This window comes from Mya arenaria, chromosome 5, assembly GCF_026914265.1.
Source record: "Mya arenaria isolate MELC-2E11 chromosome 5, ASM2691426v1".
Taxonomy (NCBI): Eukaryota; Metazoa; Mollusca; class Bivalvia; order Myida; family Myidae; genus Mya; species Mya arenaria.
This window is the reverse complement of record NC_069126.1, coordinates 38,074,284-38,146,372: the sequence shown is the minus strand read 5'-3', so window position 1 is coordinate 38,146,372 and position 72,089 is coordinate 38,074,284. Positions and strand designations below refer to the sequence as shown.

Here is a 72,089-nt window from a genome sequence, read left to right as displayed (position 1 = left end):
TTGTAGGTCATGTTTCAAGAAGGAAATCCCAGTATTTTTTTTTTAATTTTCAGAAAAGAGAAATTTTTGGAGGAGGTGTTGTACCAGTATCATTTTAAACATAAATAAACAGTATGTAAGAGTTAACATATTATATTTAATGATCAATTGTCGTTTTAAACAGTCGCTAGACAGGTCAAATAAAATAAACATGTTTTAAGATATAGTTTAGAGAGAAATATATAAAAAAACATCAGCGAATTTATGGGGTGGGCGAATAATTGGTACAGTAGGGTGCTTATTTCAGCGAAATTATAGGGGTACTTTGCATGTAAGAATATTCGGAATCCCTAGCTATTTTTAAAAACAAATTACACAGTTTTTGTAGGAAGAGCCAATCTGTCTGATTGTAAAGTTTTATCGTAATAGCTATCTTGTGTCAAAAGAAACATAGGAAAAACCTCCATTTCCGTCCGAAAAGGGGTCGCTAACCAGTATGTGTCATGGATTATGGCATTCTCTGATCGTGATTCAATGAATACATCTGAAGTCCAAGAGCGAAACATGTATTACTTTCTATATCTCTAAAAGAAGTTTACATAAATCAAGCCTCATAATGATGGCATCTTGACCAAAAGTTTTCTTTTTAATTTAAGAGTGTCATTGTTTCTGTGTTACGGTAGTTACATATGTGAATCTTAACCAAGAATGTCTTAGCCAATGACTTTAATTGAGATAATCTACCAAGTGATTTTTGGGGGGTCTAAGTCTTTGGTATTTAAGCCAGTTGACAAGTTTGGTTTTTTAAATTATGACCTGGGGGATTGAGTATGATTGGTCCTGCGAACTGTTTGGTATCTTTAGGAGAGCATGAATATGAAATACATTTGTTCTTTTATATTAAGGTTAAAACAGTTTATTGTATAGAACCAGGCATCCTAGGCGTTTTATATTTTACATGAACACTTGTTAATTTTCACCAGGTTATTCAAACATCCTTCTTTTGTCATGGAGATATGAAACTTCTGCATATCTTGGGACATAGAGCCGATAATCAAGAAACCGCGTGTTCTGTCCTTTCGTTTTGCCAATTACACAATGTATATGTTCATGCACTACACATGCCATGTAATATGTAAAAATATACCCAGAAAACCATTACTTATGCAGAATTCAACTATAATTATTTTATATTTATTTATTACTATATGAAGAATATTACCACTACAACATTCATCGCAAACGTTCAAATGATTTGTTTACAAAAGACGATGAAGATAGCACCATAACGTATAAAAAGAACTGAAATTATTATATTTTAAATCAATTCAGGATTACCATTATTTATGACCTATCCATGTATCCTTCAATTATCAATTTAGTTTAACTATCAAAAATATCTAAGTCCAGTGCTTTTTAGTTCATTTTTCTGTCGAATCTAAACAGCGAGGCTCCAATCCTACAAACACTTGTATTGTTGCTTCTGGGCTTCCCTGAAAATCAAATGATATTTATAAATTATGTTTCATTTTTGTTATAAATCATAATCCTGTAAAAGACATTTAAAAATCAAAATATTTATATGCAACGTGTTTCATTAACAATGGCCGGCATACTAAAAGATGGTTGTTAAAACAGGACTGGGTAAAGGTTTGTCTTGAAACCTGGTTAAGCCTGATTCAAATGTCCGCTTCAACCCAATTAATATTACTAAACTATTTTTTGTCAAAATAAACGGTCAGCATTTGACACAGGATTGTAAAATGGTTCAAACCAGCGAAATAAGTCAAGATTTTTTATGGTTCACATTTAAGAATGAACTTGCTCAAAATATAGTTTTTTTTTCTATTTTACTTAGCAATACTAAAACTGTTTCTTTTTCTTCGTTATGGTGATCATTTCGTCACTTATATGCATATAAATATTAATTGACATAGCATACTTTATTAATATCATATTTTCAAAAGTGAAAGGTTCCCATCTCAAATTGCGGTGTTCATCTGTTCATACTTTAATTGTCAATTCATCATACAATACACATGAACCTACACTTTTCTAAAACTATATTATGTTTTAAATCAAGCATCGACTCATCTAAGCATTATCATTGAAAGTCAACGCTCTAAACGGATTCCATAGCAACAGTTCAACTTAAATGTTCAAAACGTTTGAGTGATAATGTGGCATGCAATTATTTAATTCTTTCATCTTATATAGTTAACTGTAGCTAAACTTACATTCATAGAAATAAAACAGGTATTGAATGAAAAATCTTAACGTTTTAGGCAAAAGTTTGTCCATATCATAGCGTATTGCACATTATTTTGTTTACTGCAAACATGGCTTTTTCAGATAAAGCAATCAAACATATATGTAATGTTTAGATGACATGAAGAAAAGAATGGGCGGAGTAAGCGTAGCGATCGGGCCTTTCTTAATTGTAAACAAATTATTTGACGCAGTAAGTGTGTATGGGATGAATGTCATGAATAGGCGGACCTTTAAACACTCGCGAATTATTATGCTTAGTATTTAATGATTGCCTATAAGCAATTTAATAAGCTGAGTATGTAGTTTGTAATGCAATTATCAATAATAACGAGTATCTTTATCAAACCCTAAACCGTACCGGAAGGTGCAATAAAAGGCGCGCGCCTCTTTGCGCCTAACTCTCCTCCATCTTGCCCAAACTGCCTTGGAGGGGGCGGTATCACACCTGAAATATAACAAAGTCCCGCTGGATCATATCATCTTTGTAACAAAGTTCTCTTTCATTTAAGCCCGTTGAGTTCAGTATCCTTCACATTTGTATTGAGATAGTGCTATGATAAACATTGGTAACTTGTTTTAAAATGGACCACAACTCGATTCGTGAACCAACTGCTTTTCAAATGGCATGTTTACACATTAACCAAACACTAGCTCACCGAGTGAAATTGTTTCGAACACTTGGGTCTGCTCTGTACGTACTTTAATTTAATTAATATAACTAACTTTTGTTTTGTGGAAATTTATTGACATAGAATTTGCATATGGGTCTAGTCCTCAGATAGTCAAGATACAAGCATGTTTTAGAAAAAAAATGCAATCATACTCATTTTTTCACATAACAAATATCAGTACCTATAGTCTTTGTTATAAAATATATGTTTTGTTTTTTTATCAAACATATATATATATATAATGCTGAGAGAAATCGTTCGAAACAGATTACATGGAAATATGTCTTCAGTCATAAATTTGAACATATGTTCAAAACGTGTGAATGATAATTACTTCATGGAATGTAGCATGGCGTAATTTTCTCGTCCAAACAGGTATTTCGCTTAATGCAAATATAGCTTTTTAAAGACAAAATACAGTTATTGATGAAATAAAGAGAATCTGTGTCAAAACCTGACCGTACCGGAACGTGCAATAAAAGGCGTGCGTCTGACTGCTGCTAGATCGCCTGGAAGTTGTCCAAAAGGCCTCGGAGGGATGGGTACAACACCTGGAATATAACAGGGCTTTGCTGAATCATTTCATGTTCGTTAACATTCTCTTGCAAGAATCTTCACACAAAGGTTCTCTTACATTTAATCCAGGTCAATACATTTGTATGCAGGTAATGTTATTCATATAAATTGGTGTTCCGTTTTACCAATTGTCCTAAAATAATTTAATTCATGTACAATATGCATTTCAACCAAATACCAAGCACACTATTCTCAAATTCTCTGTTTACTCATTTACCCAAGACGATGTGCTCCATTAGCAAACAACCCATCCAGTGTCCCACCCAGCGCAAAAAGCACAGAACGTATCTACCCTTGTCCATAACGTTATAAACACACCCACTGGGAATAAGCCTTTGATCTTTTCTCAATTTTAATAATATTAATAATGTGCTGAACAAATTCCAAGATAATATTAAGCAGATTTATATATACAATATGTTGATTATTTCATACAGACATTAAATCATATTAAGGTTGGAAAAGTCGTAAGTCCAAATCATATGTTTCTTTTCTTTCAATAATATCAGCCAAATTGCTGACTGATATTTCATCTAGCAAATCAATCAATTTCTGCAATAGTTCCGAGGATGTAAACTAATTTAAAAGCATGTCATTTTTTTCTCTCATTTTACGAATCAAACTATAATGACCGGTGTTGGCAAAATCAATATGAAATATTTCCTTGCATTGTCATCTTATTTTTTTTTAAATGTTTATTATGGACAGTTTGTTTTACATACAAAATAAGATGTTCGATACGAGGTGCCTTGAATTAGTAATGGTATTAAAAGAGTAACATATATTTTAATGCACATATCTGATGGCATACGAAATTATCTTCGATACCACCTAGTTCTTTGTTCACCTAGTTTACTTATCGAATTTGCCACACATGTAATATATGAGACAGATTCGGCAGTATTTATCACAACATGTTAACACAAGTTCATAGTATATTCAAAGTATCTCTTTATGTAGAAGCAGGTATCTGTCACAAAAACAATGTGCAAATTGAAAACAATTTATGTAAAAATGTATTTTTCACAGCTACCTGTATTCCTTACATTATATGGCCCCTGATTTGTCCAAAATAAAGGACAGTATTTGGGTTAAAGGGACTGCTTTGCTACTCGGCAATGCGAAGTTAGCTTCCTTCTGATCTTTCGTACGTCAGTTATTTCGATCGTATATTCGAATGAACTATTGAAACTCACTATAAGTGTTGGGTCTTCATTTTCGATTTAATTTCAGGTAATTCGCTATCATTTCTGAGTAACATATGGATATGTTTTAGGGTCGAAAAGGATCCCTCGTATCTTAAAACACCTGATTAGATTCCTTCCTGGGGTATCCGAATGTTCCAGGATATATTGATCCGACCTGAAAAAAGGTCTATCATTCGAGCTCTGCAACATTTGATGGCCCATAAGGAAAGAATAGGACTGGTAAAGATGACAGTAGGGTCTTTTTTCAATAATGCTGTTAGTATAATAGGAAACGTTGTTATTAGCCCAGTACATTTCACTTCTTTATTATGGCTATTTGTTTGCATTTAAGCACAGAACAGAATTTATCTTCCAAGTTCTCTAATCTCTAATCAAAATCGGATTAGGAAAAGCCTGCAATATGCAATCAATGTAATGAAGTTATATATTATGTCATAACTTATTATGACACAACAATTCCTTTACACCTTAACTGTTTTAGAGTAAGAACTATTTATTTCTTTTAACTTCGTCTTCCTGTATATTGCCCTTTGTGATGGCCTAGGCACCATATCCCTGGAGCTATTGGACTACCTTAATCATAATTGACCCCTCTCTGAAGTGAGAGACATTACACTTAAGTTTAAACATAACTTAAGAAATTCATCATGATGTCACTATTAGCAAAATAAGATAATAATCCAAGGATAGTATGGCCATATAATTTAAATTTGTCAACCCTTGTGCAATTCTTACACCTGCGAGGCAACGGTCTAGGTCTTAAAGGGCAGCAATTTTATATTTGATTCGCTATAAATGTTTGAAAATGGTGCCCGCTGGAAAGTTCGAAGTTACGCGAACCCGTATGCTCGCTAGTCTGCATATCTCACATGGGTATAGGTACGGTAAGAGTCAAAGTACAATATAATCCTCACCCTAAACCTTGTACTCACAGGCTTCGGACCTGCCGGACTTTGGACTAGTGTGCTATATATTAAAATTCAAAGACGTGTCATTTATGACCACACGAGCAAATGCAATTTATGTCAGATAATAATGCAAATCAATTTGAAACCGCTATATCTTATGGTTACGCGAGTAGCCTCTGTAGTAAAATTGTTAATAGTTTCTGAATACAAATCACCAACTCTTCAATTGATTAAAAGTGATTGGTTGTCATCCCAATACTTTGTTTTTCTTTGAGAAAAGATTAGCAAAAGAACAGTTTTCCCCAGGGACGATGGTAAGTCGAACTGCCGCCTCTACGTGACTGGGTTAAGGGGGGAGGAAATAGTTTTTAAGATTTCGGAAACAATAAATCGGGAGTCTTTTCATCAAAAAATGCTTTCTTATGCTTAAGGTTAGAAAATCATTATCGAGAAACCCTTTATAATTCAGGGCCATCCTCGATGCAAAAGTGGCCAAACCTAAACTGTTCGAGCAAATTTACGAAATGAAAACAGAAAAGTCTGTCGACAATATTATAATATTATTTTATATTTGTCAAAATGCTTCTGACCACCCAATGAACAATGTCTTATAGGTGATATCTTTTAAAATAAGACAAATTTTCAAGAAAATGATGAAAAAAAAAATGATTAAATTTATTTCTTGGTTAAAAAATGCATATACCTTATTTATAAAAAACCCTGCAATCACGAAAACGCCGCAATATATTGTCGATCGGGTAGCTGTCGATAGCTGATTGCAGCCACTATTAATATCGCCGACTGTTACAACCCCCCAAAACTCAGTAACAAACACACATGAAGTCTACACGACAAACTGTTACCGTTTTTAATGAAACGCCATTACAGGCTCTATCTGAGGAGACTTCATACAGGAGCGAGTGTTGGTAATAAAGATAGAATTTGTTTGGACCATTTAAGAGATTCACTGGGATGTGTAAATAAATAATTGTATTTTAAAATGATTCAGTGTTGTGATGTACTGGCATATATGTTCTTTGTATAGTGATCAATTATGTGTAAATAAAAAATGTATTTTTCAACTGATTCTTTGGTTTGATGTTGTGTTGTGATATACTGGTATATGTGTTTTTTTATGGTTATCATTTATGTTTTATGCAATAATTTTACCATCCTGTAGATAATCATTAAATATCAGATTATATTTGTATTCTTTGTAATAAAGAATGTCAACAAATGATGTGGCATAGTCGTGTCATATTACAAACCCATAAAATGACAAAACAAATAGGTCTCTTTTCAAAGTGCGACAAAACGTGCGAAGAATTTGCACGTGAAAAATAGTGTAAACGTAGATTTTCAGTTTTTACATAAAGGAAACGTTTAGGTGTTTTAAACATTAAATAATATTTCTTCTATAAGGTAAATAATAACTCATGTATTTCAGAAATTACCAAGTTTTTTTTATATCATTTGCCTCATTTGAAAGTTACTTAAATTCGAGAGTAATTGAAGGCTTTATGAATGTTGGCCCTCTTGTTTTCATTGTTTTATTGTAAATTGTACTAACCACGTGCTAGCGGTCTTAACCCCGGAAGGTTTGGTGGCGGCAAAGTGTGCTGGAGGCCTGAAATACATGAACAATGATTATGTAAAAAACATTAGTGTTGTACTCATAATACTTATATTATTTCAAACAATCACCACGGGTGTCAACATATCACATGACACAAATGACTGTGGAATCACTAGACTGTTCGTTACATTTTCAACTCAGAAAAAATGGTTTACGGATATAGTTGTTTTGAATCATGTAGTCATTAACGCAAACTTAAGTTTATACCCCCAGTTCAGATATAGATTATTACTTTGTGCCAATGATAAATCCATTTTGAAATTGCTGCAGGTATACATCTTAAGAAAAAAAGAGTATCTATCGTTTGTTTATTTGTGTGTTTTTAAATGAAAAAGTATTGATATAAGACAAACAGTCAAATTGTCCTGCAGTACTCACCATTTAGCCTCCGGATGACGAGATGTTGCAGCAGCCGCGGGAACAACACACCTGGAAGGAAATTGTATGGCTTAATTTTGAATTAAATATTTGCTTTTTATTGATTTAACCATGTTCATTTGGTACATATCTGACAAAAAGGGAACACTTGAAGTAACTTTTCAATCAATTGCTGGTTCATCTGGAACGCAAAATATTCAAGACTACGACCAATATGATTAAAAAGGTCAAGTATTTATAGAAACAATGAACCATCGACGACGACAACTATTTACCCCTGACGCAATACTTTGAAAACATTTGATTTATGGCCTCTTTTCAATGTTCCATATAGAACTATAGACCACATAGAAGCGTAGCGTGTGCGTCAAACATAAATCATAGACCCATGACCTTGATGCTCCATTTATTCTTACAATATGCAATGTCTCAAATCTTTGAGCATATGGTTTGGTCCAACTGTCGATGAAATAAACTTAAAATGCAAGTGATGGGGGTAATTGAGATATAAGTTCAAAAAGATTGGCCCTGATTTGAATATTAATTGTGCAACACTCCAAATAAACAAGTCGAATGAATAAAGGTAAACGAACTATTTCAACTTTAGACTTTGAATCAGTTAGCAATTACAACGTATAAGCATTAAAAATGTATCGCTTCTTTACCATGCAGTTTACCAATTTGTTGTGTAGGATCAAAAATGGGTTCACCATGTGATTACATATCGGTACCCATAGCTTCGATATTTGTTTACATAAGAGTTATTTGCTATTTGTCATCAGGTAGAGGTCCTCTTTCAAAATTGATTAAAGCATGTCCCAGGAGTTCCATATTAACTTATATGCAATAACTTTTAACAAGAACTTTGTCAGAACGCAGATGAGAGAGATTAATTGTTTCTTTAATGACATTTATAGGACAAATGTACAACATTCTTAATTCTTGATCAGATATATGTCATGAACCAGGTTAGTTTGGAAACAATGTTTCTTTTAGTTGTAAAAAAAACAGAATGTAACAAACTGAGATAGTTGGCATTATCATTAACTGGAGATACTCTTAAAATCTCAAATGTATGTCTATCAGGCCACAAGAAGTCTGTTCATAATTGCAAATATAACTTAATAAGCAAATTATATCGGCTAAAATTATATAATACAATCAATAAGAAGACAAACAATTTTCAATAAATATAGCACGCGATGATTCGCGATACGAATATATCCGAATATGTTGCTTTCATTGAAAAATATTCGCTATTGCAAAAAGGCCGTTCGTTTTGAAAATGGAAGTTTACGTGTATTCATTTTCTTGTACTTTTTGATCCCATGTGAAAATAATTGTTGATTATCAGATGTACATTAAAAAAACTTCAAAAATTTATTTGTGTACCATTTTTCAGCGTAAGAGATGGTAAACAGTGCGATCAATACGCGCTTTTATGAATGACTCTGGAATGCGTAGTCAATTCCTACGCTACTACCAGGAAAGAAAAAGAAGCGCGTTATCAAATCAATAGTAAAATCTAATGTATGCATGTGTCGGTGGTAAAATGGAATGCTCGTTACCGACATCTCCATGAGCCACTGGGTCAGAATTTTCTATCCGTACCGCAACCATATGAACTGTACCTATATTCTTTCAGTATAAGATCGTTATAAATTTATCCAAGCGAGCAACAAAAGTTTTTTAGTGGCGTAGCAAGGAATTACACATTTACTTTTGGTGTGCACAAGTTAACATATGATTCAATCTAACTCAGAAACAAACACTTTTGTTTTCAGTATATACCTTAGAGGGATAAAAATGGCAGTTAATTGTGAATATTTAGCAAAACTCGCCAAATTGTAGGCGACCCTAACATCAATTTGGAAGACATCTGATGTTTGTTTTGGAAGTGAGGGCGGGCTCAATTCTCAAAACAGTGAAACTTACCAAAAATGTCTGTAACAGGGAAATATTATTTTTATTTCTCTGATCTCTTTCAATCAACGAAAAGCATATTATAAATTATTTTTTGCTATCGAAAAGAGGCCATCATTCGTGCATGAAGCAATTGAACACAACTGATACATTCTGAGTAATTACTCAAGTTCATTTTCTTTTTAAAAGGACATTCTTTAAACATCGACTTATTACATGGAAGAATGTGCTTTCAATAATAGAGTCAAAAAATTATGATTGTGAACACTTCCAGGTTGTTAAGGGATATAATTTAGATTGAATGTAAATTATTCAATGATTTCGAGAAACTGGGACCTGCTTTGAATATAAATTGTGCCACAGTCTAAAGATTATAGGAGTCTTATTTATGCAATGTCTAAGCAATAGAAGATGTGACGCTTTCTATCAACATACCTAAGTAAAAGTGTACAGGTGCTAATTGTTGTTAAAATGTTTCACTACACAAAGTATTTTTCTCTTGGTTTTAAATGACCACTACCCGTGGCAATTTGATTTCATACAAACATGTACAAAAATGTATGATCAGATGTTCTCGTCGAAATGAATGCTTTGACCTTTTTATAAATTATGTGAAACATTGGCTATCGGTGCTTAACCAAAAGTGTTTTTGAATGAAGTTTGGCTATTTAGTGTGAAACATGAAGAATAGGTCCATCATGTGTTTTATTTATGGTACCAAACCAAATGTTTCCATATTGGTTTGCATCAGAAATAAACTTATATTCAATAAACGCAAACATATATTTTGGCATTACAATATTAAAATACTGATTGTAAGTTGAAAATCAATTGAAATGTTAAATGTTGTGTTAATGGCATACATTAAGAACTTGGTTAGTGTTGTAGAATTCCTTCTCAAGTTTGGTTTAATCATTGGGTGGAATATTATATTATATCCTGCTCGGGGTTCATTGCTTCTTGAACGACTTTAAACGGACAACACTCTTATTGTCTTAACTTGCTATCTTCCCTCAAGCTTAAAAATGTGTTATTGTTTTCAGATATATGTTGTAAATTAAGTTTAGTTTCGGAACAGTTTTTTATTCGTTTTACATCCGGTATGCTACAATATATAAATATATATATGGATAAATATCAATCTGTGTTATTTTTTTCATAATTTTGTTAACTTTCTTAAAGCGAATAGAAACACAACAGTATATATATATTTACATATATATAAATGAACCAAAATTTAAATGTATATTTGTATTCCCATATGAGGTTCAAAAGATCCTAACCAAATTAGTTTTTTTTTCTGAATTGTTTAGCCTTAGGCAAGTTTTGAATTCTGTGAAAAGTGTTTCCCTGAGATAAAAATCATAACCACAAACTATAACCATTTAACATTTTTTGTATAAAAAACACACAAACCAAAACGAAAGAAGGATATACAATATAGAATTTTATTCTACATGTTTAACAAAGTGTGTCTTAGTACTGTCGTTTTTGCTGAGTAGTAAACATTGGTTAAAAAAAGCTTTGTGACCTCTGTTTTATGCTTTAATTTTCATCATATTTGCCTACTGCTGCCCTATTTACTTTTTGAGTTGCCGAAATAGCTTTCAAAAGAGCATTTTCTTCTCGGTGACCTCGGCCTTGTCACTGTCGCGAAAATGTGTAAAAACGTGTTGTTTTTCCCTGATTGGAAAAAGGTAATGAAAAAGGGTTATATAACTATGCAACTTACGTGTTAAAAACAAAAACAACATACTATTACCAGTTCAATTGATTCAACTATTTTCAAATAAAGAACTATTAAATAGAATTACCAGTAAAAGGCATCGCCATTATCAAACTGCTTCAAAAATTCCCTTGCATATATTTAGACGGTTTTGCAATGTCAAGGTTCTTTACATTATGCTAAGCAGACAGTAGATCGCGTAATAAAGCAATTAAGCCTAATGGCCTTTCTCTTATGAATCAATAAATGTATGCAATAGTATACAACAGTTGGAATCAGTTTGAACTAAAAATCCCATGTTAAAAAACTACAAAAAGTGTTCCATTAATATAAATTTAGGAACTACTTCTATACCGGTAAGTATGGCGGATATGGCCGAGGTGTTTCGATTGTATGCAAATTTTACCCACATCGTTTATAAACAAGTCGTGCATCGCAAATCATAAAAAATGGCATTACTAACAACAAAACTGTTTAGTTAAAACGTTCATTTTTAGTTGAATAGTTGTTGAACCCAAAAAACATTTCACAGAATATAAAGTGACTAAAATAAAACGTCTTCAATAAACTTTCTAAGTTCCCTTATGTGTATCAAACACGTTTATTTTCTATAAAAGCTAAAGACGAAACAAACGGTTACCTCAATTGATTGACAAACGTTTTTAGCAATCCAAGGATAGTTCCGTCCTATCACCACGTAAAAATCATATCACAACGCAAGATTAAATCTAAACAAGTCTTAAAATCATTTTTTTCATTATTTAACCGGTTAACAGATAATAAATTTCAACTTATTTCAAATATTGATATCCATATTTTCAGACCTTCTCTTTGAATCGATTTCACTGTACGGAAATAGAACTTAATCAATACCCAATATCTCTACTCAGTAAAAGCAAAACCTAATATTTGAACAAGACTTGTTTTCAATACCACGTATGAATTACGACGATCAATATTAATATTACTATAGTGTATTTTACAATAAGGGTAGATATGTAATATTTTCAATAAAACACTATCTTATCTCACTTGTTCATTGAATATGATCATACACAAATTATAACCAATATGATGGTTTACTACTTGTTTGATTAGAGTTGTCTAACAGCGTCTGGTTTTTCGTGAGATGTTACATTGGTCCTTGTCTTTTTAAGCAGAAACTTATGAATGCAGGGTTACTTTAGATTGCATTGTTTTATTAACACAATTATAGTAAACATTCGTCTGAAATTTCAAGTTAAACAAAATGACTTGTCTTCGTATTGTTTTAATCTTTAAAACTTAGCTTTCATAACTAACGGATAAAATATATTTGAAATAAAAATAGAAAAGATATTTCCAAATTTTAAATGCTATCACATGATTTCGTTCATCGTATAGCGTGATGACAAAGAGTTCATTTGTCACATTTTCTTTTAATTTCATGCATTTATCGTGTTGTTGTTTTTCAATATATTTCCCCACAGGAGTAAACTGACTTACGTTATTCGAAATGTCTATGATTAGTTTAAAAGTTAACTTAATGTATTTATGCTTTAATTAATTGAAACATTTTTACGCCAAAATAAATGAAATAAAAAGAAACAATCTACACAACCAAAACACACGACTGGCCGTAACTGCCTGGTTTGCCGCTACAACAAAAATGAACACGATTTGCGACCAAGACAGTGTGGTGGTTATAATGTATGAGCTATTAAATTGTTTTCTTTACAGAACATAACTGTTTCTTTCTTTTATTACGCTAAACAATACACATGTGAATATAGGTAGACATTATATATTAAAACATGTTATAATTATAATATAACAAACAACAACTTATTTTAATATTAAGATAAATAAGATACACTTAACCTCAACTTATGATAGCCGAACTATTTATCTTTAAAATTCTAGGTAATGTTGCCAGGTAGGTTTCGCAATGTTTTAAATACAAAACATATGCATTTGCATGTGCCGATTTGCTTTTAATAAAAATGCTGTTAAATAATGAACATGATTAAATGTAAAATTAAGTTATTGTAATTAATAAATGCAGGTATTGTATTACAATAGAACACTTAACAACTAAATAACAGCAAAATGCTTCAGTCAATTCCCAATCCCAAACTCGATCTAAAACAATTTTACCACTTAACCGCATAAAATGCTCCATAATGAAGATATGTTACTCTGTTCAAAGGCAAAATAAAGCACGAATTCTCATAGGTAAGTTTTTAACTATATAAATCTGACTCATTATAGTTTACTTATTTCTCAAGTACATGCTATGCTTTAGAAACATTTCCCCTTAAAATTTCTTAAAACTGCATTAGAACTCGTAATATACAAATCCTATGGAAACAAATTCTAGTATATATGCCCCATCACACTAGGCGATGTTCCAACTAAATCCTCAAAACTCTGGCAGGACGAAGTCAGAAATTTGTCAACGTAGAAGGAGCGAGGTAGACAACGATAAGGACGTGATATGGTCTATATGGACGTGAAGAACCAGAGCGGACTCTGAACATGTTAAAAAAATGTAGTGAGGACGTTGCGAATCAGGACGTAGTAAGTAAGTAAGTAACTTAAAAAGAGCTTATTAACGACGGCATGGACGTAGTGACGAAACTCAATTAAAACATAGTAGGAATTTATTGACGTAGTGCAAGCGTTGGGGACAACAAAGGTCATAACCGTGCGAAAAATGTTTTCCTTATTATCTTGAATCGAATTAAAACAAGAACTAGCCTTGGGTGCGCCACATAATTTCCGATTTCATGTGGTATACTGTCTGATGTTCTTGGTTTCGTTGTTTTTGAGAACATTCAGCAGCAAATTTGGAATCGGCGATGCAGACGACCACACATTTTGCATATCTTGCAAAAACAATGATAAAACAGCTAGTCCCAACTGATTCTTTAGGTAAACACATGTAAAGCAAATATATACTATTTAGAGTACCATTGCAAGGCGTATTGGTGTTTTTGTAGGCAATATTAAAATATCAAATTATGCGAACGACCACACTCGAGAATTTTAGGCGAACGACCATACTTTTTAGATTAGATTTAAGGCGGGGGGGGGGGGGGTGCGAATAAAGCATCCGTTATGTCATTTTTTTGTCTTTCTATTGATAATATTCACATCAAATGGAATCTTTTGAACGATTAAATCTAAAACTAACTAACTAACTTTGTTTAAGTCTAGAAAGACACCATCAATTAACATTTTTCTTTTGAATAATACTTTTTAGATGGAACGTTCACAGCCCTAGGCTAGTTCTGTTTATTATGTCCACGACCACATGGAGCACAACATGCCGGTATATATATATATATATATATATGAGCTTATGCTGAGAAAAGCCAGTCACACTTGAATACGCTAAGGTTTGTTTCAAATTACATTGATTATGTTTTCTTAAAAAGCACTTCTGGGCAGAAAATAGTATTTGTCATATGATCTTACATGCGTAAAAAATCTCAAATTATTATGTTTCATGTTGATTTACAATAAATAAAATGGTCACTTTTCACTGATTAACGAAATATATTGGCGTTTCAAATTTTAGACCATCACACCTATATCTCTTAGTCTGTGTCAATCGTTCGACTTGTTAAAACATCAATTTTTTTTATTATAAGATGAAAAAACATACATTTCATTAATCTCATCCACACAATTTCAGGGACCATATGTTCGGCGAAAATGAAGAAGAGCGGCACAGTGTGTTTGGATCGAAATTAATTACAAAAAGGGGCACTGAGTGTCAGATGGGAAATGTCGAGGAGAAATTATTACAAAACGTTAGTTACATCCAAAATGGGACTCCTAAACATTCAATCTTGACTATCGATATGATCATATGTAACTTCTAATGCTACTGGGTAGTTCATTTATAGCCGGCGAATGACATGTGTAGTTATTACTCAATACAATGTTGTTTCTGATTAAATGTGCTGTGCCATTATTCTGTATTGACACGTCACTTATATGGCAAAAATTGTTATTATATGACAATAATTGTTAAGATTAATCAATTGAACTGGTATTTGAAAACGTTAATTGTGTTTATTTTAAAAATACAAACAAACCGCAGTAAAGAATCACAGAGCATAAATCACATCAATATAAAACAAAAAATGTCAGCATTTGTTTGTGAAACAAACGCATCTATAAGATTGATATAGCATGTAATACTGATCGGACTGTTTACATGCAAAACTAAAACATAAAAATGTTATCACAGAGCAAATTACAAAAAGTGAAATGAGTCACCTTACTATAATCTGACTTTTCTGAGAAAGACATCCCATATTCGTGACGGTTACACCCTTGCTTTTTTCACGTCGAATATGCTTTTGAAGATCAGCATTGGTTGCAAACGACTTCTCGCAATTAATGCAAACAAAGGGCTTCCACTCGCCATGCACATGGCATCTGAAAAGTAAATGAATATCATTTTATAAAAAAAAATATTATCATATAATATACTAAATTTAGTCTTTGTCTGGAATATGTCAACACGAATGGAAAATTTGAAGTAGTCGACCTTTTTACATAAAACGAGGCAACGTTCACCCAATATTGCTTATTAAAGCACAGCAACACAAGAAGATAAAACACCGCTAGATAAATTTCTATCTAGGAACATCAGTCATGCTATACATTGGCTTATTTTCACTATTAACACATACAACGCACTGTTATGACGTTAAGACGACGACAAAGCCGACGGCGAAAACTTGGTTTTAAAAAACAGTTTGGTCTTACCTATTCGGTAGATGACGGGTTTGTCATACTAATAAACAAAATAAAGGTTTTAAAGATTTGACATGTACGAAGCGATCATTCTTTAAGGTTTCAAATATAAATTATTCTGTATTAACTAACCTGTGTCTATTCAAGTTTGCCCTGTTGAGGAAAATCTTTTCACAGCACATATAACCCTTTCCCGTACCGATATGTGTTGTTTCATGCTGACACAGTGTGGAAATGTTCGCAAGGACCTTGCAATATCTGCAGACCTAAGGTTGTCGACTCTCCATCTAAAAGATATACCATACAGATTAACAAATAAAGTATTTAAAGCCTTTTTCGCACACCAAAATTAGATAAAAATGTGTGATCGTTCGCCTAAATTTCTCGTGTGTGGTCATTCGTATAATTTAATATTGTACGATTTCTTTCAAAAACATCATTGATACGCCTTGAAAAGGTATAGTAAATGGTATATATTTGCTGTTTATATATCTTTTTTTGTAAAGAACCAGTTGAAAGTAGCTGAATTATCATTGTTTTTGCAAGATTAACAAAATGTGTGGTCGTCTGCATCGCCGATTCCAAATTTGTTTTGGGATGTTCTCAAAAGCTACAACATTAAGAATGACAGAAGTAAACCACATGAAAGCGGATATTATGCGGCGAATCATGTGCTATATCTTGTTTTAATTTGATTCAATTTAGTAAAGAAAATATATAAAAAAATACCTTTTGTTGTGTCAAGACCGCCGTGGTCGTACACATTTGGGGTGACGTCACAATTCTTGCTCCCTCACAGTGTAGTAAGAACGTACAAAGAACGCATTGGGCGTGGTGCGTGCATATTGAGAACGCATTGGATGTGGTGCGCGCGTGAAGATGCGCGCAATAAGAACGTATTTGGGGAACGTGAGAGACGCAGTGAGTGCCTGTCAGGGACGCAGTAAGGACGTAGTATGAACCTGAGTAAAACATTATTTTTAAGAATTCGGCCACGTCCTCGCTGCGTTCGTCGAAATTCCCCGGACGTAGTTCGCTCTTCATGGTCTTCGTCTAGTGTAAAGGGGGTATTAAGGAATTTATTTAACGTCATATTTTGGTTAACGAAATCAACTATACCAAGTATGAACAGTGCCTTCAGAATTTCATTCAGGTAGCCCATGTATAAGCTTATATTTAATTGACATGTGTATTCAATTGTTTTCTGAATCATGACTAAAGCCAGGCATATGGAGTTTATGATGTACATTTTGTTAAGAAAAAGAGAAGGACTATTATTTCAAGACTGAAGCCAATTATGAACTTAATTAATGATATTGACACGTACAATTAAAGACAATGAAGTTCAGTACTTCGCTTTGTTTTAAATATATGTTATATTCATTTATAGCCGAGATAACGTTATTGCTTAGCATCTTTTTAGTGCATGATTGCAAATTATGGATGTAAACAGCTTCCATGAATTGAAGGGTTAATCAAGGGTCCTTTTCAGTCCCGCTTTTTCTTGATAATCCAATTGTGGTATTTAAAATGCATGTTTAAAGTGACACTCTTTTCCCAAATTAATACATAAACATGTATAACAAACATCAATTTTGACTGATAAACCTTTAACTGCTTACTAAATAATACATTTATGGAAAATATTAATACTGATAACAAGATTGTAACCGTGTATTTAAAAGCAGAAAGCGCAAAAATATTAAATGATTGGTGAATGCTAAAACATTTACTGTGGTCTACTATAGTCGTATTAGGTAAAATACCGTGTTTTATGCTCATTTCTTTTAAATTAAACTTGGTATACTTCATAAGAACAAATGTGTTTGACATTTATTCATCCTTTTGGTAATATTGAACAATAATATTAAATGTGGTAAGTCTTATTTGTGAGTAAGAGTGCATCTTTAAAAGAAATATATACCTTAAGTGAAGAAACGATCTAAATAATCATTTTCTCTTTCAACAAATAAATAAAGGAGAACTTCATGGAAGTCATTACAGACAGAACATTAATGTGACGATCTTTTTATTTTTCATTAAATTGAAAACTTTTTTATGGATGAACGCATCCTTCACAAAGTTTAATTTCTTCCCTTTGTTTATCGTTTTCATGCAAATTATTTGGTGAAAATTTTCTTCTGGAAAGATGGTTGGCAACATTCATGTTTTCTAGCAAATTCATGAAAATGGCAAAAATTCATAATTTTCTCCTTTTAAACTATTTGTTTAAACTGTGTGCTGAAATAAAAAAAGTTTAATAAAGATGTGTATCACATACGGTTCATATTTAATACTCAATGGAGTTCATATCCAAATCTAAACGAAAAAAACTCACCTTAGGCTTGGTCTTGGGTGACGCCCAGCAGCCTTCTTTGCATATTCTTAAGGTTAATCCTTCTTCTCCTGTTCTTGCTTTGGTGACTTCTCTAATTCCTTTTAAGTTTACAATGATTTAAAAGATCTGGATCTGGAGCTGTCCTTCTATCAGATCAATACAACACTGCAGAAAGGGTCACTGACAAGCAAGCCGATGTCTCCGGTCGGGAGAAGGCAATTACCCCCGCACACAAATTCAATGTGCCTATAGACAACAACCTCATTACCAATGTTCTGACAACAGCTAAACTCGACGCCAAGGATTACTGCTTGGTTGTGGCACTGTCACCTTACGACTTTGAATAAGTCTACATGTCTTGATGTCTGAACAGCGACTGCGATGGTTTAAGCCGTAAAACACATATTTTCTGGAACCATCAAGCTCTATGTCTCGGCGCTCTCGTGTCTGTATCTGCAGCTACAATGTTTGTTCGGAACAGAAGCTCTCAATCTCGCTCAGGAATCCATAACTCAACCTGCAACGTTTCTCTTTTTTTGCGGCACGTTTCTCGCCCGAGAGGAGAGGAGCTGTCGAGAAACACTTTCCCATCTTCGTTACATGTCGTGTCTAAGTCTTGAGAATGAAGTTCTGTTATGTACCGCATCAGTTGATGGAGACTCTATCAAACAGTTAATTATTCCGGGATCCAAACATTATTTTACATTTCCAGGCGTACACAATGAAAGTGGTCAGCGTTTTTTTCTGGCCAGGTATGGAGTGATGAGTTTTAACGACTAGTGTCCTCGTGCAGGACTTGTGTATGTAGAAAGACCCCTCGAATCCCAGCAGCGACGCTCTTGTCCATCCGAGCCCACGCAGTTTGTCTGAAGATGGAGAAATCCAAGAGTGGTTACGAGGATGTATTGGTTATCACAGATCATTTTATCACCATCGCTAATTCCCGGAAAATATGCACGACACCATTCAACTGGACAACCCTTCACCAAAAAGGTTCAACAGACCTTTTTTGCATGCTGGGAACTCTGGAAAAGGATCACAAGTCCAGGTGGGCCGACCTCATTCCTATCCATGTACAGGCTGAAAATACCACCAAAACAGCTCAACTGGGTTATCTACCCATTATCGGATTTTGGTTGGCGTCCCCGGATTTCTGTGGATGCGTATCTTGGTACTGCACCTGGGAACGCGAATGGTGCACACCGTTCTTCGTATGTCTCCCTACTCCAGGAACGTATCACATATACCTAAAGGATAGCTGACGAAGCGACAAGTAAGAGGGCGGAATAGAACAAGGTCCAGTATAACCAGAGAGTCGGGGAGAACAAGGTATATATTGGTGATGTAATACTGGTACGGAGGTTCAACTTACAAGGACATCAGGAGCTTGCTTACAAATGGGAGAAGAATGCATACACCAGTCAGGACTTGTCAACGGAATCTGCTCCCTCCGATCTTATCTATTCCAGACCCCGAAGAGGTCCATCTACTTTAAAATGGCCGCTAACCCGGAACAAGGTCGACCCTTCTTCCTTATCATGACGACCTGCAATGGGGACATCAGGTCAACAATGTCAAGCTCGTCTGCGGTGTATGTCATATCTCATGGGAGAACCACATCTTTTAGTCGAGCTCCCATTCCACCCGAAGTGTCAGACCAAACAAGCCTTCTTCACATTTTACTCCCGTTCTCTGTCCATGAGATCCTATCCGTGTCCCAGTTACTCCCCTAATTGCCAGTCACACCACACAATGAAACACACACATGACACGGTTTAATACTTAAGTTTCAGGTCAGTGACCGAAACACCAAGAGCCCCTACAACCCTACCTCAATCCTTCGCCTGCATCAAGGAAACATTGTTGAACACTCGGTTATTTTTTTACTTCCCTGTGATATGGTTAACGTTACCAGGATGTTTGGCATTGATGTGTGTGCCTATTACACATTTGTACATTATATGGAGAATTTTGGTTGTACATAATACATCGAATTCAAATAGAAATAGAAATCTTGAAATTGGGTTTTACAATATTTATTGAATTTGGCTTGTACAAAATATGCTGATTTTTTTTGTGCATAGATTTGCTAAATATTACAATATATTTTAAATTTTCTGAGTACAAATTATATCGAATTGTGGTAGTACAACATATGTCGACTTTGGTTTGTTCAATTTATGTCGAATAAGTGTAGTAAGCTTTTTATGAAATTTGGGGAATTCATAAATTAATGCTTATTTTTTTTTATGTTCATCGCTTTATCGCTCGCTAATATCATTTAAAAAAGAATCCGATTGCCATGTCGTTATTTTGGTCTGGCTTTTTCTGTAAATTCTAAAGATAACATTAAATGTTATGATTACTTGTCTCTTAATAAGCTTTTGCCTTAAAGGATTTTCTATTGTAAACGTAAGGAAAATAAGTTGTTTTAAAATACTGCATTAGGTATTTTTATCACAATCACGGATGCTATACGTATTATTTACAGTGGGCAAATTATCGAACGTATCAACTAGGCTTTTTTCATTATTTTCTTGAGGTCAACTCGTAGTTCTTATGAGAATTTAAGTCAAGCATGTGGCATGATGATAACTTAAAAACACGAAATAAAATTGTAAAAAAAAAAAGATTCGTCGAAACGACTTAAAGAGTTTTGTAATGTAACCATGCATTTATTGTCCCAATGTCTTTTGTTGCAATTTGCTTATTTTACTTGTGTTGGCCTTGCCTTCCGAGTTGAATCACAAACGGAACACCTCGGACATTTCCATCAGACACATGCTCGGTTGTATGCAGTACATCATTTGAAGTAGTTCGTAAAATAACTTATTATAATTTAAATTAATAGTAGTTTTTTAACGTGTAAATTTTATTACTAAGATCAATTTTTTAATAGTGAAGTGTAATACTACAAAAATGATTAATAAATCAAAAAGTGATGTTTTTAGGTTTAACTGCTAATGTAATAACTTCGCGATCTACCTGCTGCCTAGTTAAATGTACAAAAAACTGACATTGTAAATCGCCCAGGTATACATACTTCGAGGTTTAATTGGGATGTAAATGGCCGGGGAGTTCCGATTGAGGTGTATCATTGATTGAATGGACAGCTCCTTGAGCGGATTATCCAATAGCAACTCTGGAATACCATATGATGGTTGTCATTGATAGCGCATTGTAGCATTTGTGAGGAGTTAGTAGTAAATGTAGAAATATAAGATAAGAATCCCTTAACAATAGGCAGAGAAACCATAGTCACGAAAATCATTGAGTCTGAAAAGCAAATTTAAAGAGGCTAAACACCAGATGGTCCCAAAATCGGTAACTAAATTATTTCCACAAGACAAGCATAGATTTGTTAAATATTTACCATTCAAGGACGCCATGTTGCATGCAAAATACATGTCTATATGTCAAAGGTCAGGGTCACAATACATGGTTATTGGTCAAAGGTCCTTGTATTGCCAAGGATGTATCATGCTAATTATTTGGCAATAAACTTGGAATAAATTTTCACCATCAGAAGTCGCAAGACCCAGGTATGTAGGCCAAAGGTCAGGGTAATTCACAATGGGTCCCGCTTATCAACGAGCAAATCGTGAGATCCATGTTTCCCTGATATTCTTGATTGTTACGCAAATAAAAAAGAAAGATGTTGGGTAAAAGTTTATCCGAATGTTTTTACTCTGGATGCATTGCCGGAGTGTAATAGTTTGTACTCGTGGTGAAGGTAATACGGGGCAGGGGGCATGCGAGAAAAACAAAGATACGGAGATTGGAGGAAAAGCGGTCAGCGAGAGACAGACTGAGATAGGGCCGAGTAAGTGGGGAGAAAAAAGGATGGGCAGGTATAGCGGAAGAAGACTGATGAAAGAGAAAAGCGGGGAGGCAGGGAGAGGAAGGTGGGTATGGAAAACAGTTAGTGGGGGAGGTATGAACGGGAGGGTTCACATGCGGAAAAGGAAGGAATGGCGAAGATAGAGTGCTGAAATGGGAAGGATGGAATGGAGGAAAGATTAAGGAAATTGGTAAGGAAGGAGAACATAAGGAGCGCGAGACTTATAGGTGGGTAGGAAAATATTTAGAGAGAAATAATAAGGAAAGGTGAGGGGACAGGAAATAGCAGGGCAAGAATGGAAGTATGAGGGGAGGGGAGTGTCATTAGTGGTATAGAATGGATAGAACAGTTCTCGCTCAATGCGCAACCACACACACAATAACGATGGTGGCCCTAAGAGCCAAGTAGAAAGACAGAAGAAAAGACAGATCTCGTACCATGCACGACCACACGTACTAGCGGTGGCTCTTAGAGCCGGGATCGGAAACCAGCACAGTTAGTTTATGTAGAAATGCATGCATTATACAAACCTGCTACAGTGTATCTGTCAATAAATAAACTACAGTATAGAAGATAAAATGGAATATTTTTATATCATTTTCCGTGATATTAAAAATTGTAAACATGACCAGTTTTACCCATAAAAACCTTCATGTAACACTATATTGTTTTTATGTTTTTACTCCAGTATTATAGTTATTTTATCTTGCGCTTATTGTTATATTTTAATGATTTATTAATATTTTTCTGCCTTCCGGTGTCATTACCAGTCTACGTTTATTATTAAAAACATTCTATAAATTAACTGCTTATTATTAGCATTACAATTTCAAGCGCGTATGGCCATTACAATGAAAGGTGCGAAAATTTACCCGTACCGTTTATGAATAACGGAGACGTGTACATGTTAAGATAAAACGCCTTATAAATAAGTCGAATCAATTCTTGACTTATGAACAGTGCTTGATGCGTTTCATGCAACAAAGTACGTCACTCAACGCGAACGCGAAATATTGGTACAAAATAACCAATAACTTGTTCAAAACGGCTTTGGTTTTAAATAATAAGGGTTTATATATGGCATTCAAATAAAAACATAGCACAGTAAATACGAAATGAATATGCATACAGAAAATATAAATTAAAAACTTTATTTTGAATAACATTATGGTATGTTGTATAAACTGATGTTGTGATCAGTTGTTCTTGTTGGCTTGCATTATGTCGAACGACATGAAAACTAGGTTATTGTGAAGTCGACAGAACGTTTTTAACCAGTTTTATGAACACAACATATCTAGTTAATACGTGAACAAGTCGTCATAATTTTGACAACGAGTTATTGTAACTTTTCAAATGTAATTAAACAAGACGACACATAAGCAGAAAATAAATATATCATATCATCAGTATTTACTATATAAGATACCATATCAACATGATAAAATATGTATTAAAGGGACTGTACATCAGATTGGCACCAAAAAAAGTTTTTTTCTGTAACGAATCTCAGGACAATTATCTAATAGAATGTGTTACGCTTTGATATCATAACTGTAAGAAGAAGTACCAAAATGTAAAAACAAATTGTGTTGGAGACCGGGTTCGAAGCCGTGTCGACAAAATTGCAGTCCAGTGTCGTATCTATTGAGCTACGACGGCTTCCTCTAAATGGGAGACATAATTAAGCTATAATCCTACCTCGGTTATATCACATGATAACACCGACTAGCCAATCAGGAATAGGAATAAAATCTACCTGGAAGACATACCCAGTAATCTTTTTTAATGGAAAAATATATAACTGCTTAACTTAAAACAATTGTAAACTATGTGGTACTTCAGTTAGTAAATATCAATGCATTGTACACATCGGTGCCAGGTTTATGTCAGTTTTCGACAATTTTCTTTTTTTTTCTCGCTATTTTATCATACGGAGTACAGCCCTTTAAAACAATGCGATTTAGTTACAGTCCAACACTGCCCTGAGAAACCAAAAAATCAAATGGACTTCTGTTCATAAAACGGTGCAGGTGTTTTAAAACATAAAATACATAGATAGCAATTTAGCTATTTTCACAAATTGAGAACAAAGAGCACAAAATATCGCCATCGGAAACTGTTGGGTTAACCACCTCGTCTTGGTCAGTGAAAACTAAGAAAGAACTTACAGGGAGTTTAATCAACAGACACTTGAAAGTATGGTGAAAATTCCAACAGCTGCAGGTTAAATTGGGTTAAATTAGTCTTGAACCTGAAAAAAAAAAAAATACAACATGACATGGACTGCTTATCACGTCATTGGGCATAATACAACCAGTTATGATGATTTATCGACGATATTTCAACAAATTATCAACGCTAAAAGGGTTATATAATTGACAAGAGAAAACTCTTTCTAAGCACAATTCGTCATGAAGACGATACACGTTTATGTAGTTCAGACATAAAGTAACGAGCTAAAATACCGATTCCTGGCATATGACTGCGCTCTATGAATAATCATTTTTTTACATCGAACTGAAACAACAATCGTTCCAATTATTCTAAATAGTAGCAGGAATCCGATTACAAACATACATACTATCCAGGGGCGTACCTGAAGCATTTTAAATTGTACACCCGTACACTTTAGAGCGGTGAAAAAAAGTAAAGGTATTTCTATATTCTTGTCCGAATATAATATATGGGGTTGGAGCGGGACCGATATCCCCTGACGTGGGACTGTTTTACTGGCCATTTTGCGGGAACCTTAATTCATTTGTACGCCTGTGCGTACTGGAGTATGCCTAGGTACGCCCCTGCTGTCAGCTAAATACTGCAGAGGTCGCTATTACGCAGAACCATTCGATTAATTCTACTGCTGCCATGAGCGCCTGAAATGAACCCGATGATCCACGGACAAAACGGTCTCAGTGAAAACGGTAAGTTCACATTACACTGCTATGTTCCTTATAACTCTATCAAGCTGATCATCCTCTTTGTTTCTTCTATTACAATTAGTCTTATATTGATGACGACTTTGTTCAAAACCGTATTTAATGACTCAGTGTTCTATATCTAACTTGGTGGACACATGATTAACTTTACTCGTATGTCTGTACTTGTAAAAGTACAACTTCTATAATGTAGATCGTAACACACAAAAAGGAGTCCACACGAAAACATACCTATATAGTTAGCGTTCACAACTTCAATAATTGTAAACGGACCTCCACCATAGCACAATGGTAGAGCTTTCGCTTCGGATGCGGAAGGTCAGGGGTTAATAAACCAGTCGCGTCAAGCCGACAGACGTTCAGTTATGATACCAGTACCTTTACTTAACACTCGACAACAAAATGGTAGAATTGGGAATTGTTGTACACAGTAATGATTAAACCCACGGAAATTGTATCCCGTGTATGGGTGCTTTACATAAAGCAAGCTTAAGAACCAAAGAGCTAGGGTATCACAGCCGGATCTCCTGTATCTCACCCTGTTTTCTCAAGTCTTCTAGTATCTGGATCTGGCTAGGAATTACAGTCACTTCTATCTTATGACAATTATAGCATTTAAACACAATTGAAGTCGTGATGGTTTCACGGCGGGGTGAAGTCATTATGCAGCCAAAACACGCGGGTAGTCCACCGTAAAGTTTAAAAGGAAAACAAAAATCTAATTACAAACGTGAAGTTCTTAGATAAACTTCTGGCTTTCCTTTAAACATTTTCGATTTATTTTATTCCCAACTTGCGAGTTCAGATCATTTTACTAAACACGACCTTATGGTATCTCTCGTTGTTATTTATATGTATTCACTGCTAATTTATAAATGAGTCGTCTTCTTATTAAATGAAATCTTTCTGCAGGGCGACATCTCAATAACTTAACCGCCTGAGGAGCTGGTTAGCTCATATGCGGCAGTATGTTTTATTTGATTTGCGAGCTGGTCAGCTCATAGGTGGCAGTATGTTCTATTTGTTTTGCGAGCTGGTCAGCCTTTAGGCGGTAGTATGCTCTATTTGTTATGCGAGCTGGTCAGGTCATAGGTGGCAGTATGATCTATTTGTTATGCGAGCTGGTCAGGTCCTAGGTGGCAGTATGATCTATTTGTTGCGCGAGCTGGTCAGCCTTTAGGCGGTAGTATGTTCTATTTGGTATGCGAGCTGGTCAGGTCATAGGTGGCAGTATGATCTATTTGTTATGCGAGCTGGTCAGGTCATAGGTGGCAGTATGCTCTATTTGTTATGCGAGCTGGTCAGGTCATAGGTGGCAGTATGATCTATTTGTTATGCGAGCTGGTCAGCTCATAGGTTGCAGTATGTTCTATTTGTTTACGAGCCGGTCAGCTCATAGGTGGCAGTATGTTCTATTTGTTATGCGAGCTGGTCAGCTCATATGTTGCAGTATGTTCTATTTGTTATGCGAGCTGGTCAGCTCATAGGTGGCAGTATGATCTATTTGTTATGCGAGCTGGTCAGGTCATAGGTGGCAGTATGATCTATTTGTTATGCGAGCTGGTCAGCTCATAGGTTGCAGTATGTTCTATTTGTTTTGGGAGCCGATCAGCCTTTAGGCGGTAGTATGTTCTATTTGTTTACGAGCCGGTCAGCTCATAGGTGGCAGTATGTTCTATTTGTTTACGAGGCGGTCAGCTCATAGGTGGCAATATGTTATATTTGTTTACGAGGCGGTCAGCTCATAGGTGGCAGAATTTTCTATTTGTTGTGCGAGCTGGTCAGCTCATAGGTGGCAGTATGTTCTATTTGTTGTGCGAGCTGGTCAGCTCATAGGTGGCAGTATGTTCTATTTGTTTACGAGGCGGTCAGCTCATAGGTGGCAGTATGTTCTATTTGTTTTGCGAGCTGATCAGCTCATAGGTGGCAATATGTTATATTTGTTTACGAGGCGGTCAGCTCATAGGTGGCAGAATTTTCTATTTGTTGTGCGAGCTGGTCAGCTCATAGGTGGCAGTATGTTCTATTTGTTGTGCGAGCTGGTCAGCTCATAGGTGGCAGTATGTTCTATTTGTTTACGAGGCGTTCAGCTCATAGGTGGCAGTATGTTCTATTTGTTTTGCGAGCTGATCAGCTCATAGGTGGCAGTATTTTCAATTTGTTTTGCGAGATGATAAGCCTTTAGGCAGTAGTATGTTATATTTGTTTACGAGCCGGTCAGGTGGCAGTATGTTTTATATGTTCATCGAGTTGGTCATCTTAAAAGTGGCAGTATGTTTTGTTTTGTTTTGTTTTTCGACCAGGTCAGCTTATAGGTGACAGTATGTTCTATTTGTTTACGAGCCGGTCAGCTCATATGTGGCATTATGTTTTATTTGCTTTGCGAACTGGTCAGCTCATAGGTGGCAGTATAGTTTATTTGTTTACGAGCCGGTCAGCTCATCGGTGGCAGTATGATCTATTTGTTCACGAGCTGTTCAGCTCATAGGTGGCAGTATTTTTTATTTGTTTACGAGCCGGTCAGCTCATAGGTGGCAGTATGTTTTATTTGTTTTGCGAGCTGGTCAGCTCATAGTTGGCAGTATGTTTTATTTGTTCATCGAGTTGGTCATCTTAAAAGTGCAGTATGTTTCATTTGTTTTTTTGAGCAGGTCAGCTCATAGGTGGCAGTATGTTCTATTTGTATTGCGAGCGGGTCAGCTTATAGGTGGCAGTAAAATCAATTTGTTTTGCGAGCTGGTCAGCTCATAGGTGGCAGTATGATCTATTTGTTTTGCGAGCTGGTCAGCTCATAGGTGGCAGTATGTTTTATTTGTTCATCGAGTTGGTCATTTTAAAAATGGCAGTATGTTTTATTTGTTCATCGAGTTTTCATCTTAAAAGTGGCGGTATGTTTTATTTGTTATGCACGCTGGTCAGCCCATAATTGGCAGTATGTTCTATTTGTTTACGAGCCGGTCATCTCATAGGTGGCAGTATGTTATATTTGTTTACGAGCTGGTAAGCTTATAGGTGGCAGTATGTTCTATTTGTTTACGAGCTGGTCAGCTCATAATTGGCAGTATGTTCTATTTGTTTACGAGCCGATCAGCTCATATGTGGCAGCATGTTCTATTTGATTTGCGAGCTGGTCAGCTCAAAGGTTGCAGTACGTTATATTTGTTTACGAGCTGGTCAGCTCATAATTGGCAGTATGTTATATTTGTTTACGAGCCGGTCAGCTCATAGGTGGCATAATGTACTATTTGTTTACGAGCTGGTCAGCTCACTGGTGGCAGTATGTTCTATTTGTTATAAGAGATGGTCAGCTCATAGGTGGCAGTATGTTCTATTTGTTTACGAGGCGATCAGCTCATAGGTGGCAGTATGTTCTATTTGTTATTTGAGCTGGTCAGCTCATAGGTGGCAGTATGTTCTACAAGTATTTGTTTTGCGAGCTGATCAGCCTTTAGGCGGTAGTATGTTTTATTTGTTATGCGAGTTGGTCAGCTCATAGGTGGCAGTATTTTCTATTTGTTTACGAGGCGGTCAGCTCATAGGTAGCAGTATGATATATTTGTTATGTGAGCTGGTCAGCTCATTGTTGGCTGTATGTTCTATTTGTTTTGCGAGCTGATCAACCTTAAGGCGGTAGTATGTTCTATTTGTTTACGAGCCGGTCAGCTCATAGGTGGCAGTATGTTCTATTTGTTTACGAGGCAGTCAGCTGATAGGTGGCAATATGATCTATTTGTTACGCGAGCTGGTCAGCTCATAGGTGGCAGTATGTTCTATTTGTTTTGTGAGCTGGTCAGCTCATAGGTGGTAGTATGTTATATTTGTTTACGAGCTGGTCAGCTCATAATTGGCAGTATGTTATATTTGTTTACGAGCCGGTCAGCTCATAGGTGGCATAATGTAGTATTAGTTTACGAGCTGGTCAGCTCACAGGTGGCAGTATGTTTTATTTGTTTACGAGCTGGTCAGCTCATAGGTGGCAGTATGTTATATTTGTTTACTAGCTGGTCAGCTCATAGGTGGCAGTATTTTCTATTTGTTTATGAGCCTGTCAGCTCATAGGTGGCAGTATGTTCTATTTGTTTACGAGCCGGTCAGCTCATAGGTGGCAGTATGTTTTATTTGTTTACGAGCCGGTCAGCTCATAGTTGGGAGTATGTTCTATTTGTTTACGAGGCGTTCAGCTCATAGGTGGCAGTATGTTCTATTTGTTTTGCGAGCTGATCAGCTTTTAGGCAGCAGTATGTTCTATTTGTTTTGCGAGCCGGTCATCTCATAGGTGGCAGTATGTTTTATTTGTTCATCGAGTTGGTCATCTTAAAAGTGGCAGTATGTTTTATTTGTTTTGCGAGCTGGTCAACTTATAGGTGGCAAAATGTTCTATTTGTTTTGCGAGCTGTTCAGCTTATAGGTGGCAGTATGGTTTATTTGTTTTGCGAGCTGGTCAGCTTATAGGTGACAGTATGATCTATTTGTTTTGCAAGCTGGTCAGCTGATAGGTAGCAGTATGTTTTATTTGTTGATCGAGTTGGTCATCTTAAAAGTGGCAGTATGTTTTATTTGTTTTGCGAGCTGGTCAGCTTATAGGTGGCAAAATGTTCTATTTGTTTTGCGAGCTGATCAGCTCATAGGTGGCAGTATGGTTTATTTGTTTTGCGAGCTGGTCAGCTTATAGGTGGCAGTATGATCTATTTGTTATGCAAGATTGTCAGCTCATAGGTGGCAGTATGGTTTATTTGTTTTGCGAGCTGGTCAAGTCATAGTTGGCTGTTTGTTCTACGTGCTTTGCAAAATCGTAAGAATATATGTGGCAGTACACTCTATTTGTTTTGTCAGCTGGTTAGTTCCTAAGTTGCAGTACGCTCCATTTGTTTTGCCAGCTAGTTAGTTCCTAAGTTGCAGTACGCTCTATTTGTTTTACCAGCTGGTTAGTTCCTAAGTTGCAGTACGCTCTATTTGTTTTGCGAGCTGGTCAACTTACAGGTTGCAGTTTTTTCTATATGTTATTGGAGCTAGTCAACTCATGGATGGCAGTCCGAGATGTTTAACATTGTATTTTATTCGTGTTTGGGGAGGGGATATCATTGTGTATATAATATAAAAACAATGTAACACCTATCTCTGTTATGTACTAGTACCTATGTGTCAGCATTAAGAGATCATATCAAAATACAATTAATAGGCCTCATTACACTCTATCTGCACTGAATAATTACTATCTACTGATATCAGTTGAATTATACATTTTCACCTCCCATCTTACAATTCTTATTTACGATATGATTAATAATTTAGAACTAATAAGTATTTATAATTATCTTTAAAATTTGTTTTTATCTTCATTTTCATTTTATTAATACAACTACAGAGACACAAATAACAAAAATTTAACAAAATTTTAATGTAAACACACAATGATAGTTTTGTGATTTCAATTAAATAACGCGATAACTATTTTTATCAATTATGTGTGGCTGATGTTGAAACGCGTTTACACAAATTTACTTAAAGGGATATCTTCTGCTTTGATTGATATACTTATTAACACTAATTAGTTAAAAAAAATGTTATATTCCTCTACCAACCAATAGCTTGTTCTCCTTCTACATGATACTAAATTCCTTACCAACTAAATGCGAAATTCCCTTCCACATGACAGGGAATTCTCCTACGACCTGAAAGCGAATAAAACTACGACATTATTGCGAATTCCCCTCCTTTCTGATAGCGAATTCCCCTACTTCTGGATAACGAATACCCCTACTTCTGGATAACGAATTCCCCTACTTCTGGATAACGAATACCCCGACTTCTGGATAACAAATTTCCCTATTTTTTGATAGCGAATGACCCAACTTTCTGACATTGATAATTTTCCATTCACCTGCTGGCTAGTTCACCTTCCAGCTGAAAGCGAATAACAATACTACATGATTTCGAATTCCCCTTCCACCGTATATCGAATTCCCCTACCTAATGCTAGCGAATTACCCTACTACCTGATACCTGATGCTTATTAATCCACCAACTGAAAGGGGATTCCCAATTAATTTGAAAGCAAATGACCCTGCTCACTGTAGGCGAATGTCTACACAGCCTGAAGACGAATTAACCTACTACCTTATTTCGAATCACCGTTCAAACTGATGAAGAATTACCCTACTACCTGATGGCGAATTACCCTACTCCCTGATAGCCAATTACCCTACTACTTCATAGCAAATTACCCTATTACCTGATGGCGAATTACCCTACTACCTGATAGTGAATTACCCTACTACCTGATAGTGAATTACCCTACCACCTGGTTGTCAAGTCAAGTCAAGTCAACACATTTATTCACTCAAGTTCATGCACAACATGAAATAATTGAGGTAATTGATAAATACACTGCATTTCAGAGGCTCAAATTGAGGATTCAAAGACATAACATACATTCAAGTGTATCAAATATTTAAAGACCAGAAAGTCCCGTTTAACAGGATAAATATTTCACATGGATCATTGGATTCGAGCAGTGTTATAGTTACGAGTCAAAAAATGGGTTAAGTACAATGGGAGAGTCAACTAATATATGCAGAAATGTCTTAAATAAATAAGAACAGTAATGTTTAACGAAATTGTTTTAAGAATAACAGATACCATTTTACACATATTAAAAATTTCCTTTTTATTAGTTGTGTTTACCAACTGTTCAAGATTGCGAATTACCCTTCTACCTGCTAGCGAATTACCCTTCTACCTGCTAGCGAATTACCCTACTACCTGACAGCGAATTACCCTACTACCTGATAGCGAATTACCCTTCTACCTGCTAGCGAATTACCCTTCTACCTGCTAGCGAATTACCCTACTACCTGATAGCGAATCACGTGTACCGTACAAACTGATTACGAATTCCCCTAAATCCGGATGGCGAATTACCCTACTGCTGATGGCGAATTACCCTTCTACCTGATGACAAAATACTCTGCTTATATTAATATAAAAAACAACAAAAAAACAACAACAAAAAACAAACAAACATATTCAAATTACAAATTCAGCTGCAACTCTCAAATGTGTTGGTATTAAGCCGCAGTGGCGCATTCGGTAGGGTCACTGACTGAAGACCTTGGGGCTATCGTGCTCAATCATGTTACCGACGAACTTTTCTCCCATTCTTCTCTTTGTTATCTTTTAATTCCTTTTTTGAATATTAAAAACCTGAAGTATATGGGCCTTTAAAATCTGACAGGTGCAGTTAAATAACTTACTTTGAGATAAATGACTATCTCCCAGTAAGTATCATTATATGGGATATATTTGGCCAAGGGTTGGTGTATCGCGAGATAAGTCACTTCGGACAAGATAGAAAACGGTTATAACTATTTATTTAATCAGGAGCTTTTTGGTTCATCATGATCTTTTAAAATTCGTAAACTGATTATATAATGACTTATGGATTATGAAGAGAAAATAGGGATACTTTTAAACAATAGTTATGCAAGGAGTATACAGAAAAATAACGTCAGTTATAAAGAAAAGTGTCATCATTATCTGAAGAAAACAATGTGATTAATTCAGTAATCAAATAAGCGATTAACATATTAACATATTGCGCGTGGTTAATTTAGTGAAACAGGGTTGCTGAAAACAGTTCTTATCAATTAAACATCAGTGCAGCGCGAAAAGGGACACTTAAAAGTTCATGTCAAGACAGTTTGCACTTATAAAACGTTATATATATAAACATATGTAAATATTTTGACGCTGGGTTTACGTTGAGCATGGGGGAAGTTACGTTTTAGACGTTAACACTTTAACGTTACGGCTGTCTAAAATACTGAACGCTACGTCGCTGTCATTGGTAAACTCTACTTGAGATGTTAATGAAATGTTGTTAAGCTAGATCGTTCAGTTTGAGTAAATATAAATTTGACTTGATTAATAAAAGTTATTGTTGCGTTTTTATTTAGTGACGTAAATGCAAATTTAAGCGTTGTAATCTTATATGAAAAGGTGTATACAACATTTTGCAACAGAAAAAAAAAACACAAAGATATGTACGTAAGCTGGATTAATGATATATAGATGGGGTGAAATAAGTGTGTCATGTATTAAATTAAACGTGGTTTTTATGATAATATTAATGTAAAAGGGTGAATAAAAATTCAGCCTACTAGTAGTTAGGACACCATTACAGAAAGATGTCCATATGTGAAGTGGATTTATATAATGTACAAAAACAACGATTTATGAAAGCATCAATGCAAAATACCAGTAAAAAGTGTGATATATTTGGAAATGTGTGCAAAGTGTGGACTTTAAAAATAGTGAAAGTGTATAATTTGCATTTATGTATCGAGTTGTTGTCGGTGTATTTAAGATAATTCACCAGTAAAAATGCGAGGTCTCGATTTCAATCAAGTCAAACATTCCCGTTAAAGTTTGAACGTTGAACTGTCGATTGCAATTATAAAAATATACACCTGCAACGACCTCCAAAATTCAGATGTGTGAATAATGATGACTTTCATAAACCATTAAAAGTGCGTGATGTGGATGAGTTTCACAAACAATTAACAGTGTGTGGTGTGTATGAGTTTCATAAACCACTAACAGTGTGTGGTGTGGATGACTTTCATTAACCACTTACAGCGTGTGATGAGGATGACTTTCATTAACCACTAACAGTGTGTGATGTGGATGAATTTTATAAACCACTAACAGTGTGTGAAGTGTGAATGACTTTCATAAACAACTTAAAGTGTGTGATGAGGATGACTTCATAAATCACTAAAAGTGTAAAGTGAAGATGACTATCATATATCAGTATAAGGTCGCGAGCGCCTCATTTTTGGGGTTCTTTCGACTGCTTAAGGCTTGGAGGGGGAGCGTTTACAAGCTCATCTATAAGGAGACGATAGTGTTCTGTGTCATGTACGCGATCATTAGCCTCGTATATAGACTCGCCCTGAACGCCACGCAACGCAGGTAAGTGCTTCCCCTACAGCCCTTAAATGCACGAGGTACACGTGTACGCACACTGGGACACTCCATGTGGTACAGGTATATGCATACTGTGACACTTCATGCGGTGCACGTGAACGCACAGGGTGACACTCCTAGCGGCGCACGCGAACACACAAGGTGGCACAGCACGTGGTGCATGTTTACGAACAAGGTGACACTCCACGCGGTGCTGGTGTACACACTTTGACACTCCATCACCTGGTGCACGTGTATGCTAACATTGTTAAGGCCGGTTGCCCGACTTGATAGGATAAAAAGGATTATTCCCATTATAATTTTTCTGTCATCTATTGTTGTATAAATTTAGATTCGGTAAGAAACAGCAGATAAATTTGCTATTAACGTTCTTGCTTTATTTTACTTTTTCTTATCTTTAGAATTGATTATATTTCTAACCTTTTTGCTTGTAAAGGTATTTCGATTGTTACTTGTATTATTATTTTTATTTCTTCTATACTGCAGCTTATGGGCCTTATACTTTTGAACGTTAAAGGGACCCGCTCATGTTATTGGCCAATGCACTTTTGATGTAATAAAATAGAGTGTGTTAAATCATTAGTATTTTGTAAACTAAGATAATGACTCAAGGAATGTTTATAAATGCACAAATATTGTCTTTAATATCATCGATTTCGAATAGCGTTACGCGATACATCAAACTGTTTGAAGAATAAGTGATCCTTGCGTTTGTGTATGAATTCTGGTGGGCGAAAGGTTTTGTTGTCATATTTCTTGTTTTTTATTGAATGTACTAGCGTGGGTTTGCACTCAATTAAAACCAGAATTATTTGTTAACGTTCTAATTGTATTTTTCTGCAATTTCGGTATATAAGATTAAGATGGGCGAGTCCATTTAATTTACAATATAACGCTCGTTCTTAATAAGGTTATACATATTAATGCACTATATAACAACATTCGATGAGTACACAGCGGTCTTAAATAATTGTTGCTATCATATCTTATTCACAATTTATTGGCCTGACTTGATAGCAAACATATATAAAAAGGACAATTTGTGTTCAAATGATCTGCTTTATTAAAATTCGCTTGAAAGTAAGTGACCCTTGAAAAGTATTTATAAGTAAAATACATACATGCTCGACACACACCTCCAGCAGTGGAGGAGCTACCTTTTAAATTTGGTAAAAAACTATGAGCATGACAAAAACTATGAGCATGACCTTTAAACCGACAACGTGCACGCCTACCTTTAAATAAATTTACATTAACGGTAGCATCGACTTTTTGTGTCGGCACTGGAGATGTCAAGCCTCATTGTATTGGTATTGTATTGTACTGTACTGTATTGCATTGTATCATTTGCATTTCTTGATTCCAGGTTATTTGAGCAGTTGGTGGCATACTGTAACATCTACACGAACCTGATACCCGTGTCGTTCGTGCTCGGGTTTTACGTGTCCCTGATTGTAGGTCGATGGTGGACCCAGTTCATGAACGTCCCATGGCCCGACAGGTAACCATTTTTGTTTAAACGCCATGTCTGTTTGATCCTGTTTGAAAACATGCTGCACATCGCGATATCATGCAATGCGTAGCGTAATATCATGCTACGCGTCGCTTTACATATCACGCCTCCAACATAAATAATGCAACGCCATTGGTCCAGGACTGGTCACGCGGTGACCCCATATTTTTATATTAGGTCACCAAATTTATATCGTACCAAAATGGCGTCTATTATCCGATTCCGATGAATATTCCGATGAATAAGGGAAATATTCAAACATGTTAACAGGTTGTCGGCGTTATATATACATTACGGGGTTAGTAGGTGACCCGATATGGGATATACAGGGCGCTGGAAACCATATTCGGGTTCGCTCTAACCCGATAAGGCTTCCCTTGCCCCGTATATGCCATATCGGTTCATCCACTAACCCCGTAACTTATAATATCAAGCCATGTGTCGCGTTATATCATATAATACGACGCGTAATATCATGCAATACGACGCGTTATATCATGCAATACGACGCGTTATACCATGCAATACGACGCGTTATATCATGCAATGCGTAGCGTTATATCATTCAATGCGTAGCGTTATATCATGCAATGAGTCGCGTTATAATATGCAATGCGTAGCGTTATATCATGCAGCGTTGAGCAATATCATGCAATGTGTAGCGTTAAATCATACAGCGTCGCGTTATATCATGCAATGAGTAGCGTTATATCATACAATGCGTCGCGTTATATCATACAGCGTCGCGTAACATCATGTAATGCGTACCGTTATATCATGCAGCGTTAAGTAATATCATGCAATGCGTCGCTTTATATCATGCAGTGCGTAGCGTTTTATCATTCAATGCGTAACGTTATATCATACAGCGTCGCGCTATATCATGCAATGCGTAGCATTATATCATGCAATACGTAGCATTATATCATGCAGTGCGCAGCGTTATATCACACAGCGTCGCGTAATATCATGCAATGCGCAGCGTTATATCATACATCTTTGAGTAATATCATGGAATGCGTCGCGTTATATCATGCAATATTTACATCAACACTTCATCCCTTAACGCTTCCTGGGCGCAATATTACTAATGGGCGGGGCATATTTACTACGGAACTATTCTTTTCAATGAAATCGTAGTAAAATTATTGGCAACCTGCAAAACTAAAATCTGCAGTAAAGCAGATAAAACAAAATGAGCAACGATAGTTTGATTGCTTTTAATGTATATTTTGATTTCATGATGGATGTCATATCGTAGGACTGCTTCAAGTGTAATTCTTGCTCTGATCGTACGTTTAGTAAGTTTGATCGTAGATAACGTCATAATCAAACCTATCATAACAGGCGATACGCTTAGAATGCGGACGTACCACTTAATCCATTTTAACGCGTTGCGACCTTGTGTAACTGACCTCCTTAAAATGTTATGGCAAATATGTGCAGTATATGCTTAGTACAGGTTGTACAACACAAAGCAGTTGAATGCATTCACGCGCTATCGGATACTAATCGGGGTCTGCTGTGTGACCAATATTGTCCGTCCGTTGTTTTTTTGTCTTTAAATGCAGGAAAATACTGTTTTATGTTCAGGTTATAAAAAAGGTATACTAAGACCTGTTTTTTATGTATATATATTTCGTCAATTCTTCCTCCTATCCATGCAAACAATGAACATGTATCATAAGGTTAAACTAAAATACAAGATGTTAAGCTCTTGCCGGACCTTGAGCTTTCGGCACACGGACATTCCTGCGTATTTGAGGTGATAGGTATGTGAAGAGGTTAAAGCCCCGATCGGCCAGCAGGGAGTGAAAAACCCAACTGTCTTAGATAAACAGTAGCGCGCGTCCCGGGCTTAAAAGGTGAATACTGTCGGTATATATAGTACCCGATAAAAGACACATATCGACATGATTTGACTTGACTTGAGTATTGATCAAAGGACTGATGATAGCGGTTTTTTTTTCGCACTTCACCCACGGCAAGTTGTTTACTTTTAAAATCTCATAGATGATAGATATATAATGTTGACATTTATAATATAAATGGTAATAACACTCACTGGACACTCGTTTTCCAGAGGCGTTTATAGCTTTAAATGACAACCTCTTCGCTTGTTAGTAATACTATATACAAGCTAGTATTAAATTCCTTTTGCAAGCCTGTGCTTAGTTTCAATAAAGATCGTACGGCTTAGAGCTGCACTCTGACAGTTTTACCATTTTTACTACTTTTTTTATTTCTTTTGTCTGGGAAAGAGCAACTTCTGGCGTAAATATCTGCAAATCAATGACATGAGATTGCTGACAAAAAAATCAGATCGTAGATTTTCATATTTCCGTTCGAAAAATGCATAAAACATCAATTTTTGAACTTCAATATAAAAATCTGCCATCTAATTTTTGTCAGCAGTCTTAGTTAACTAGTTTACATAGATTTTTGCAAATATTGGCTCGTTCCAAGACATTTTTTTTGGTCAAAACGTTTAATCTGTGAGAGTATAGCTTTAAGATCGTAGCTATGCAATGTGGTTTTGGCATAAACTGCTTTTCAATTCAAATCTCGTAAAGACATTGATCGCAAAGACTCTGCCCATAACTTTACGGGTGGTCTTGTGTACTGGTTAAGTAGCGTAAGGTATCATATTGAAACGGGGCCAAGCTTCTTAGTGCAAATGTACCTAATAGTGTCAAGGATGATGAATTGTTCGCATCATGCTAATTACTTGAATAATGGTCCATTTCAAAAGCGAAGTTTTACAGCTAATTTTGAGAGCGGAAAAATATATTACATGTAAAAGCTTTCATAAACGAAAGGAATAAATCGATCGTGAGTGTTTAAGTTTCCTTGTATTTTTTACCCAGATATTTACCGCCTGCATTTTCATTCAGCTAAAACTGCCATATTGTTCCTTTAACAGCTTAAGCATATGCAATTAATAAATAAGTTATTCAGCGTCACACCATTTTTCTCTATACAGAACGTTGTACATTATGGGTAGTTATCTTGTTGGCCGGGACGAAAACAGCCGGATGTTGCGCAGAACGGTTGCGCGGTACATGCTAGCGAGTCTCGTTCTCATCCTGCGGTCAGTAAGCGTCTCGGTGATGAAGCGCTATCCCACAATGGAACATATTGTAGATGCAGGTTTCTTTGGGTTTGACATTGTTTCGTTTATTTTACAATATAAGTTTAATCTTAGCGAAACTAAACTGTGTTTCCAAAGATATCAAACACATAAATATAAAAAAGAGCGTAAAAACATCATATTGCAACGTAATTTGTTCCGGTTACATTGTTATTTGCAACATTATACTGCTCGATTTTTGCAGTTACAAATCATTAACTAAACGAAAACAAAAATGTATAACAATTATCGAAGATGAGCTTTTTCTAACATATTTCGTAACCTTCCGCCTCATTCTTCCGCACCGCAGGTTTCCTTACGCCAGCAGAAGTGGGAATGTTTGAGAATGTGAACTGCAAATACAACAAGTTCTGGGTGCCGCTTGTCTGGGCCAACACCGTTCTCACTACAGCTCGCAGGGAGGGTATTATCGAGTCGGAATACGGGTTTAAGTTCGTTTTAGAGGTTTGTTTAATAGTTTTGCTAGTATTTAATATACATAAATTGACTAGTGATGCTGTGTTAACAACATGATGTCTTCTTCGATCTATTTATCAGCATCGTTTTATATTGAGTAATTCTTTTTTTCACTTGATAACGCATATCATGCCAAAATTTGTCGTTTGTATATTATGCACCAGTCAATTGTAACCACGGCCCCCAAGTCCGGGGAATAGCGGGGACTTTAACTTTCGGTCCAGCCAAGCCCGGGTAGAATCCCTGCCCTACGGAGACGAACTGCTGGTAAATCCCCGCCTAATGCAACCGCACTCCAGGGACCCTAGGAAAGGCCCGTTCTCCGCTATTTTTGTCGAGAAGACAAAACCACCGCATTCACCGGGTGCACTGCGAGGCCACATGGAAGGTAAAAGCACGGCCCATTGCCCCGGCTATCCCCGGTATCCCCCCGACCTGACGGGGGTGGGGGCGTGGTTATAATTGACTGGTGCATTACTTCAGTGTATTTTGTTGTGAAGAAATCATTGTATAACATGTGTCAAGGGAGCATTTTGAGACGATATGATATAACACTATATTAATGATTTCTTGCAAAATTCGGAAGAGTAGTTAGTGTGACTTCCAATGTTTTTCAGCAAATTGCTGACTTCAGAGACAGATGCTCCACTTGTTTCGTGTATGATTGGATCACCATTCCGTTAGTGTATACACAGGTATAGTATTCACTATTCTGTGTTAAGGCTGTAGTGCGCTAGGACTGGATACTTTGATAATCTTTATTCTGAATCAACCATCGGCAGATCAACATAACATTTTTACCATTTGACAAATTAATGTGAGCACGGATGTACGTGATGTTAGCGGCCTTGCGGCCTTGCGGCCTAGCGGCGTGAAGTAAGCGGCCTAGCGGTGTGAAGTTAGCGGCATAGCAGCGTGAAGTTAGCGGCATAGCGGCGTGAAGTTGGCGGCCTAGCGACCTATAGGCCTAATTTCTTTCTCTATTTCAAAGCAATTTTTTTTTGGGAAATCAATGATAAATCAAAGTTTTTTTATTCATCTATTTACATAGCGGCTTTAAATTGTTTTCTATTCAGAACATTTTTCTATACGTTTTCTTCAAAACCAATGATGAATTAACTGTTCTAGTGAACAAATTAGGCCTAAAAAATGTCTGTTTCCTGTAACATGCTGAAAAAAGATGGATCGGTAGGTAGGGATTTTATTTTTTTTTAAATGTCAGAATGATCCAATATTCATGTTTATTTCAGGTCAATTATTTTAAAAAGAATTCAGTGTGATTCATAGATTCAAACTTTCTGCCTTAAATAAGCTAAAACCGGTAGCTTGACAGCCATTGTACATGTATTTCAGTTGTAGAATGCATCCTTTTGAAGGACAAGACCTGGGTTTGACTCCCAGCGGTGGCAACATTATATGCAATTTTGAGCATTGTCAGTATGTTCACCAGGGAAGCAGTTCATCTTTACACTTCGCAAATATAACCCAGTGAAAAAGTGAATCAAATAACATTTAGACAATTTATTTTTGGCAAATGTTTTAAACAAAACTTTCAAAATGCATACATTTTGTAGTAATAAAACATGATGTTATTGCACAAACTATTTAAAATAGACTGTGTAATAATATCAAGTTGTATTACAATTAAATGTACATGGCAACTATTATAAAATAAACAGTGGGCTAGACATGGTAAGAAACATAACTAGACTATAAAATCTGACTAGCATCAAACCGCTGTTACAACATGAACGTGGCAAGAATCTCCACTAAACATATATGAATCAATACTTCGAATGATAAATGACTAGAATCAATGACTAAGCCATTTAACTCTTAGAGCGCTGTCAGAATTTTACAGGTCTTTGGGACCAGTGTAGACCCATGGTCTACGCTGTTCACTGCTTGGACACTTAAACCTTACAAACTGACTCGGCAGCGAACAGTTTAGACCCTGAATGGTCTACACTGGTCACAAAGGCCTGATATAGTCGTGCTTGACACTTTAAGGGTAATAATATAAATCAATGCTTTATAAAATGATACATTGGACTAGAATAGGTTTAAATAGACTAGCATCAGTATCAAAAAGCTTAGACTGACTGATCAAAAATTAATACCATTTTCTTTTTTAAACAGTAAAACAGCAAAACTAGTACACGGACAGTACCTTCATTCAATAGTTTACAAAACTTAAAAAACAAAAACAATTTCCAGTGTTTAATAAACATCTGCTGTATTGATCCACTGTTCATTCTGTAAAAATCTCAAGCACGATCAAAAATAATCAATATAACTTTTAATAGAATACCTTGTCTTATTTCCTTTTCTTGACTTGACTAAGATGGTTAAAAATTCCCAGAGTCAAAACTTGGATAAATGTTCTTACTCTGACGAATGTATTATTTAGTTAATGCATGTTCGTTATGAAACCCAATGCATCCTTGTCAAATCCCAATATGCACCAGCGATTGTTTAGTTGGAACGACATCTTTTTTACTTTAACTTTCAGTTTCACTTTAACGTTTATCTTTTTTCCGGAAGTAAATAAAACATTCAACGTTCCTATTGCCAATATTGCAACATTGTATTTTTCATAAAGGGCATAACCATAACTGTTATACAATACTGTTTTGTTATAGAACTTAACTGTAACAAAGACAACGATTTACGCAGTTCTCCTTTCACTTTCATTAAAATTGACAGGAAGCTAGCGTGCACCTGTTTCCCACGCTTTTTAGGCCATGTGCTACGAAAAATCTCTATTCTAGCACCTAGCCATTTGTTTTCGAAATAGTTTTCAGTAAGGTTAAAGTAGTTCGCGTAGAGTTTTGTTTCCGCAAGTAGTATGCATAACCAGCATAATGTTTAATGAAGGATAAACATAGCAAATGTTGTATCAATTCCAAAAGCGTTTACATTTTATATTACTTCAAGCGCAAAACATACTCGATAGCGCCACCACTAGGGCAACAGCGCCACCACTTTTATAAATATGTGCATTTTTCCTTTTTATTAAGTGCTTATCAGGTTTGTTGTGTTTCGGCATAGGTACTATACATAACAGATATGTTTGCATGCGTGAGAATGTTCTTACGGGGTGTGTAAGCACCAAAATGTACTTGCTATGCAATCAGATCTCAAAATATACACAAGTCCGATTCGGGAGAAAAGCTCCTGACACTGCAGTTTGCACAATATTGAAACGAAATAGTAACCAGCCTACAGTAGAAGTGTTCTTACACGGTACCACATTCTCCTATTTTCGAAATATGTCCGTTAAATTAAATTATCAAATAAAATATAAATCATACTTACGTTTGTTCATGTAAACATAGGGCACAGCTCCACCACGGAAGTGTCGACAGCTCTTTTTCTTTGCACCACCGTAAAGTGGTGGAGCTGGCGTTTAGAGGCCGTGTTAATGGATAAATAAAAAACATTGATTTATCATTGTTTAAAAAAAAAACGCAATAACAATTGCTTTGAAATAAAGAAAAGAAGAGGCCGCTAGGCCGCCAACTTCACGCCACTAGGTCGTCAGACCGCTAGGCCGCTAACTTCACGCCGCTAGGCCGCTAACTTCACGCCGCTTGGCCGCTATCTTCACGCCGCTAGGCCGCTAATTTTACGCCGCTAGGCCGTTAACTTCACGCCGCTAGGCCGCTAACTTCACGTACACTGAGCACGAGTGTTTCAACGTTAGCACTGTTAGAACTGCGGTGTTCAACAACCTAATTTACATAAAATAGTTGCTATATTAGCTACGGGGCTGCGTTCTGCGTGAGGAGCTTGTTAAAATAGCGCTGTTACGGATATTCAAAATATGTTGTTCGATTAAAATAGTGCGAATAAACTGCGCATTTGCGTAGATACGCTTTTAAAATCATATAAAACGCAATCGCTCTAAAATCGATGAGTAACACAACGTAAAATACGCAAATAGTTTCAAAGTAAACGCCCACTGAATCAAAATAAATACATGTATGTTCGCATGTTCGAATATTCCCAGCTAGGTATATATAGATCTTTCGGTTGAAAATCGGGGCCATCGGTTTCGGATGTTACTCAACCCAGATTATTTTTTTTTATTTTATTTTTGTGGGGGGGGGGGGGGGTAAAATGGATTGTATACAAGATGCAATTAAATGCTCATTTTCCGTAAGGTATCATACAAAAAATATTTTTAATAAAATCACAACACTTAAGTTTATGTTTTTATGTTTTTTTATTATTGTATTTCATTTATTGGTATTGTTTCTAGCTTTAAAATAGCTTTAAGTCGGCTTTTACTGGACAAAAATTGTATTAAGATCGTAAGTGTAAAACTGTATCGCATCCTTGAACCTTAAATTTGTGTAAGTACATACTAAACATTACAAACACAGGCAGTTTTGTAGTCAGGCCCACCCTTTTTTCCACGTTGGAACACAATCTGCAAAGTCATATCTTAAAATTAACAATACACTACTATAAAAAAGGTTAAGACTTTTTTAAATGGAAAATCGTAAGATATTTTCAATAAAAACATACATACATACATACATACATACATACATACATACATACATACATACATACATACATACATACATACATACATACATACATACATACATACATACATACATACATACATACATACATACATACATACATACATACATACATACATACATACATACACATGAAAAAAAACTATAAAAACATCTACATCTGTATATACATAAACATAAGTAACAATATGAACACGTGTACACACACATACATATACATATACACATATACATGCTTGCAGACAGACAGACAGACAGACAGACAGACAGACAGACAGACACACACACATACACGCACCCACACACACACACACACACATGCATACATCCATAGACATACATATATATACCCGTATGCATGTGTTCACATGCACATATAAGTTAATTAGCGTATGTTCACACGTATGTATATACATACATACATACACACAATTAAACATACATACATAGACATATGCGCATACAGTATATGTACATACATATACAAATAAACACATACAAAAATATATAAACAAACACATAAACATATACACTTATTAACATTTTGTCATACGAGTTCATCTTTTGTTATGACATACATATACAAGTATACACATATAGCATATGCCCTTCTTATACATATTTACACAGTGTATACACACATACATAGTTCGTATCGTTTTCAGGTAGTGACATTAGCAGTTTACATGTTTTTCGGGGCGTGCCTTATCGGACGTCAATACGTCGAAAACGTGGCTGACGTGCCAGATCTGTACATTCCGTTCTTCACTCTACTACAGTTTCTCTTTTATATGGGCTGGCTTAAGGTAAGGGAGACAGGATATTGGATACGGTTTATAGCCGGAATTTCAGAACAGCCTCATCCCCCCAAATGTCACTAAGGTCATGTGATTAAAACAAAGATCTACTGGCCGATGATTCCATTCATATGTGAATGAAAAATGCTATATATTATTCGTATAATCATTGGCTTCAAACCATCAGCTTTAAACCAAAATATTACAATTCAATCATAATAAGATTATAATTCAATGAGGAAATCCAACAAAAAGTAAGTACTGTCCAAAAAAATTATTAAAATTTAATACCGGAGTTGTATCCCCTGTATTAAATGAATGCCCATGTTGTCTCCGCAATTTAAACTTCATCACTGAGTTGTCTTCCCTGTTTAGTTTGAAACTTTAGTTATATTCCGTTTTCAAACTTGGTACATGAGTTCTTTACCTTGTCTCAGCTTGAAATCTGCATTTCTATTTAATTTAAACTTGATACATTGAGTTATTCCCCCTGATTAAACCTAAAATCTGAGTTGTCTTCCCTTTTTTAACGTGATAACCGTGTTGTTTCCCCTACTTGAACTTGTAACATACTTTGTCTCCCTGTTTACACTGGATACCTGATTTGTTTCTTCTACCTTAACTTGATTCTTAGGTTGTCTCCCATATTTAAACATGAAAAAGTGTTGTTTCCCATATTTAAATGTTAAACTATTAATTATCTTCCCTACTTAAACTTATCGCCTTAAACGTATTACCTTAACTTGGTTCTTAGGTTGCCTCCCATATTTAAACATAAAAAAGAGTTGTTTCCCATATTTAAATGTTAAACTATTAGTTATCTCCCCTACTAACACCTATCACCTGAGTTAGTCTCCCATAATTAAACTTTATACCTGAGTTGTCTCACCTTGTTGTAGGTAGCTGAACAATTGATAAACCCGTTTGGCGAGGACGATGACGATTTTGACATGAACTGGCTCCTCGATAGACACTTTACCGTAAGTGCAAACTTTACATTCAGGAAGTATGGTGGCATATTACTGCCGTAGATAACCTGTTAACATTCGCGAATTGTTTCGTGTAAACCACTTGAGTTTCGCGATAATTATCTAGCTCTCTATTTAATATTCGCGATCCTTTTTCGGTATGATAAATATCAAAATACTAAAAACTGGATTGAAAGTGCCCAGAACTTCCACCTATTACCTTTATTTAGCTGTACATTGTACAAAATTAACAGGTTAACACGTTATGGTTTGCGAATTCCACATAATAAGTAACATAATAACTGGTTAACTAGATAAGTGTTACCACTTATCTATAAATGCATTTTTGGCTTTTAGCAGTAATTTGTTATCTAGTTATGATTTGCGAATTCCACTAAGTAAGTAACTTACTAATTGGTTCACTAGATAAGATTCGTGGAAATAAACTGGTTAACACGAAACAATTCGCGAACGCTATCAGATTATCTGACGGCAACTACATGTATATATATGCCACCATAAGGAAGCTTGGTAGCTATATTTATGATCAGTTGTGTTCATCGACTAGAACGTAACCTGATTTGTGTCGACGCCATGAATTTGGCCCTGGTCTAAGAAAATGTAAAACTATATTTTGAACTAAAAATTAAAAACACACTTTACTGTGCTCAATATTTATGTCAGAAAACCGCCTTAAAATAAATGTTAGTGGTAAAAAACACACAGACAGCGTAACATTCTGCCTCCAAAAACAACCTCAACATACGGTACTTGATAATACGAACTGCACCGCATGAGTATGTGTGTACGTCTCTACAATTATGTTAGCCTGTGTCTTTTGATGACGGATTTCTTTGTCTTTTTCATTTTATATATAATTTTAAATATAATAATAGCGTTTCACTATTTGACGGTATTAGCCTAAATTTTTGATAGTGTGAAGGACTTTTGACCGCTCCACGATGAACATGGAGGGCCGGTGTCCTCGCTTTATATTTTAACAGTTCAGTATATATAAGTATTTAAAAAGAATGTTGTACATACGTATGAACATGACACGTCTATGTTCCTCGCCGGTTTAAACCAGTTGTATGTTGTCACAACACACATCTTTCATGTCATTGCTTGGCCACAGTTTCCTGGCCGGTCCTTTACTTAGATTGATGTCATGTATGAGCGTTAAATTTCATCAGTGGTTTCACTAAATACATTCATTTCGTATATCGTCATTTCTCATGGTCTAAGGAGGGAGTAACTTTGTTTTAAGTTGTACGCACGTACGCATGCGCTGAAGATCTTCCAAAAGTTTTCAATATGTTATAAGTGGTTGCGGCGGTAAAAGTCACATGTGTATACGTTCCTGTTCGTCTATTGTTATGCGCTAAAACAATGTATTATAAAGCTGCTTCAAAAACAAAGTGCATTGCATACTTTATATACCAGTAGCAACTTAATAAAGTAAAAAGGCAAACATTATACTTCTACAAATATTTCTTATGTCTGTACGTCCGTGTGATGGTGGCTAAGAGCCTGGGTGAGAAGTACAACTACGCGCAGCTGGCGTGGCTCGTAAAGAAGGTTTTTTTGACGAGGCAGCCATGGTCAATCGTCAATATATTTATATATACTATTATAACATTAATAGTATCCATACTGGATAATTTGATCGTCTGTATGTGCGCAGGTGGCGATGAACCTGGTGGACTATTGCCACTCTGTGCATCCGCCGCTGGTGAAGGACGTCCATTTTGACGAGGTGACCACGGACGAGCTGCCTTATACCGAGGCGGCAATGGCCTCCCGCCGACCCAACTTCATGGGGTCCACGTATAACCTCGAGTAGGTAGAACAGCGCTTAGGAAGGACATAGGTCTATAGTCCGAAGTCTGCTAGCCTCATCGCATTGATTTACCACTCCGGTAGTTTATAAAAAAAAACGTATAAATACCGAGCCCGCAATTTTATTTCTTTTTAAGGCAGCTGGTATGAGCCTGCATTTTCAACAATTATATCCTGTTATGAATGTTTTGCTGTTAATGTATGTTAATTTATATGTAAAAACATACTTTGATGGGGATTGTGTTAATTATATTTCAAGGCCTTCATGGTTAAAATATATTAAGTACTGCGGTCAAAAACATCATCCATATGTCAGCTGCAATGCAATTTTACACACTTATGTGCTGTAAATATACAGACTGTATTCATGTTTTTATTGTTAAACTAAACATATTATACGTCATGTACGGCTAATCCTTATTTCTGCCATACCAGACGGCCAAGTACTGTACACCAGAGGAACATCGCTAATCCGGAAACGTACGAGGCGGCGCACATGCACCACGGGAGCATCGCCGGCCTTCGAAAGCGCTCCAACACAACCGGGCGAGTCGGAGTCGTAGGCGGCGGATCAAGTTGGAGTTTGTTTGGGGCCAGACCTAGCATACAGTGAGAAAACATTACATTAAGAATTTAAATATTTGTTATATATTTCAAAACGTTTCATGAAAAAAGAAAATCGTTATTAGTTGCTAGATTTTTTAATATAAGCTCTTTCATTGAAACCGATCAATACCTTTAGCTTTTGTCCGATTATCACCAAATTTATACATACATGTTAAAGCTGCACTCTCTCAGATTGAACATTTTGACAACTTTTTTTAAATGTTTTGTCTTGGAACGAGCCAGTTTTTGCATGATTATTTTGCATTCATTTTTGCTAAAATGCATGTAAATCTGTCATATAAATTTGCTGACAAAAAATTAGATCGCAGATATTTATATTTAAGTTCTAGAATTGATGTTTTATGCAGTTTTCATAAACCGTTTTTAACGATTTTAGCCGTAAAACATTAATTATGGCACGGAAATAGGAAAATCTGCGATCTGATCTTTTGTCAGCAGTATTTTATCGCTGGTACGTTTGCAGATATTTAGACGAACATTTGCTCATTGCAAGACAAAAAAAGGTGTACAATATAGTATATTTGTTCGTAGTCACTCCAAAGTTTTGAACCTCAAATTGGCAAACACTGCATTTACCGTGTTCTCTAAAATGGCAAGAGTACAAGCAATAATCACCAAATAACAGGACGTATGTACTTTGTGACAGTTGGTTGTTTACAAAGATAAACAAACATTTCAGTATCGCACACAATGGTGTCCATCTTGTATTTAATTCGTTTAGACAATTATGATTTCTATATCAAATATACTGACATTTCCATTTACCTTAATTCAATAAAGTTACGACATACTAGAATATATGTATAAATACATATGACACAAGTTGTTTTTTATGACCTGACAGGAAGTTCGGTTCCCGAGGCACGCTGAGCTCGCTGGCGAACGGCCACCCGGCGCTAGGTCCGCTCAATTTCTCGGCACCGCCGGACTCGGAGTATCCCCGGAAGGAACATCGTGACAGCAAGAGCAGCCGCATCAGTGACATCAGCTTTGTAAGAATTTGTCTGCAAAACGAATCATTTATGTAGTTATTCACAACAAAACGCGTTTGTAATAGTCTTTTATTGTGTATACCGCTGTTGTCGGGTTTACACAGCGTAGTTTCGCATGGATAGTTCAGCCCCCCCCATTCAAAACAAGGAAATCGCGGTCCAAACTATCCGGTAATAAAAAGTCTTAGTAGCGATTTTGAAGTAAAATCCGGCTTCGAAAGAAAACCGCGAAAACATCTACATAAGTCACGTTACGTATGTTGAAGTTCTGTATGAATATATGGATATAGTTTTAGGAGACTTTAATACAATAATACAGAATGTTTCTATCGTTATCACCGAACATATAAATTCATGCCTGTTGTTTATGAAAGACCAGTAAGGCTGCTTCGTGCCATTCAAAACGAGCAACATGTTGTATTTGTGTTTTTGCTAGTTTTACTAAAAATGTAGGAAAGTTCGTTCTATTTTACTTCTTTGAACCATTACATACATTCACACAGCCTATATATAGATGCACTCTGAAAAAAAGGTTGATGTTCAAAATATGCTATAATCATGTAAGCACTTGTCCACTCGTTCTATCAGGCGACGAGTCAGGGGTCGCGGAACGACTTCTCAGACCTCCCTCCAGAATACGTGCCGCTAAGGCGCGCGAGGACTGCTTCCGACGCGGACCACACTCCGCTCAGGCGCCTCATTGACAGTGAGCGGGAACGGAAGTGGAGCTTCCCACTCAGTTTGCTCAAGCGTCACTCGAAGGCGGCAGTCGGAAGGGAGTTTCCTGGGGAGAGGGGTTCCATCCATTCAGGAGGCCCCTCGATGGATTCAAACATGGACGCAGATGACAACTCGCCGCTGTTGACGCCGGGGACACCCCAAAGTCAACACAAAAGGTAACCCGCGATATTTCAATATATGGTTACGACAGTTTTGGTATTCATTTGCAATAAATTTACTCTGAATTTGCTCAAAAACAAAACGAAAATTTTTAGGAAAAGGATTTTAGGCATAACTTTAATTATCTTAAACCTGTATAAAGATTAACAATACATGTACATCGATTATTTTTATTTACTCAACTTGGGGTTCATTTTTAATGCTGACTCGTGTTCAATTCACTAAAATATGTAACAAAATAATGAAACTATGACACTAAGAATATTTCAATATTGTTTAAACAGCCGATTTCAGTTGTCTTTGAATCATGATAGTCGTATTATCATAGAGAATATTTATTGATAATGAGCTGAAGAACAAACACTGAACAATTTTAAATTGCTGTTCATCAGTGCGTGGAACATTTGTTGCGTGCACGGATAATCGTACTATGGCCATTTGTATTTATACTCCGATAAGCTGCGATTCAAAACACCAAATACTTAAATATTTCATACCACTCACCCGTCTTTTTCTCCTCGGCAGCCGGTTCACGGTAGAGGTCGTGCCGGGTGACCACGAGGTGGACGCGAGCAAATCGGCCCGGAACAAACAGATAATCGAGAAGCACATGTCACATATGGCCGTCTCTCGCCCACCGGTCTTGTCAGCAATTGAAGAGGGAAACACTATTAGGAGCGTTAAGGTAAATACAAGTTTACTTTTTTCTGTCAAGTTGAACTCAGGAAGCCGCAATTTTAAGTGCTACTTACCAAATTATCTGGAGAGAAAGTGACATCCCTACCGCCCATCCCGTTCTTTGAATGACGAATTAGACCAACTAGCAGTGGTCGGTCCCAGTTCCTTTACTTTCACGTCATTTCCTTGCCTTGTTAATGAAAGTATCTGCACTATACATCAGCCTTATTCATTTACAGGAGATCCTGACATCATCGAGTCCCATCCAGCTTCACAGGAAGTGACGTACGAAATGACAATGCAGCTTGAGGTTCAACATCCGGCAACACTCCAATAGTATATCCCTGTTTTGTTGAAACGGCATTCTCTGTTCATTACAGGAGATTCAGGCACCCTCCAGGCTTCAAACCTGACGTTAGAAATGATGGACGAAATCGCCAAGCATATTGAGTTGCCAAATTTGGTCACCCCTCCGCCCCCAAAATAAATAAATCAATCCCGTTTCTTGTTAAATTATTATTGCAGTATATCCAGGTACCTTAAAGGCCTTTCAACTTTGCGCAGCTTCTTTCTCCGGCAACACCTTCATGATACATTATAAATTATCCACTCCTTGTTAAAATGGCAGTCTCTGTTAATGACAGGAGACACTGGCACTCTTCAGTCACGGAGGAAACCATCCAGCAGCGAGGTTCTACTTCCGGCACACCCTGATAGTATATCCCCTCCTTGTTGAAATGGCAGTCTCCTTTACATTCGGAACTCCTCGGCCATTTTTATCGAAAACAACCTCGGATGTATGCCCGTACATCAGTTGAAGTAGTTCGTAATTTTTTGAATTATATCATTAATCAAATGTAGTGTTTCAGTTGCATTTCTTTATCGGAGTTTTAATTGATAGCCAGTTAAGTGTTTTATTGCAAACATAATTAAAATTCACAAGAGTTCAGTCATAAAGTTTAACTTCTAAATATAATTACAACGCGATCTACTTGCAGCGGATTTAAACGTTCCTCTTTTTGAGTATGTAAACCGTCCAAATACATCCGAAGTTGTTTTCGATAAAAATGGCCGAGGAGTTCCGAATGTCTCCTTTAATCGCAGTAGATACAGGCACTCTTCAGTGACGGAGGAAACCATCCAGCAGCTCGAGGTTACACTTACGGCTACATCCAATATTACATTCCCTCTGATTGAAAAGGTAATCTCCGTCCATTGTAGGAGATCCTGACGCCATCCAGTCCCTCCAACTTGTCACTAGAAATGACGGACGAAACAGTCCAGCCACTTCCGGCCACCATCGTGGAGGAAGGGGACGACGTATTCTCTTCCGGGGACGAGGGTCTAGGAGACCTGTCTGACATAGAAGACACGAGATTTAGCGAGAGTCTGGAACTTCCGGAACGGTAAGTGTTAGACACGTTTTAGATTGCTCGCTTAATTTGAATAATTGCATGACTGTTAGCCAGTCATAAAACAGTACGCATTTACAATCGGCCAAGTATATGTACATGTTGGAATTGACCGTTTCTTTATTTACATGTACATGTAAGCATTTGCTTTAATATGCATGTCTAATTGTATTAATGTCAATTTATATTTCATCAAACAAAATCGATCCTTTGATATATTGAATAATTTGTATGTTTATAGAGAATTTCTGTCTCTATTGCAGGATAGGAAGGCGTCGGTTGTTGAGTGAAAGCGGCGATGAAGAGCTGCCAAGTATTCACGTTGAGGAAGTGTGATGTCATCTGTGACGTAGCTCGTAATATACTCACAAGGAATGGCGTTATTTACTTGCGAGGAGTGACGTCATATACTCATAAGGCATGGGTGTTATATACTTGCGAGGAGTGACGTCATACACTCGCAATGCGTGGATCATGGACTCGCACGGAGAAGTGTCATAGACAAATGACATGAACATTGTTTGTTAATGTATCGGCATTTTTTCTGTGCAATGGATAGAGAAAAAAATACAAATACAGGGCGCAAATAATAAAGTAACTTGCCATGCAAGTGGCAAAAATACTATGACGCAATAAAAAGGTTATGCAAGAACTGTTTGCAATAAATGATAATTATGAACAATTTAACGAGACTGGATTTTTTTACGCCAAGCTTCGCTGCGTTTATACTGCGTTGAAGCCTCTCGAGTAATGACTTACCCTTAACTCATAATAGTATATAACATGGTTTAAAATCAACTGAAATTATTACTGCGTATTGTGCGCAGCTTTTCAAATTTGTTTAAATTTACATTTAGGCATGCATGATTTGAATGATAATAGGTTTGTGGGAATTAACATACGACATTTCACATTCGGCATTCCAAAATTGAATTTCGTGATGGCAATATATTGGACACACAATGAAATGAATGTCGTGCTGGCAGTATATTGGACATTGAAATTTCAAAACAAATGCCCTGCTGGCATGAAATTGGAAATTTGACATTAATAAATGAGTGTATACATTGAAGACGACATATAATTTCGAATGACTAATGTCTTTCCAGCACGACATTCATTTTCAAATGTTCATTTTTGTAAAATGCACGACATTTATTTTCTAGTTTGAACGACCTCCAATTTTTGTTTTCAAATCCCGAATTTCGCAAACTGAAGTACCCATTAAATAACAATGCAGCCGAATGCAAGCCTACATTTATCATAAAAGCTTTACTTGGTTATGGTTTTGGTGTATTTTGTGTGGCGACGAGCTGCCTTATTCCAGGGCGGCAATGGCCGCCCGTCGGCACAATGGGGTCTACGTATAGCCTAGAGTAGTTATAAAAGCGCTTAGGGAGGACACGAGTCAACGGGGCGAAGGCGAACTTGATCTATCTCCTTAAACTATCGCATGATGTTCCCAACAGGTCGATTCCTAAAATGCTTTTAATAATACGGTTTTATCGAGGCGGCGATGTTTTCTATTAAGCATATATTGTATTGTCGGTAAATAAAGAGTATTCTTGGCGGATTTATTAAAGAAAATTGCGAACACGCGTCTAGTATGTGCTTGTTGAGCGATTGCACCTTGGAGATAACTTCCTTCTGAACATGCATGCGACGAATACAGTTGTTTTATCGAAAAATTCTTGTAGATCTGAGCTCGTTTCCATACATATGTCTCAATACAAAATCTGCTAACCTTCATAACTTGTGAATGATAAAGATTGTATGAAATTTAAAAATATTTAATGTATAAAAATAAACGACCAAAAGTTGATTACTTATTTATACTGTGTATCATACAGTACTAAAACACATTTTTTTATGATTCTCAGTCCAAGAGATCACCCTAGGGACCAATCAGCTCCTCCATTAAAAACAAGGAAATCGCATTTCAAAGAATCCGTAAATGGATAGTTTTTGTGGCATTTTGATGTAAACTCCGGCTCAAAACGGTACCTTGAACCCGTCTATAGTAACGGTACGTATGCTGTTGTTCTGCATCTAGATAGACGGATATACGTGTTAAGGGCTACAAGTACGTATAAGCAAGCAACATTAAAACTGATGCCAAGAATAAAGAAAAATATTTCTCTCCTTAAAGTCGAACAAAGAAATGCATGCATGATGTTTGTATATTTAATTGCAAGGCACATAATGGTGCGTAGCTTGTTCTTGCCATTCAAAGATAGGTTACTATGTTTTCGCGAAAAATTCTGAAAACGTAAGTTATTTATCTCCATTTCTACTTTGAAACATTAATTCAAACAACCTAGATGCGTTCCCTAGATTTTTAGACTATTACATTGTCAGTTAGTGTCCACTCGCTTCCTCCGGCGATATGCCAGAGGTCGCGGAACGACTTCGTATACCTCCCTCAAGGGTACATGCCGCGAAGGCGCCCGCGGTCTGCCTCCAACGCGGACCATCCTCCACTCAAGAGCCTCATTGTCCAGTTAATTCCGGCAACCATCTTGGTGGACGCGGACGACTTAATCTCTTCCGGAGACGAGGGACAGGGTGCCCAGTTTGACCTGGAGAACAAGAGATTTATCGAGAGTCATACAGAACGGTAGGTAAGGCACTTTTTTTCAAGAAACATTCGATTGGTTAATTGAAGTATTCATGAGCGTTAGCCAATAAAAGAAGAGTATTCATGCGCCAGTTTTATACAATCGGCCACAAGTGTACATGGATGAAAATGATTTGATTTATCCGTGTGTTCATTTACATGTTCATCCACGAATGTGCTTAGTAAATATGTCTGATTTCTTGTTTTTTAATGCCAGTATATGTCATATGAAATCGATCCATTCATATGTATATACATGTACTAATATTCGTTAATTGTGTGTTCATGATGTACATTGTATTCCTGTCTCTCATCAGTGACATAACTCGCGAGGAGTGACGTACTCTATTAAAAAGAAGTGACGACATATACTCGCGAGAAATGACCTTGTACCGATGGCAATGGTCGGCGTGCTTCTCTATAAAACCACACGCACTTAACTGTTGAACTCTATACGACCAGACGGAAATGTCGTAAAATTGTACAACCTTTTTTCTACACGATATCTTTCGAACCCAAGCTATAATTAGGACTGAAAATGAAAATTGTGAATGAAATTAATACGTTGCACAGATACAATCATTTACTTTGATTCGAAACATATATGTTTCCATCTAAAACAAACGGCCGGAAGGACATGCATTATATTCTAAACAGTTAAGAAATTGAACAGACATCGACTCTATGCCGTTAAAAATTGGAAAGAAAATGTACTTTATACAGTTTATTTTACACTTTACAGACGTGTCAGAGGACAATTGTTGGAAGCTAAATGTATACAGCTATAAGTTTGACAGACCTTACAAGACGTCCCCACGTAAGGATACAGTAATAAATTTGATTTTTGACAGACATTGGACAAAATTGGCACATACATTTGACATTTACAAATTGGATAGATATTGGACTCTACAAAGTTACGAATTGGACAGTCATTACACTTTAAAATTCTAATGTATACGACTATATACAGTTACAAGTTGGATATACATTGGACTTTATAGTTATACAAGTGTTGGACTCTATACAGTTACCAATTGGTACCTACATTGGACTCTATACAGTTACAAATTGAACATACATTGGAAACATTTAATACTATGTTTTCAAAGACAAACACCCTTATACATAAACACAGTATTTAATGTTAAAAGAATGCATTTATAAATAGACCGTTTTGAACCCTTTGATCAAAATGTATGTTTGGTGCTAGAATGATTGCCTTCTTTGAGTCTGCAAATATACATGTATTCAGCTGAACCATTTAAATTTTAGAGGCTAAGGGAGGACAGCCATGTACATCATTCTTAACTTTTCACTTTCAGTTTAAAACACTTTCATGCGAAATCCTATTCACATATGATATACTTAAAGATTGCAAGACGAATGTATTATAAATTTGCCATCATTCTTTGACTATCCTTCTAAACATTACCAAATGTGCGACGTGCTTTTAAAACAAAAGTATTACACACACAGGCTTGTAACAAAAATGAACCTTCGATGCAAAATTTATTAATTATAATTTTAATGACAAAGTACATTTGTGAGTCAGCTGTTGTTATATCATACAAAGGTCTGAAAAGGGATACATCCAAACCTGTGGCCACAAAGGTTGCGCCTATATTGTCAAATGGTGTGCACGGCTAATAGTTTGCATAGTTTAATTAAAACAACAACAACGACAACAAATCCTCAAATACATATATATGGTTATACGGATTTATTTAAGATGCATACTATAATTTGCATATTTTAGCCGCAAACAAGGCCTGGTTCGTATTGTCACGGTACCGATACTTATACAGTTGGCGAGGAGGTCTGTAAGCGGTCCGGTAGCTCAGTCGGTAGAGCACTCGCCCTGTCAGCGAGGGTTCCGGGCTAGCCCCGGTCTGGATGCACAGTTTCCGCACCCTGTGACAGTATGAAAATATATCAAAGTCTTCCCGACAATTTTGTTCTTAGCATTCAAAAAGCAATCCCATATCATAGTCTAACTCTAACAGTGTAAGAGGTAGCAATGTTATCCATTCTTGTATAATAGTGTTCAACCATTTTAAGAATGTAACATTCTTACAGCAACTAATCATCAGTATTACACTCCTTTCATTTTCGCCACAATAGGTTGCATAGAAATTCATCTATTCAGAAACAAACTGTTATCGAATATCCCATGGTATAGACGAATGACATAATAGACTCAGTATTTGTATTTCGGTATATTTGCATATACTATATCTTCTATTCTAATTATTGTTATCTTTATTTACGGTGCATGCATCTGTGTGCTATGTCCGTAATGTAGCAGACAACTGGCCGCAGTCAACAGATTCAAGGTTTACTTTACGGTAAATTTACTGGCTGTGTCAAATCAAGAGTGCTTCTCACTGTATAGAGAATACTGACAGAACATACTGCAAGCTATGGCGGACAAGACTTAAGCTTAAGGTAATTAATCGTTTTTTAATCAGTTACATTTTACATTTACCTAAAGCAAAGTAATGAAATGTTTTGTTTTATTTTCATTGCATTATTATATCTATAGATGGGCATTCAAATGCGATAGATGATACTGATAAATGAAAACTAAATTCTACTTTCGTTTTCATTGAAATATTCACTGAATATTTCAATGAGTGAATATTTCAATGAAAACGAAAGTAGAATTTAGTTTTCATTTATCAGTATCAGCTATCGCATTTGAACGCCCATCTATAGATATAATAATTCAGTGACAGTAAATTAATTGGTAAACAATACTTGGAATTTACACTCTTGACTTATGTAGCCGACTAAGCATAATTATGTTACCTCATTATAAAAAGGCAGTGTAGCGTTTTGTGAACTATGAAAGGGAATAATAACTCAAATGTTTTGTTATTCTTATTCAACTTTCGATTTCCATACACATACAACTCACAGGTAGTCCAAATAATTGTACATTGACGGATTTGTTTTTAGATGTTTGATATGGCAAATCCTTCACGTACAAATTGTTTAGTATCAAAAGTGGGTAGTTGTTCCGATCAGGATTCCGGATTAAAGCATATAGCGTCTATAAAATATCATAAAAACAAGAAATATTACCAGATAATGTTATTTTATATTAGTTCCGTACACAAAAAATAAACATCCAACTTATAATTATGAGTTTGACGGCTTTTCTTCATTTCATTCTGTTGAAACATAACAATATATACACGAAGGGCAACTGCAAGGCTTCAGGGCACAGTTTTAAATCGCTCGGAACATTTCGGCCATGGCCGAATTGTTACGATTGTATAACGAGGTCTATCTCGAAGCTTTGTCGGAGGCGGCCGAGTTATTACGATTGAATCGAGTTGTTCCCCTTCGCATAACTGTTGTCTGTGTCAGTCAACTTTCGTTTTATTGGAAAGGTAAACAACTTGTTTTAATGCTTGTTAAGTGCAAAATAGCATTACACTTACATGGTAAAATATGAATATAACTCTTTATGAACAATTTCAATATTTTTAAAACATCCTCGTTTTTTTGCAAATTCCCGTTTAGACGTTAGGGATTGGAAGAATCCTGTATAACACGTCTATTATTTTAGACTCAACTCACAGGCACCTGGCTTATTGTTTGTGTCTTTAATGTTGATTTATATTATTTTGGGTACATGTGTATGTGATAAACTACACGTCTGAAGATATTTAATGGCTTTGATATACAAAAATATATTTCTTGTATATTTTATGGATCCCAGACATATTTCCTATTACCAAATCAGCCCAGTTTGTACACGGGCGGTTAAAGCAATTGCATTTTAGGGAAATAACCTAAGGAACGCACCATTTGACATACGCCCCTACCTCAGAACCGAAAGTATATTGCATAAACTATTTGCATGGGGGTTTGAGGTCCCTTAAGACATTTTTAACAATATGTAGTCGGAAATGGTGCGTTTTAGCGTATTTTATTGCTTTTTCCCCCACATGGGGAAACAGTAAACTTGGACTATTTTAGAGGGAGGGGGCGGGGGGGGGGGGGGCGCCGGGTGTGCCCCTCTTTATCCACTAGTAGTTTAAAGTACCAAATCCGACCCATCCTGTAGAACTTTCGGCCGCTAATTTCGGAAATCAGTTTGATCCTTATAATTATAAAAAAGAAAATTCTGTGTTAAGAAGCATAAATATATATTTTGTTTATTCTTTTATAATCATGGGCATAGGTGTCGGGGTCCAATCTGAGTTTTAGTGCGAGTAGGCAATTTGACTTATAACTCCAATACCCTTCATTCAAACACTTATTTCTTCACACAGTTCTTCGGGACCAACACACAATGAGGTTACATAACTCCGTTTTATCCTAAATGCAAATTATGGCCTTTGATAGATCGAATCACGTTTAAGTTGTACATCAAGTTAGGATATTTTACTTGTAAATCCCTTACCCTTCATTCAATAAACTTTACACAATTATTGACGAACATTTTACAATAGGTTACATAACACCATTTTATCATAGATATAACTTATGGCCCCTGCTTTACTTAGGCACTAAGGTTCTAGTTAAAGGGCACATTTGGCCCAGTTAAAGTTTAAGGGCAAGTTGGGATTTTCACTAATTACTTCTATACCCTTCATTGAACTGACTTAAAACTTTGCACAGTTGGTAACGGCGATCACAGAAATAGGTTACATAACTCCATATTAAGTTCCTAAATACAAATAATGGCCCTTGATGGACACTATTATATTGCTTTTGACAGGCGGTAATTACCAAAGTGAAACCTGTATATAAGAATAGGCGTTTTTTACCAAAGTGAAACCTGTTTAAGAATAGGCGTTTTTTACCAAAGTGAAACCTGTTAATATTAAATAACAATAAAATCTTCTCTCAATCATTGAAATCCTGGTTTTGTCGTATTGCGGTGTTTCTTGATTACTTTTAACTTTTAATTTTTATTGCTTTTGAAAGGCACATGTATATTACATCATTATTTTTTTTCATTTCTAAGACAAAGTGGCCTAGACGAAAGCTGTACGTCAACTTTTGTTTTTATAGTTTGAGATTTAAATCTGTACTCTTCACTTGAACTTGATGTAATTTTATTATACTTTATATATTCAGTAATCATTATATATATTTTAAATAACAATAACTTCGTAAGCTCATTTTTCAACTCAACTGATTTTGTTTTAAATATATATGATCAATATTCGTGTTCTAAATATGGCAATTTTTATGTATTTTTATTCTGAAGCTTTTTTTCTTTCAAAATTTATTGATAATTTCATGAATAAATGATTGTATGTTGAATTCAAAATTGTCTTATATCTTCTGTTGAAATAGAATTGAAATATTTCTCCTGTGTTCATATTATCTAAAATAACTGAATTTCCTCCTCTACTATAGGAGGCCGAAATATCTCATTTGAAAATCTGTAAGGGGCTAAAACGTCTCGAGTTAATGATTTTAAGGGGCCAAAATGGCAGCATTTGGTTTATGGAAATCTGTTCTGCTACCTTAATTATAACTCTGTTTTTATTCGCCCGTTTATGAAATAGGAAGTGTTTTAGTATAAGCTGTAGTGTACTGGTGGGCGGCGTCTAGTATGTTGTTTACTAAACAACGTACAAATGTAAGAAGCCTCTATCCAATCATCATCAAATTTGGTCAGAATTGGCATTATATCTCGGATTAGATTAATAATCAGCTTTATTGCTTGAGTCCCTTTAGAGTTATCGTCCTTCAATTAAAGAAATATCCTAAAATCGTCATTGTCCAAACAATTATTTAAGAATCCTTTGTCCATTTATCACAAATTTAGTCTGACAGATTGTTTATGAGTAGAATGTCTTGTTCAGGTTGGATTATAAGCCATGTCACTCTAGAGTTATGTACTTGAATTGACAAAAACTGTATTTACAGTGACCACTTTCTAAATTTGAGTGAACATACAACCACTTGCCACCAAACTTGTGTCCTTAAACAAGGACAGGCGTATTTAGTCACATTGGGCGGCCGCGCCCTTGCTTTTAATGATAGTATTTTTTCTTTCCTATTAAACATTGCAGCATTGTGTATTGTGTATAAGAGTATAGGTGGCAGTGTTCATGCTGTAACTTTTTTCTTCCGTGGCAAGATTGTAAAATTACTTGCCATATGTGTTCAACATACCAAAACGACGTGTCTCGTGCAAGACCCGTGTCCGTACCTCTACGGTCAAGGTTACACTAAGTCTACGTGTTTCTTCACAATGCAATGCTGCATATAAGGACATAGAGTATAGATTGTCTGGGCTTTAACCTTTTCATGGTCTGGCGACATAGAGTATAGATTGTCTGGGCTTTAACCTTTTCATGGTCTGGCCTTGTTCAAAGGTCAATTTCACATTCGGGGGCATTCATCACATTCTGTGACAGGTCTTGTTTTTGCTATATTTTTCTGTCATTTCTATATCATGGAGTTAAATAATGATAAAATAATTGGTTCAAAACATGAGAAAGTGCCTTTAAAAGAATAAGAGTTTCAAAACGTAACTAAATTATCTATATTCTGATTGACATTAATTTATTGATGTTAACAATATGACCAATTGAACCAACTTCAAAGGCTTTTCTACAATTGTAAGTAATGCAATTTAAACTACAGGGTCAGGCCAAGTGGTCAATAATGTAAGCGAAGGTCCTGTCTAGGGACACATTGCTGAATGGAAGAACAAAGAACGTCACAACTAAATAACAGTTATATATTAAACATCCATCCAAATAAGGGATGATCAGTGTTGAGAAGAAAATTGCATCGCGATATTTCCATCGTGTGTCGTGATACGAATTAGTAATAAAAAAATATGAACTTGTATTTTTTTTTATAAAATATATGCTATTTTCATCATTATTTCATTTGAGACAAAGGGATAATACTGATTAAATAGTATTTATTTGTGTTTGACTAACTTTTAGTGTCTTTTTTCAGCTCGACTGGCTCAAAGAAAATGACAGCGATACTACTCACCATTGGCGTTGGCGTCAAACCTTGGTTAAGGGTTCGCATGTAAGCACATTTAAGTCAGTACCTCATATTGCAATGAAACTCAGCTTTAAGCTTAAAAATAGAAAATACTAGGTGAGTGCCGTGGATGGAGGAAGTTTAGATGGCAAGGCGGAGGAATTTATCGGGTCAGCCAAACACTATAAATAACCTTTAAATTATTAAGGATCTTTAAAAATAAGGGGTACAACTGTTTTTTCCCTGTTGACGTCATCACACTCCGTATCCATGTTTAAATCGCCCCCAAAATAGTTCTCAAAACTGTTTAACAGTTTACAATACGCTTATAGTCAAATTCATTGAATTTGAATACGTCAATATCAATTCAAAACATAGAAACCTTTTAAAAGTGCATAAACATGAATTAGTCACCAAACATTATCTGATGATGTAACAATTATTCCACAAGTCACTGAGTACAGTACACGGGTCATGGTTCAAGATCACGAGTGTTTACAAGGGATCGTCACAATAAATTTAGTTTATGTTGATAGTGTCGGATGTTCAGAACTGCACCGGCAAAGATATAATTCATTTCTGTTGTAAGTGAGCTTTTGTCATTCACCACAGAAATGGAATTAACAATTGTTGAATGTTGCTTAGTTTCCAGCATTTGCGGGTGGGGTAAGCTTTTTACATCACATATTGATTTTCTGGTCGATTGTTTTGCCTCACAGTGTCATTATTATACAGAGTGATGGGACATTATAGGCGAATGATTGTTGAGGTCGGTTGCTGGCGGACTATTGATAAAATACTGAACCATTATTTGTGCTTTTCCTCTGACATTTCAGAATAGAAAAAAGTCCGTTGCCGCGGTCACATGACCAACTGACTGTAGATAAACATCACGTGGTCTTCTATCCTAATAAACTAAAATTTACACGGCACCTTGTTATTGTACCGATTTTTATGCAATTGACAGGATAAATTTCAGTTAAAGGTTTGCTTGTAAGCGCATATAGGTTATCTCGGCAATAACTTGATGTATTGCATTGCGACTTTACACAATTCTCCCAACCATCCATCATACTAAATTAATCAAAGAAGAAATCTGTATTTTGCAAGTTATGGCCAATTTTTTTTGACTAGATAATTATGGTCATTGTATGTAAGCACACTTAAGTCACTATCTCAGCAAATTCTTCCTGTTTTACAATTACACTTAAGATAAGTGTTCCAAATCATGCAACCTACATATTTTATCAAGATAAATAACTCAAATATTGCAATTCTAGGCTCTTAATTATGCCAGTAGAAGTTCTGATAAAGGAAATCATGTCAACACCCATAAGTCAATATCTCGGCATACATGATTATTATCATTATTGATACTTAGTTCAATGGTTTTCAATCAAGTAACAACGTATTGCTTATGTCTGGTTAAAATGATTTTTTCCACTTTTCAAACCACATCAGTGAATCTGGTTGACAAGAGTTATTACTATGCATTAACGGTTATTCTATAAATAACATAATATACTAGAAATATCCCACCGATGCGTAATGATAAGTATCGCTTCTGTTCCATATCGCAGTATATCAGCTTATCCAATAATATCAAACATTCCTAATCAAAATACCTTTATCACCAACTGCTTAAGAACGCATTAAACAAAATAGTAGCGCTTTCCACCACATTTTCATTTGAGAGTACATGTAATGCTTTTTTCTTAATGTTTAGGGTCATGTGTTTTATTAAGTAAACACGATTGAATAATTTTTCTTATTGCAATAGTTTGTTTACAGAATAGAGGCAAACATATTGTGTCAATAATTGTCATGTAGAATTACTTCATAAACATATTGCAATTATATTGCTTCAACACACATTGAAACACACACTGTTCTTGTATTGTTTCTTGTAACCATCAGGTAATTCCCGTGATTCCTGCAACGTCAGACAGTGTTTAGTCAGATTGACTTCTCTAGCCTGTCACCGCGCAGCTCAGAACACAAATGGCTTCGTACAAAGACATCCTTAAGGAGAAAGATAACCAGAACTGGCTAAAAGGATCCCTCGCCCTCAGGATCACCAAGTCTGGTTTACGAGGCCTTGTTGATGGGGATTGCTATCGCGTTCAGCAAAAGATCCACTCTTCAGTCCTCCTGGCCAGGAACCTCGCTGTTGGAACAACATGCAGCCTTTGTCTGACAGAACATCTCTTGCAGTGTCCAACAAAAGGACTCTGTTCACATCCGCGAAATTGCAAGTACCACAACTCTCCATTGAAGATACACCGACCTTGCCCCTCACAGATATGTGATGACTTTCGGGATGAAATATGCGCTGTCCATAGATATAGTGGGCCGTCCAGGAAGAATACCAAAGCCAACCAATGGTGTACGAACCATTGGCAAGTAGCCAAATGCTTTATGCCACCTGACGGCTATCACAACGTGACGTCGTACGACGAGACAGACTTCAATGGCATCATTAGCGTTATGATCAACTGTACAGAGTTCCAACGGCGTATGTCGTTCCCTATTGGCAACCAACCAAACGCCTTGACTGAGGTAATACTGAGGTATACAATGTATGCACGGGAATTAAAAAACGTATAACATAGGAATTTGGGCTTAAGGAAATAAGGCAATTGGCTGCAATTTACATTATATAAGATGTATTTGTACAAGTATTTGGATAATGTTTTGATGTTTGTGTTTGATATAGATATTGGTTGTGCGTAAACGTGTTAACAAGCAAAATAATTTAAAAAAATGAAAACTTATCTCTGATGTTTTATATTTGGACATTTGTATACATAAACAAAGCGCTTTATCAAACACAAACTACATAAATTAATAATTACGAGTGTTGGCTGTGACCCCTTTTAGGCAATGTCAACAGCTAATAGTTTTACACAAGCATCTTGAATATTCGGTATTTAGTACCTGTTATAACTACTATATTACATATATTATTTGAATTGTAGGCTCGTGTGATAGGCCGCAATATTCGCCATTCCCCGGATCTCAAAGTGACAGACACAGACCTAACCGAGTACTTCGCAGCTCTGAACGCGCTTCTGACAGACTCTACCTTTCTGGCGAGTGACATAGATGCCCAGCAAGCTGTCTTTAAACTGAAACAGGTTAATGTTTGTGTTTATTTGACACACAGAGCTTAACATTGTCTTTAAAATAGTTAAATTCTCTTTATTGAATTGTTTTTCTGTCAGAAAAGCAAATATATATGATATATTAAAGTACATCATTCTTTAAAATAGTTATGTCATTACTTAACATACTAGTTCTATAGAACAGCTTGTTAAGGAAGCATATATTGACTCATTGTTCATGTTATAGAGAATAGTTTTTAATAAGGTATTTAGCTGTAATGTTATTTTTCATATACATACGGTTTAAAGACCAATACTCTGGTTTACAGCTTGAAAAAGGCACCCTTCCAATAACGACTGAAGAAGTACGTGAACTACTAGAAGAAGCTAGGGCGACGGTAGAAGCTGGCATAGAATCTGGCAAACGTCAGTTAGCGGAGACTGCGGAAACAGGAAAGAAAGATATAGAAGGCGTTGTGTTTCAGGGGAAGCTTCAATTAGAAGATGCAACAAAAACAGGAAATAGCGAGCTAGAAGGCGTTGTGACGCAGGGGAAGCTTCAATTCGAAGATGCAATTAAAACAGGAAAACGCAATCTAGAAGGCGTTGTGACGCAGGGGAAGCTTCATTTAGAAGATGCAATGACAACTGCTAGGGTAGTCACGGAGAGAGGGAAACTCGAGATTGAAGACGCAGTGGCAAAGAGTTGGAGGAGGCCTTGCAGAAGATAAAAGCTCTTTCTTCCCTGTCAGAGGCGGAACAAAGAGAAGGTAAGTGTCTTATAGTCATACTAAAAGCACAAAAGAACATTTATTAGTAATAGTTGTACTATAATTATGTTTAACCGATTGACATTTTTTTATTGGTATGTGTATCAGGATATGGCCATTTAAGATACTGTTAATATTCCGTTCATGGAAAATAAGAATATTAGAAATACAGTCGAATCCTGTTGACTCTAACTCACTTGGCTCGTATTCCTCGTTTGCTCGATATGTTTTCAAAGAAATATTTCTTAAAATTTAAGGTGAGCATTTCCGCTTGTGTCGAACTTTCTGAATTTCAAGGTATTTAAGGCGTTCCATGAGAGTTTGACCCAACGTGTTTTTAAGAAAATGTTGTTATTAATTTAAAAAGAGGCTTCGCAGCCATAAATAGAGCATAGTAAATTACGATTCTGTGTCTCCAATAAGAACCATTACACAATTATGTGGTTGGTAGTTATAGACTTTTTAATTTAACACGGTACAGCTCAGCAAATTTTCTTATGTACGTGAAATTAGCGGCCTAGCGGCGTGAAGTTAGCGGCTTAGCGGCGTGAAGTTAGCGGCCTAGCGGCCCAGCGGCCTAATATGGTATCTTATTTCAAAGGCTGAATATATGCCTTTTCTTCTTAAACAATAATAAGTTACCTGTTTTTGTGCACAAAATATCAATTTTAAGCGATTTTAACATATTTTTCAAAAAAGGTTATCAAATATTTTTCTATTTTATAGCATGCAAACATGCCTGCTCTGCTAACAAAATGATATATTTGCTATTTATAAGCACAAAACAGTTAATTTATCATTGTTTAAGAAGAAAATGCATATATTAATACTTTGAAATAAGATACCATATTGTGCCGCTAGGCCGCTAACTTCACGCCGCTAGGCCGCTAACTTCACGCCGCTAGGCCGCTAACTTCACGCCGCTAGGCCGCTAACTTCGCGTACATAATTTTCTTCTATTTTTACTATTTTCTATTTTTTCGCTTTTTTTTTTAGAAAACAATTATTTTAAAGAATGACCAGATAATTGGTGACCCTTTGTTAATTGGTATTAAAAGTTAACGATCAAGTCAAACAGGACAACTGTTTAGATGAATAAAACATATGGGGCCTTGTCGTTAACATTTTCCTTCAAATGTCTCCGCCTCTGGTACCTGATTCCTTCAAATAAAAGAGGTTCCATGCTATATTCTGTGACCATACCAACCGAAAGTAAAACTTTGAAAATCTGCCCAGAAAAGCGCTGGCCCAGTTTCCAAATAATTATACAAAAAATGTTACTTATGTGACCATGAATCGAATTCCTAAAATCATGACCGCCAGGACTTGGGCTACTTTTCAATGTATGCAACCATTGAGTTGACTCGTTTTCGAAATATATTTACAGAAAAGTTCCTAAGATGACCATGTATCAAAATAACTTAAATATTGTAAAAGTTATGGCCCTTTGTATTATTCATAAATTTCATTTTTTAAAAGCCCGTAAACGGGCCGTTTAAAAGACGGCAGGTATTATAGTTTCACATGTGGCGTACGAGAGGCAGGCGTCCAGTATGTTTTCCGATCAATAATTTAACCCTTTGTTAATCAGGTGAGCGATATGGGGCAAATTTGACACTTTTGTTTTATCGACAGTTTATTAAGTTATGCTTAAGGTTTCAAAACACAAGTTAAACAATTGCTGTAAGTCCGACCGTTTTCCACTTGAAGATCCCATTTTTCAATGTAAATGTTTCCATGGTTTCGAATAAATCCCGCATCAGTGTTGGATAGAACCCATAATTGCTAAATGTTGACGAGAAGAATCCACAATGCATCATTACGGTGAATAATAGACGACGAAAAAGTGGATTTCAATACAATCAATTAAACTGACACAATACAACTTATTAAGCTGACATTTATATGGAAATGTGGCGATGTATGGGTTATTTTGTTTCTACTGTTACAGTTCAAGATGCGCTTGATGTATAGGGACAAAAAATGTATGGAAAACATGCAGTAATTCAAATCATTTTGATTCAGTTGTACCATACAACTTATTTCCTCTCAATACTGCAGTAATACGACGTTAAAACTAATTTATTTACAGAGTGCTTGCCCGTTGTGACTTTTCATTATCAGTCATATCATTTAAAAAAAAGTTCATGGAAAAACCAAGTTGATGTTTACAAAGCAGTTTTATTTTTATCTTTGGCATTTCTAGTGTTCTACGATTGTTAACCATTTGTTAATTGCCATGTTTAATAGATTGAACACTGCAGCACATTAACATACGTTTTTCTAAAAAAAATTAAAAAAGACATCCAAAAATGAAAAAGACCTCCACATCAAAGTCATTTTACTGCCATTTCCTATGATGGCGGCGTTTTGGGGTCTTAATCACGCTCAGTGGTAGCTCTGGTTTTGCCAGGTTAATTTCCGTTAGTTACAGAAAATGTGGTTGAAATATACAACTGTAGTAGTTTGTAACATTAATCAACATTTACTTCCAGTGCAACGTGAATATATGTAGCAAGAATGTATATGCATGCTATTTGTAATATGTATACTTATACTATTCACAGATCTACGTCAACGGCTAGTCAAGTACTACCAGAAGCAGCTCAACAGCGCGCCCATATCGCCCCTGCTATCGGACAAGGACGAGAGACTGTACAAGTTTTACGTCCCTCCGAAGATCGAGAAGAAAGACCACAGAAGACTTGGAGACGATCAAAAACAAAGCGGTTCTCCTATTTCCTCTTACAAACAATTTTTTTGTAGAGAGGAGGGATTGGCCAATACAGTTTTCGTAGTTGGTGAGGCGGGAATGGGAAAATCCTCATTCTCCGCTATGTGCACCATTAAGTGGGCAGCACAGTTCTCTGTATCGATGAAAGACTCTAGAGAAAAGGGTTTAGATCAAGATAGAGAAGAGAAGACTTCATTTGAACGGCCGCTATTGAACAAAAAGGGTTTAGATCAGAGAGGAGTGGGTGACTTGTTTCTACCTAACTATCGCGTAATAGCAAAATATAATTTTCGAAGAGAATTTCAAAAATTATACTTTTCATTGTATGCTGATGATCGATCGTATGTAATGTCTCATATGGAGGAATTTTGTGAATTAGTATCACAGCCCAGGTATGACCTTCTTCAAGATGAGGACACTCTTAAAGACATCGAGTTTATGTTTCATATTAAATTGCGAGACTGCTGTGAAACCTGTGAATTGTCCGACATGATTCGGGATCAGCTGATCAACATTATCTATCGTCAAGATGAGAAGGCCGCTGGCTACTCCACTATGATTAGTGTGTTGTCAAACCGAAAGTGCGTCATCATAGCAGATGGGCTGGATGAATGGTCACATCCTACTGAAACAAAGTGTTCATGTTCGATAGAAGACAAAGTTATCCCGCATTTATCGCAAACGTTAGATGCAACTGTGTTGATAACATCGAGACCCTGGCGAATGTCCCAAAACCGCGTTAAAGACACCAAAATAGGCAAATACTTGGAAATAAAGGGAGTAGCTAGCACATCGCTTTTGATTCAGAAAACGCTTGTTTGTCTAAATGTAAAAGTAGCAGAAGAGAAAAATTGTTTTGATTTTATCCAATTTGTTGCCAGAAGAAGACTGGCGCGTCTACTCTCTGCGCCAATCATTATATTGTTGCTAGTTTGTTTGTGGTTCGAGGGACTACACGAATCATTTTCTTTGTGTGACATATACGCAAACATATTGGACTTGATGTTTGGGAGAAAATCGCTTCCTGTGCTTAGTGTTTCGCTCGCACCCACTCCGTTGCTACAATGTTTCAAGCAAACTGAACATGTACAAAACTACTACAATATAGTTTTGAAGCTGGCACAACTTGCATTTGATAAATTGTTTTCGGGGGACCGAAAGTCATCTCTGGTGTTTCAAAATGTTGACTTGTTGACACAAGAGGAGCTCCTGTTCGTTCTGAAATCGGGCATCATGCGGGAAACAAAGTCGCAATCTTTAATAAGAAAATCATCGAGTTTCTCATTTATCCACAAAACTGTACAGGAATTCCTTGCTGCAGTTCACATTGCTCACCATACCGAGGCGGTTCAAAGAGTAATAAAGACAGATTTTCATGAAAAAAATGAGTTTTTAGCTTCTAAACTCCAATTGAAGGTCAGTTTAATATCTGACGTATCGCAGGTTTTTATCTACATGTGCGGTCTAAACAGTGAAGCTGCACACGATATGTCTGCTATGATGTCAACTGTTGTAATGGAAAAACGTGAACTATTGTTGTACGACTTTTTGGGTAACACATTACAACAAACGCTCTGTGCTGGTTATAGAGAGGCAAAAGCCAACAATGTACAGAACATTCAACTGCAACTAATTTACCTTAATATTGATTATTTGACTAGTGATTTGTCAACCTTAAAAACCTTGATATCGATGAACAAGTCTCAGTTATGTCATGTAACAATCCACGGGCTAAAGGACCAGATCAGCGAGAAGGAGCTCCAGGATGTGTTCATCAGCTCAAAGGACACTCTCACCCTTGTGGAATTACGTTACAGTAGTGGGCAGTATGACCTTTCTGCGTGCTGGCGTCTACAATATTTGACAATAGGCGAGTACAGGACATCCAATATCATGATTAATACGACTAGTTTAGTTGAGTTGACGTTATTGAATGTTTCAGAAAATGTTGAAAGGAGTATTTTACAGTCATTGGAACAAAACTGTGAGCAATTAATGAAGTTCACCATTGTGCGGATCAAGAACATTAGCTTATTTCGTAAGACACTTTCCCATCTGAATCATTTAAAACAAATAAAGATCATTGGTACAACCCTCGGTGATCACCCACTACTCCTCCCACCCTCTGCTACCGATGTTACCCTGTACCAGGTGACAATGTCCGCGCGGTGCTTGAGGGGGCTAGTGGAGAGGGTGGAAAACTACTCTCACACTGTGAAGTGCAGTATCAACATGTGCACTGTGGAACCGATCAAGGATTATAAAGACATTAGACAGTACACTCAATCAAGTAAAAACATTACGTTTGGTTGATGCTGAATTATTTGTATTTGGTAATATACATTGATTCTAACGAAAGATGATAATTGTTTCACAGTTTGTTCAAGTGAAATAACACTGATGTCATTGAGTGCCGCATCCACTAGTGAAAATTTATCTTTTATGGTATGCTTAAATTTTTGTGTTAGTTGATATTTAATGGCAAAAGTGCACTAAAGTGGATGCCTTCAAACCATTCCGGAAATGACGTCATTGACAAGCTTTGTGCGAGTTAACGCTGGGCTAAGTCAGCATTACGGTAAATGGAATCCTTTGTATAATATTGTGCGACACTGTTTAAATGTGTTTACTTTCATGGAGTCTGAAATATTTAACCTGATTATTGAAGTATTTGTGTTTCACGTTATGTAAAACCAAAGACAGTTGTTGTTTTTTGCCCTCCATTTAAAATGCGTACAATATAGGTTTACGCAATTTATTTTTAACCATTTCATTGAGGAATTTATGGCCACGTAGCTTTTAATTAAAAGGTTAGAATGCTTTTATTTATGCAATAATTTGTAATCCTTTGATTTTGGTGGGGGGAGTTTGGGGGGGGGGGGGGGGTAAAAACGTTAAGAGACGTAATTTTGGATATACATAAATTTCGATAAGTTTATACTGGGACTGGGTATAAACACATAGAATATGTGTAATAATATTTGGATGAATAGATGAATATTACTATTAGTTCTATGCTAAAGCAGTTAAAACATCTTGTAGTTCTAATATGAGTTTTGAAAAAACCCATTTTTATTTCAAAATTAATTGAAAATATTGAAATTCAGACCCTTATATTCTTGCTATTTGTTGAGAATACTATCATGTGATTTTTTTTAGATATCTTACATGCTCATTTTTGATAATAAATACCAATAAACTTGTTATTATTACTTTGAATATCTGTTCTCATATATGCTCAATAAGCTGGTGTTCAAAAACAGTTTTTCATTTGATATAATGACTAAATCTTATGTAAAATTATTTATTTTTATTATTTTTCTGTAATACCCACTATTTCATGTTTAAAAAAAAACATGTGTTGATTTCTTAATTTGTTCATAAACATTTTAAGAAATCGACTGAAGTTAAGAGATGACTTAAGATGGATATGAATACCAGCTCAATTTGTGTTAAGCAGTCTGTAAAAATAGGATATTACTTTATAAGAACGGTAAAATTCCAAAACATATTTGTTAATATTTGACGCGGGTCTTGTTCGTGAGACGCCGCCTCATTATGGTTAACCTTCATGGCATGTGTGTTTATTTGAAAATCAGCGTAAATCCTTTAAAGAAAAGAAAAATGCAAGCGTACCAATCGGTTGACATGTTGGATCTCCGCTCCAAGTACCAGAATCCCAACAATCCCAACGGAAATGGCGGTTGGCGTATAACCAGAGTCGCACGTGAACACCGCAACGAAGCCGTATGTCGTCGATGTAACGTATAAAAGCCGTTGGGCGGATTAATGAGAATCGAGCAATCTAAAAATAGAAAGAATACAATCAAAACGCGTGCTTCGTGCTAAAACGTTTGGGGCAA

The 72,089-nt window shown here is 36.1% G+C and overlaps 2 protein-coding genes and 2 long non-coding RNA genes across 5 annotated transcripts; 2 read left to right on the top strand and 2 right to left on the bottom strand.

The window, feature by feature from the left end:
* Nucleotides 1–1,162: 1,162 nt before the first annotated feature.
* Nucleotides 1,163–12,090, bottom strand: LOC128233729 (uncharacterized). The gene is made up of 6 exons (XR_008260762.1): nt 11,917–12,090; nt 7,628–7,678; nt 7,184–7,240; nt 3,386–3,472; nt 2,609–2,695; nt 1,163–1,472 (listed from the first exon to the last, which is right to left on the bottom strand). It is a non-coding gene; the product is annotated as an uncharacterized LOC128233729 (long non-coding RNA).
* Nucleotides 12,091–32,618: 20,528 nt separating this feature from the next.
* On the top strand, nt 32,619–52,705 carry LOC128234631 (bestrophin-4-like). The gene is made up of 14 exons (XM_052948987.1): nt 32,619–34,119; nt 35,501–35,635; nt 38,631–38,797; nt 39,088–39,242; nt 39,872–39,949; nt 44,476–44,616; nt 45,507–45,587; nt 47,260–47,414; nt 47,850–48,023; nt 48,886–49,033; nt 49,622–49,929; nt 50,459–50,618; nt 51,833–52,017; nt 52,287–52,705. Exons 1-14 carry the CDS (start codon nt 33,941–33,943, stop codon nt 52,357–52,359), a joined length of 2,139 nt encoding a protein of 712 aa, XP_052804947.1. The 5' UTR covers nt 32,619–33,940; the 3' UTR covers nt 52,360–52,705.
* Nucleotides 52,706–53,669: 964 nt separating this feature from the next.
* On the bottom strand, nt 53,670–57,858 carry LOC128234633 (uncharacterized). The gene is made up of 4 exons (XR_008260983.1): nt 57,728–57,858; nt 56,381–56,554; nt 54,441–54,602; nt 53,670–54,072 (listed from the first exon to the last, which is right to left on the bottom strand). It is a non-coding gene; the product is annotated as an uncharacterized LOC128234633 (long non-coding RNA).
* LOC128234632 (uncharacterized) lies at nt 57,017–68,197 on the top strand. 2 transcript variants are annotated; one of them, XM_052948988.1, is made up of 6 exons: nt 57,017–57,088; nt 61,586–61,663; nt 63,536–64,177; nt 64,597–64,755; nt 65,052–65,492; nt 68,060–68,197. In XM_052948988.1, exons 3-5 carry the CDS (start codon nt 63,620–63,622, stop codon nt 65,451–65,453), a joined length of 1,119 nt encoding a protein of 372 aa, XP_052804948.1. In that variant the 5' UTR covers nt 57,017–57,088; nt 61,586–61,663; nt 63,536–63,619; the 3' UTR covers nt 65,454–65,492; nt 68,060–68,197. The 2 variants fall into 2 exon arrangements, with proteins under 2 accessions (XP_052804948.1, XP_052804949.1); XM_052948989.1 differs by lacking the exon at nt 57,017–57,088 and adding an exon at nt 57,330–57,389.
* Nucleotides 68,198–72,089: the final 3,892 nt, after the last annotated feature.

What these genes read in the sequence shown, in the direction of transcription:
- LOC128234631 (XM_052948987.1), top strand. Translation starts at nt 33,941, where the DNA reads ATGACTATCATATATCAGTATAAGGTCGCGAGCGCCTCATTTTTGGGG. An exon ending in GGGGCCAGACCTAGCATACA is followed by an intron (nt 48,024 to 48,885) that starts GTGAGAAAACAT and finishes ATGACCTGACAG; the next exon opens with GAAGTTCGGTTCCCGAGGCA. An exon ending in ACACTATTAGGAGCGTTAAG is followed by an intron (nt 50,619 to 51,832) that starts GTAAATACAAGT and finishes CGTCCATTGTAG; the next exon opens with GAGATCCTGACGCCATCCAG.
- LOC128234632 (XM_052948988.1), top strand. Translation starts at nt 63,620, where the DNA reads ATGGCTTCGTACAAAGACATCCTTAAGGAGAAAGATAACCAGAACTGG. An exon ending in AACCAAACGCCTTGACTGAG is followed by an intron (nt 64,178 to 64,596) that starts GTAATACTGAGG and finishes TTTGAATTGTAG; the next exon opens with GCTCGTGTGATAGGCCGCAA. An exon ending in CTGTCTTTAAACTGAAACAG is followed by an intron (nt 64,756 to 65,051) that starts GTTAATGTTTGT and finishes TCTGGTTTACAG; the next exon opens with CTTGAAAAAGGCACCCTTCC.